The sequence below is a fragment of the Zalophus californianus genome, chromosome 15, assembly GCF_009762305.2.
Source record: "Zalophus californianus isolate mZalCal1 chromosome 15, mZalCal1.pri.v2, whole genome shotgun sequence".
In the NCBI taxonomy this organism is placed as follows: Eukaryota; Metazoa; Chordata; class Mammalia; order Carnivora; family Otariidae; genus Zalophus; species Zalophus californianus.
Window position 1 is genome coordinate 40,554,055 of NC_045609.1, and position 72,089 is coordinate 40,626,143.

The following is a 72,089-nucleotide window of genomic DNA, read 5'->3' on the forward strand; positions in this document are numbered from 1 at the left end:
GCAATTATAATTACACACACATTATGATTAAATGATTGTAGTCTGAAAGAGGATAGGTAAACAGAGAGACAACAGATTTAGCTTGTGTTTTTCTGTAACATAAAATAATATCGACTTTATGTTCTCTATTTGTCCTATCCAAACATCCCACTAAAATACACATAAACACAAAATAAGGAAGGGGAGAGGTAAGAATGGAAAAGAAAATCAACAACAAAACTAAGAGAAAAGCTAATATAAGATACTGGGAGACCTCTCCTCTAATTTCAGCTGGATTAACTGAATTGAATAAAAGCTATTAAAAAGGCATCACATGAGGACGCCTGGGTGGCTCAGCTGGTTAAGCGACTGCCTTCGGCTCAAGTCATGATCCTGGAGTCCTGGGATCGAGTCCCGCATCAGGCTCCCTGCTCAGCAGGGGGTCTGCTTCTCCCTCTGCCCCTCTTCCCTCTCGTGCTCTCTGTCTCTCATTCTCTCTCTCTCTCAAATAAATAAATAAAATCTTAAAAAGAAAAAGGCATCACATGAAACCAACATCATCTAAAGGACTATGGAAAGATAGTACCCTGTCCCCAGGCCTAGAGTTCCTGATCATCTACCAGCTAGTAAGGTAAGGAGTCATTAGGAAGTCAGAATTTATTAAGATGGGAAAAGATGGTAAGCACAATGATAGGCTTCAAGGACATATAGAATTCACTACAGTAAAGCACTGATAAAATCAGAGAAGGAACTCTCGAATATTATTGTATACAATATGGAAAAACGACTACAATGAAGAATACCATAAAAATAAAATTTTGCATTTAAGTTGATAGAAACAAGGAATTTTGCATAGGTAAATCTTGGTGTTTCTTTTTTAAAAAAACTATTATTGAGGTATAATTGACATACAACAAGTTGTACATATTTGTTGTGTATAAATTGATGAGTTTAGAGACAAGTGTATGCCCATAAAACCATCACCACAGTCAATGCCATAAATATATCCATGCCTCCAAAAGTTTCCTCTCACCTTCTTTGGGTTTTTGTGTGTGTGTGTGAGGTAAGGACACTTAACATAAGATCTAACTTCTTAGCAAATTTTGAACAATACAGTATTGTGAAATATAGGCACTATGCTATACAGAAGATCTCTAGGACCTATTTATCTTGCATAATGGAAATTGTATCCTCTGACCAACATCAATCAATTTCTCCAACCTCCTATTCCCAGGTAACTGACACTCTACTCTGTGCTTCTCTGAGTGTGACTATTTAGATTCCTCATCTAAGTGGGATCATGCAGTATTTGTTCTTCTATGTCAGGCTCATTTACATTAGCATATCCTCCAGATTCATTCATGTTGTTTGCAGATGGCAGGATTTCCCTCTTTTTGAAGGCTGAGTAATATTCTACTATATGCCACATTTTCTTTATCTGTTCAACCACTGATGAATATTTAGATTGCTTCCATTTCTTGGCTATGTGAATAATGCTGCTGTGAACATAGGAGGAATGTGAACATAGGAATGCAGATATCTATTCAAGATTTTGATTCAAGGGCGCCTGGGTGGCTCAGTTGGTTAAGCGACTGCCTTCGGCTCAGGTCATGATCCTGGAGTCCCGGGATCGAGTCCCACATCGGGCTCCCCGCTCAGCGGGGAGTCTGCTTCTCCCTCTGACCCTCTTCCCTCTCGTGCTCTCTATCTCTCATTCTCTCTCTCTCAAATAAATAAATAAAATCTTTAAAAAAAAGATTTTGATTCAATTCTATACACACACACACACACACACACACACACACACACAGAAATGGGATTGCTGGATCATGTTGTAGATCCATTTTAATATTTTGTGGAACCATCATATTGTTTTCCATAGTAGCTGCACGAAATTACATTCCCAACAGAAATGTACGTTTCCCTTTCTTCCATATTCTCAACAATACTTGTCACCTTTTTTTTATAATAACCATTCTAACATGTGTGAAGTGGTATCTCTGTGGTTTTGATTTACATTTCTCTGATGACTAGTGATGTTGAGCACCATTTCATACACCTTTTGTAATTTCTATGTTTTCTTTGGAGAAATATCTATTCATGTCTTTTGCCCATTTTTTAATTGGGTTATTTGGAGTTTTTTTCTCTCTCTCTCTCTCTTTTTTTTGTTACTGAGTTGTAGGAGCTCCTTATATTTGGATATTACCTCTTTATCAGATATATGGTTTGCAAATATTTTCTACCATTCTGCAGATTATCTTTTCACTCTGTTAATCATTTCCTTTGCCGTGCAGAAGCTTGTTAGTGTGATGTGACCCCATTTGTGTATTTTTGCTTTTATTTCCTGTGCTTCTGGTGCTATATCCAAGAAATCATTGCTGAAGCCAGTGTCAGAAAGATTTTTAGGTATGTTTTCTTTGAGGAGTTTTGCTGTCTCAGGTCTTATGTTTAAAACTTTAATCCATTTGAGTTTATTTTTATGTACATTTTTAGATAAGTGTCCAATTTTCTTTTCTTTCATTTGTAGATATTCCATTTTTTCATCACAGTTTTTTAAAGACACATTCTTTTCCCATTGTGTACTTTTGGCTCCCATGTTAAAAATCAGTTGACCATATATGCATGGGTTTATTTCTGGGCTTACTATTGTCTTCCATTAGTTTACATGCCTGTTTTCATGCAAACACCATTTTCTTTTTTATTTAAAATTTTTATTGTTATGTTAATCACCATACATTACATCATTAGTTTTTTTTTTTAATTTTTTTAATTTTTTTATTGTTATGTTAATCACCATATATTACATCATTAGTTTTTGGTGCAGTGTTCCATGATTCATTGTTTGTTCATAACACCCAGTGCTCCATGCAGAACGTGCCCTCCTCAATGCCCATCACCAGGCTAACCCATCCCCCTACCCCCCTCCCCTCTAGAACCCTCAGTTTGTTTTTCAGAGTCCATCATCTCTCATGGTTCGTCTCCCCCTCTGACATACTCCCCTTTTCTTCCTCTCCTGTTATCTTCTTTTTCTTTTTTCTTAAAATATGTTGCATTATTTGTTTCAGAAGTACAGATCTGTGATTCAACAGTCTTGCACAATTCACAGCGCTCACCGTAGCACATACCCTCCCCAATATCTATCACCCAACCACCCCATCCCTCCCACCCCCAACCACTCCAGTAACACTCAGTTTCTTTCCTGAGATTAAGAATTCCTCATATCAGTGAGGTCATGTGATACATGTCTTTCTCTGATTGACTTATTTCACTCAGCATAACACCCTCCAGTTCCATCCACGTCGTTGCAAATGGCAAGATCTCATTCCTTTTGATGGCTGCATAATATTCCGTTGTGTATATATACCACGTCTTCTTTATCCATTCATCTGTTGATGGACATCTTGGCTCTTTCCACAGTTTGGCTATGGTGGACATTGCTGCTATAAACATTGGGGTACACGTACCCCTTCGGGTCCCTACATTTGTATCTTTGTGGTAAATACCCAGTAGTGCAATTGCTGGATCGAACGGTAGCTCTAATTTCAACTGTTTGAGGAACCTCCATACTGTTTTCCAGAGGGGTTGCACCAGCTTGCATTCCCACCAACAGTGTAGGAGGGTTCCCCTTTCTCCACATCCCCGCCAACATCTGTCGTTCCCTGACTTGTTAATTTTAGCCATTCTGACGGGTGTGAGGTGGTATCTCATTGAGGTTTTGATTTGGATTTCCCTGATGCCAAGCGATGTTGAACACTTTTTCATGTGCCTGTTGGCCATTTGGATGTCTTCTTTGGAGAAATGTCTGTTCATGTCTTCTGCCCATTTCTTGATTGGATTATTTGTTCTTTGGGTGTTGAGTTTGATAAGTTCTTTATAGATTTTGGATACTAGCCCTTTATCTGATATGTCATTTGCAAATATTTTCTCCCATTCTGTCGGTTGTCTTTTGGTTTTGTGGACTGTTTCTTTTGCTGTGCAGAAGCTTTTTATCTTGATGAAATCCCAATAGTTCATTTTTGCCCTGGCTTCCCGTGCCTTTGGCGATGTTTCTAGGAAGAAGTTGCTGCGGCTAAGGTCGAAAAGGTTGCTACCTGTGTTCTCCTTTAGGATTTGGATGGACTCCTGTCACGTTTAGGTCTTTCAACCATTTGGAGTCTATTCTTGTGTGTGGTGTAAGGAAATGGTCCAGTTTCATTCTTCTGCATGTGGCTGTCCAATTTTCCCAACACCATTTGTTGAAGAGACTGTCTTTTTGCCATTGGACATTCTTTCCTGCTTTGTCAAAAATAAGTTGACCATAGAGTTGAGGGTCCATTTCTGGGCTCTCAATTCTGTTCCATTGATCTATGTGTCTGTTTTTGTGCCAGTACCATACACATCATTAGTTTTTGATGTAGTGTTCCATGATTCATTGTTTGTGCATAACACCCAGTGCTCCACGCAGACTGTGCCCTCTTTAATACCCATCACCAGGCTAACCCATCCTCCCACCCTCCTCCACTCTAGAAACCTCAGTTTGTTTTTCAGAGTCCATCGTCTCTCATGGTTCGTCTCCCCCTCCGACTTACTCCCCTTCATTCTTCCCCTTCTGCTATCTTCTTCTTTTTCTTTTTTATTAACATATGTTGCATTATTTGTTTCAGAGGTACAGATCTGTGATTCAACAGTCTTGCACAATTCACAGCGTTCACCATAGCACATACCCTCCCCAATGTCTATCACCCAGCCACCCCATCCCGCCCATCCCCCACCACTCCAGCAACACTCAGTTTGTTTCCTGAGATTAAGAATTCCTCATATCAGTGAGGTCATAGGATACATGTCTTTCTCTGATTGACTTATTTCACTCAGCATAACAGCCTCCAGTTCCATCCACGTCCTTGCAAATGGCAAGATCTCATTCCTTTTGATGGCTGCATAATATTCCTTTGTGTATATATTCCACCTCTTCTTTATCCATTCATCTGTCAATGGACATCTTGGCTCTTTCCAGTTTGGTTATTGTGGACATTGCTGCTCTAAACATTGGGGTGCATGTACCCCTTCGGATCCCTACATTTGTATCTTTGTGGTAAATATCCAGTAGTGCAATTGCTGGATCATATGGTAGCTCTATTTTCAACTGTTTGAGGAACCTCCATACTATTTTCCAGAGTGGTTGCACCAGCTTGCATTCCCACCAACAGTGTAGGAGGGTTCCCCTTTCTCCGCATCCCCGCCAACATCTGTCGTTTCCTGACTTGTTAATTTTAGCCATTCTGACTGGTGTGAGGTGGTAGCTCATGGAGGTTTTGATTTGGATTTCCCTGATGCCGAGTGATGTTGAGCACTTTTTCATGTGTCTGTTGGCCATTTGGATGTCTTCTTAGGAAAAATGTGTGTTCGTGTGTTCTGCCCATTTCTTGATTGGAGTATTTGTTCTTTGGGTATTGAGTTTGATAAGTTCTTTATAGATTTTGGATACTAACCCTTTATCTGATATGTCATTTGCAAATATTTTCTCCCATTGTGTCGGTTGTCTTTTGGTTTTGTGGACTGTTTCTTTTGCTGTGCAAAACCTTTTTATCTTGATGAAATCCCAATAGTTCATTTTTGCCCTTGCTTCCCTTGCCTTTGGTGATGTTTCTAGGAAGAGGTTGCTACGGCTGAGGTCGAAGAGGTTGCTACCTGTATTCTCCTTTAGGATATTGATGGACTCCTGTCTTACGTTTAGGTCTTCAACCATTTGGAGTCTATTTTTGTGTGTGGTGTAAGGAAATGGTCCAGTTTCATTCTTCTGCATGTGGCTGTCTAATTTTCCCAACACCATTTGTTGAAGAGACTGTCTTTTTCCATTGGACAATCTTTCCTGCTTTGTCAAAGATTAGTTGACCATACAGTTGAGGGCCCATTTCTGAGCCCTCTATTCTGTTCTGCTGATCTATGTGTCTGGTTTTGTGCCAGTACCATGCTGTCTTGATGATGACAGCTTTGTAATAGAGCTGGAAGTCTGGAATTTGTGATGCCACCAGCTTTGCTTTTCTTTTTCAATATTCCTCTGGATATTCGGGGTCTCTTCTGGTTCCATACAAATTTTAGGATTATTTGTTCCATTTCTTTGAAAAAAGTGGATGGTATTTTGATGCGGATTGCATTGAATGTGTAGATTGCTCTAGGTAGCATTGATATCTTCACAATGTTTGTTCTTCCAATCCATGAGCATGGAACGTTTTTCCATTTTTTTGTGTCTTCTTCAATTTCTTTCATGAGTATTTTATAGTTCTCTGAGTACAGATCCTTTGCCTCTTTGGTTAAATTTAATCCTAGGTATCTTATGGTTTTGGGTGCAATTGTAAATGAGATCAACTCCTTGATTTGTCTGTCTTCTGTCTTGTTGTTGGTGTGTAGGAGTGCCACTGCTTTCTGTGCATTTATTTTATATCCTGCCACTTTACTGAATTCCAGTATGAGTTCTAGCAGTTTTGGGGTGGAGTCTTTTGGGTTTTCCACATACAGTATCATATAATCTGCAAAGAGGGAGAGTTTTACTTTGTCTTTGCCGATTTGGATGTTTTTCATTTCTTTTTGTTGTCTGATTGCTGTGGCTAGGACTTCTAATACTATGTTGAATAGCAGTGGTGACAGTGGACATCCCTACAGCGTTCCTGACCTTTGGGGAAAAGCTCTCAGCTTTTCCCCATTGAGAATGATATTCGATGTAGGTTTTCATAGATGGCTTTTATGATATTGAGGTATGTACCCTCTATCCCCATACTCTGAAGAGTTTTGATCAAGAAAGGGTGCTGTTCTTTGTCAAATGCTTTTTCTGCATCTATTGAGAGGATCATATGATTCTTGTTCTTTCTTTTGTTAATGTATTGTATCACGTTGTTTGATTTGCGGATGTTGAACCATCCTTGCAGCCCAGGGATAAATCCCACTTGGTCGTGGTGAATAATCCTTTTAATGTACTGTTGGATCCTACTGGCTAGTATTTTGGTGAGAATTTTTGCATCCTTGTTCATCAAGGATATTGGTCTGTAGTTCTCCTTTTTGATGGGGTCCTTGGTTTTGGGATCAAGGTAATGCTGGCCTCATAAAATGAGTTTGGAAGTTTTCCTTCCATTTCTATTTTTTGGAACAGTTTCAGGAGAATATGTATGAATTCTTCTTCAAATGTCTGATAGAATTCCCCTGGGAAGCCATCTTGTCCTGGGCTTTTGTTTGTTGGGAGATTTTTGATGACTGCTTCAATTTCCTTAGTGGTTATAGATCTGTTCAGGTTTTCTATTTCTTCCTGGTTCAATTTTGGTAGTTGATACATGTCTAGGAATGCACCCATTTCTTCCAGGTTGTCTAATTTGCTGGCATAGAGTTGCTCATAATATGTTCTTAGAATTGTTTATATTTCTTTGGTGTTGGTTGTGATCTCTCCTCTTTCATTCATGATTTTGTTGATTTGGGTCATTTCTCTTTTCTTTTTGATAAGACTGGCCAGGGGTTTATCAATCTTGTTAATTCTTTCAAAGAACCAGCTCCTAATTTCGTTGATCTGTTCTACTGTTCTTTTGGTTTCTAGTTCATTGATTTCTGCTCTAATCTTGATTATTTCTCTTCTCCTGCTGGGTTTAGGCTTTTTTGCTGTTCTTTCTCCAGCTCCTTTAGGTGTAGGGTTAGGTTGTATATTTGAGACCTTTCTTGTTTCTTGAGAAAGGCTTGTATTGCTATATACTTTCCTCTCAGGACTGCCTTTGCTGCATCCCAAAGATTTTGAACAGTTGTGTTTTCATTTTCATTGGTTTCCATGAATTGTTTTCATTCTTCTTTAATTTCCTGGTTGACCCATTCATTCTGTAGTAGGATGCTCTTTAGCCTCCATGTATTTGAGTTCTTTCCGACTTTCCTCTTGTGAGTGAATTCTAGTTTCAAAGTATTGTGGTCTGAAAATATGCAGGGAATAATCCCTATCTTTTGGTACCGGTTGAGACCTGATTTGTGACCTAGGATGTGATCAATTTTGGAGAATGTTCCATGGGCACTAGAGAAGAATGTGTATTGCGTTGCTTTGGGGATGGAATGTTCTGAATATATCTATGAAGTCCATTTAGTCCAGTGTGTCATTTAAAGTCTTTATTTCCTTGTTGATCTTTTGCTTAGATGATCTGTCCATTTCAGCCAGGGGGGTGTTAAAGTCCCCAACTATTACTGTATTGTTGGCAATGTGTTTCTTCGCTTTTGTTATTAATTACCTTATATAATTGACTGCTCCCATGTTAGGGGCATAGATTTTTTTTTTTTTTTTTTTAGGGGCATAGATATTGACAATTGTTAGATCTTCTTGTTGGATAGACCCTTTAAGTAGGATATAGTGTCCTTCCTCATCTCTTATTACAGTCTTTGTTTTAAAATCTAATTTGTCTGATATAAGGATTGCCACCCCAGCTTTCTTTTGGTGTCCATTAGCATGGGAAATTGTTCCCCCCCTCACTTTCAATGTGGGGGTGTCTTTGGGTCTAAAATGAGTCTCTTGCAGACAGCATATAGATGGGTCTTGTTTTTTAATCCAATCTGATAGCCTGTGTCTTTTGATTGGGGCATTTAGCCCATTTACATTCAGGGTAACTATTGAAAGGCATGAATTTAGTACTATTGTATTGCCTGTAAGGTGACTGTTACTGTATATTGTCTGTGTTCCTTTCTGATCTATGCTGCTTTTAGGCTCTCTCTTTGCTTAGAGGACCCCTTTCAATATTTCTTGGAGGGCTGGTTTCGTGTTTGCAAATTCCTTTAGTTTTTGTTTGTCCTGGAAGCTTTTGATCTCTCCTTCAATTCTCAATCAGAGCCTAGCTGGATATAATATTCTTGGCTGCATATTTTTCTCGTTTAGTGCTCTGAAGATATCATGCCAGTCCTTTCTGGCCTGACAGGTCTCTGTAGATAGGTCTGTTGCCAATCCAATATTTCTACCATTGCAGGTTACATATCTCTTCTCCCGAGCTGCTTTCAGGATTTTCTCTTTGTCTCTGAGACTCGTAAGTTTTACTATTAGATGTCGGGGTGTTGACCTATTTTTATTGATTTTGAGAGGGTTTCTCTGTGCCTCCTGGATTTTGATGCCTGTTTCCTTCCCCACATTAGGGAAGTTCTCTGCTATTATTTGCTCCAATATACCTTCTGCCCCTCTCTCTCTTTCTTCCTCTTCTGGGATCCCAATTATTCTAATGTTGTTTCGTCTTATCGTATTGCTTATCTCTCGAATTCTGCCCTCATGATCCTGTAATTGTTTCTCTCTCTTTTTCACAGCCTCTTTATTTTCCATCATTTTGTCTTCTATATCACTGATTCCCTCTTCTACCTCATTTATCCTAGCAGTTAGTGCCCCCATTTTTGATTGTACCTCATTTATAGCCTTTTTGATTTTGACTTGGTTAGATTTTAGTTCTTTTATTTCTCCAGAAAGGGTTTCTCTAATAGCTTCCACGCTTTTTTGAAGCCCAGCTAGTATCTTTAAAGTCATGATTCTGAACTCTAGGTCCGACGTCGTACTAATGTCCGTATTGAGTAGGTCCCTCGCTGAAGGTACTGTCTCTTGTTCTTTTTGCTGAGGTGATTTTTTTCGCCTTGTCATTTTGTCCAGAGGAGAATAGATGAATCAGAGAACAAAATGCTAACAGGTTAAGAACATCCCCAGCAAATATACTGTATACAAATCAGAAAAGACCTGAAACCAGCAGAAAAGAAAGGGAAAGAAAGAAGAAAGAAAGAGGAAAGAAAGAAAGAAAAAAAAAACAGAAAAAGATAAAAACAAAAACAGAACAATACAAAAAAAACGAATATGATCAAATATGATTAGGCTAGTGCATAGATCAGTGCCACACACTAGATTTTGGGCGTTTTTTGGTCTGTTAGGAAAAAGTGCCTCCTAAAATTTTAAAGGAAGCAAGACTTATATATATACAAAGTAAGAGTTGATACAATGAAGGGATGGAAGATGACTGTAAAGATGAAAAGTATAAAAGATTTTATAAAAGGAATTGATAGGATAAGAAATTGTTTGAGAAAAGAGAGAAGATTAAAAAAACAAAGGAGAGAATATGATCAGGCAGGGACTAGAACAAAGCCATACACTAGTGATTTAGGGTATATTTTGATCTGTTAGAAGGAACTGTATCTCAAAATTTTAAAGAGAGTAGAACTTATACATATATATATGCCAAAAATAAGGGTAACTACTATGAAGGAATAAAATATGACTCTAAATATGAAAAATAAAAAATGTTTTTTTTAAAAAAAGGGATTGATGTTGGTTGAAAAAGGGAAAAAGAAAATTAAAAAAAAACAGTTTAAAAAAATTAACTTTGAAAAACTAATTAATCATGATAAAAAAAAGCCATGAATTCTATGTGCAGTATTCCCCTAGCACTGGAGTTCTCCCGTTCTCCTTGATCGGTAAGCTTTGTCTTGGCTTGCTGGCTGTTCCTGCTGATCTTCTGGGGGAGGGGCCTGTTGCCGTGGTTCCCAAATGTCTTTGCCGGAGGCGGAATTGTCCTGCCCTTTTTGGTCTGGGCTAAGCAAGCTGCTCGGGTTTGCTCTCAGGAGCTTTTGTTCCCTGCAAGCTCTGGTACAGCTTTGGAGGACGACAGTGAAAATGGTGGCCTCCCAATCTCTACTTGGAGGAGCTGAGAACTCGGGGCCCCGCTCCTCAGTGCACCCCCAGAGAAAAGCAGTCAGTCACTCCCACCTCCCCGGTCTCCGGCTACACTCCGTGCTCACCTGGCCTGTGACCGAGCATTTCTATCTCTGGCACCCAACCCCCTGTGGAGTCTCCAAACCTGGCAGATCCCTGCGGTGCGCTCCCGCGCTGCTCCTCCCAGGGGAGGAAGGGGAGTCTCCCCGGCTCTGCCGCTCGTTGAGTCCCTGCTGGAGGAGCAGTGGCCCGACGAGGCTGCAGATCACAGTTTATGGCAATCCTGAGCTGAGAGCTCGCGCCTCGGCTCTGTCTCTGTAGCCGGCTTCTCCGTTCCAATACCTGGGAGCTCTGCCACACTCAGGCACCCCCAGTCTTTCTGTGACCCTGAGGGTCCTGAGACCACACTGTCCCGCGAGGGTTCCACCCCCCGCTTAGCCACTGGAGCGACGTCCCTCAGCGGAGCCAACTTCTAAAAGTTCCGATTTTCTGCTCTGCGGCTCTATCACTTGCCAGAAGTGACGGAGGGAGGCCCCCTCCCCCGCCGTCTATCCTCCCAAATATCGTCTCGGATTCACTTCTCTGCACGTCCTACCTTCCAGTAAGTGGTCGCTTCTCTGTTCAGAGAGTTGTTGCTACTCTCTTCTTCAGTCTCCTGTTGAGATGGTAGGTGTTCAGAATGGTTTGATACCTATTCAGCTGAATGCCTTAGACCAGATGAAATCCAGGTCTTCTACTCCTCCGCCATCTTTCTCCGCCCCTCCATTTTATTTTGATTGACAAAGATTTGTAATATATTTTGAAGCCAAGAAGTGTGATTCCTTCAGTTTTGTTCTTTTGCTCAAAATTGTTTTGATTATTTGGGATATTTTGTTGTTATATAAAAGTTGGAGGATTTTTTTTTTCCTATGAGAAAATGTCATTGGGTTTTGATAGGGATTGCACTGAATCTGTTTAACACTTTAGGTGGTATGGACATTTTTTTTAAAGATTTTATTTATTTATTTGACACAGAGAGAGTGAGAGAGAGAGAGCATAAGCAGTGGGAGTGGCAGGCAGAAGGAGAAGCAGGCTTCCCACTGAGCGGGACCCTAATGTGGGACTCGATCCCAGGACTCTGGGATCATGACCTGAGCCAAAGGCAGCTGCTTAACTGACTGAGCCACTGAGCCACCCAGGCACCCGGGTGGTATGGACATTTTAACAATAGTAATTCTTCTTCTCCATGAATATGGGAACCATATAGACATTATGGGAGTCTAAAAAGGAGCAGAGTAAGAAAGGGGACAGAAAGCTTATTTAAAGAAACAATGGCTGAAAATTTCCCCAATCTGGGAAGGAAAATAGACAACTAGATTCGTGAAATCCAAAAGACCCCAAATAGCTAGAACCTAAAGAGGTCTATACTGAGACATATTTTAATTAAATTGTCAAAAATCAAAGGCAAAAAGAATTTTGAAAACAGCAAAAAAAAAAAAAAATGACTTGTCACATACACAAGAACCCTTACAAGACAGTCAACAGATTTCTCAGCAAAAATCTTATTGAACAAGAGAGAGTGTAATGCTATGTTCAAAGTGCTGGTGGTAAAAATCTGTTAACTAAAAAATGTGTGTCTGACTAAAATGTCCTATCAAAATAGAGAGAAGAAGATTTTTCCAGAGAAAAACTGAAGGAATCAGTCATTACTAGACCTTCCTGACAAAAAGTGCTAAAAGGGAATTCTTCAAGTGGAAATAAAAAAAAAAAAACATAAAAGCATATGAAAATGGGGCGCTTGGGTGGCTCAGTCAGTAAAGTTATTGGCTCTTGATTTTGGCTCAGGTCATGATCTCAGGGTCATGAGATTGAGCCCTGAGTAGTGCTCTGCGCTCAGAGGGGAATCTGCTTGTCCCTCTCCCTCTGCTCCTCCCCTGCTTGCTCTCTTTCTCTCTCAAATAAGTAAATAAAATCTAAAAAAAAAAAGTATATGAAAGTATCAATCTCACTGGTAAAAGTAAATTCAAAGACATATACAGAGTAATGTAATACTATAATGTTAATCACTTTTAACCCTAGAATCACAGTTCTGTACTTCTGAAACAAATAACGCAACATATTTTAAGAAAAAAGAAAAAGAAGAAGATAACAGGAGAGGAAGAAAAGGGGAGTATGTCAGAGGGGGAGACGAACCATGAGAGATGATGGACTCTGAAAAACAAACTGAGGGTTCTAGAGGGGAGGGGGGTAGGGGGATGGGTTAGCCTGGTGATGGGTATTGAGGAGGGCACGTTCTGCATGGAGCACTGGGTGTTATGAACAAACAATGAATCATGGAACACTGCACCAAAAACTAATGATGTAATATATGGTGATTAACATAACAATAAAAAAATTAAAAAAAAGAAAAGTATTAAGAATAACTATTACTTTTAAAATATATTAATGAATACACAGTATAAAAGATGTAAATTGTAGCATCAATAACATAAACTGTGGGAAGGAGAAGTAAAAATATAGTTTTTGTATGTAATCAAAGTTAAGTTGTTATGAACTTAAATAGGCTGTTATAAATATAAGGTGTTTCATGTAAGCCTCAGAGTAACCCTCCAAAAATATCTAAAGAATGTACACAAGATAAAAAGAGAAAGAAATTAAAGCATATCAATGCAAAAAATAATAAAATTTATATTTCTAGAATAGAAATATAACAACTCAATTTGAAACAACTATTAAAAACTTAAGCAGAAATTTCTTGAGACAAAAGTAAAACAAAATCATTTCTTTAAAAACCTATAATACCTTGATTGGGGGAAAATACAATTTACACAGTTATAAAAAAATGTTTCAGAATATAAAACAAAAATATGTATTAGACCAACACAAAGAAAAATAAGGTTACAGTATAACATAAAATACTATTCACAAAAACAAAGCACAGTAATAGTAAAGTGTCATTTTATATTAATTGATTAAGGATACTTTTCACGATAGAGGTAAAATCATAAACCCCATGGCTCAAAATTGATAAATAAAAAGAACAATGCAAATTATTGTGCAAATACAAGGAAAACTTAAAAATGTAGTTAATACCAATAGGAGGCATTTACAGAAACCAGAGTATTTAAAGATTATTAGGAAATATAATCAATATGATCAGACATGCATTGACTTTCTGCCCTATAAATAGAATAAATATTTTTATTGTTAAATTAAATACAAATTAAGAACTTGGTAAAATTGAAAAATTATCAACTTTTAGAAACCTTAATTTTAATTTAACTACAATATAAAATCTAGAAGTCATTTAAACAAAGTCTATACATGTCATCATTTTATTTTTTTTTTTTTTATTTTTTTTTTTAATTTTTATTATTATGTTAATCACCATATATTACATCATGTCATCATTTTAAAAATGTAACTATCCAAGAACTAATGATGTAATGTGTGGTGATTAACATAACAATAAAAAAATTAAAAAAAATTTAACTATTGTACATATCTCTATCCAAGAAAAAAATGGAAAGAAGAAAGGAAACCTGGAAATTCAGACTACTTAGAAGAATATTATAATAAGAGGAATCTCTGATCTTATTTCTAATGTGTGCTTAAGACAGCCAAGACCGGCTCATGAGTCTATTTTAAATTTTTAAGAAATCTGTGAGTGGTATTAAGGAGGGCACATGCTGTGATGAGCCCTGTGTGTTGTACGCAGCTAATGAATCATTGAACACTACATCAAAAACTAGTGATGTACTATATGTTGGCTATTTGAACGTAATAAAAAAATCTTTTCTGAAAAAAAAGGAAAAGAAAAGAAATTTGTGAACCAATTAACATCATGTTGGTGGTGTGAAATCAGATTTGGCAGAAGTATTTACACCACAGGAATTGGCAAATACTAGCCTTAGAGCTAACTGTTAAACTTTTACCAATGATCTACTAGGTATAAAGATATTAACAAATGCAAATGAATAGACTTAAATATTTTTAATTTACCAAAGGTAAAAAAAAATGAATGAGCTATATCTTAAATTCAAGGTTTTGGTGGACAAAAAAGCTAAAAACTTATCTAAAGAAACACATTGAATTAATAAAAAATAAAACCACAAATTAAGGGAGTAATATAAAAAGCTAAAGCTAACAAACTAATCTCAAAATGGGTTCTTCAGAATAATGATTAAATACAGAATAACACAACTTTACTAGTCAAATCAATACATGGAAGGAAAACACAAATTTTATTATAATTAGAAAATGATATACACGTCTAGACTTGACAGAGGTTGTAAAAAATAGATAAATTCAATGAAGAACTTTCTCCTGACAACTAATGAAATGGTCATTTTTAAGAATAAAAACTACTAAATTGCTAAATAGTAAATAGAAGGCATGGTCACACTGGGAGCCAAGGAATACACTTGAGAATTTTCCAGATAATTTTCTTCCTAGACATAGAGTTCTTTTCCAAGTTATTTGACACTTAAAAAATTATATAGCATCATCAAAAAATAAAAATGCTAAGAGGATAGATCTTATGTTATGTGTTCTTAACACCCACACAAATAATGATAATAAGGGGGCAAACAGGAACTTTTGGAAGATGAAGGATATGCTTATGGCCTTGATGGTGGAGATGGTTTCATAGGCATGTTCTTATTCCCAAACTTATCAGATTGTACACATTAAATATGTACAGCTTTTTACAAATGGATCATATCTCAATAAAATGTTTAACAACAACAAAGCCTAAAGTGAATCCATGCTGCTCTAAAAACTAACTAAATAAAATATAGTTGATAGCTTTAAAAAGGTGTTTAGGAAGACTTTATCCTTAATTCATTCCTTCACAATTTTTTTTAAATTTCAGAAGCATAAAGACAGACAAAAACTTTGTTTTTCTTTTTCAAGTGTTCATTTAAATTCTAGTTAGTTAACATATAGTATAATATTGGATTCAGTAGAATTTAGTGATTCATCACTTATGTAACACCCGGTGCTCATCACAGTGCCTTCCTTAATCCCTGTTCACCAATTTAGTCCATCTCCCACCATCCTCCCTCCATCAACCTTCAGTTTGTTCTCCATTGTTAAGAATCTCTTATGGCTTGTTTCCCTTTCTCTCCTTTTTTCTGCCTTCCCATATGTTCATTTGTTTTGTTTCTTAAATTCTACAAATGAGTGAAATCATACAGTATTTGTCTTTCCCTGACTGACCTATTTCATTTACCATAATACACTCCAGTTCCGTCCACATCAATACAAATAGCAAGATTTCATTCTTTTTGATGGCTGAGTAATATTCTACTGTATATATATACCATATATATACCACCTCTTCTTTATTCATTCATCAGTTGATAGACACTTGGGCTCTTTCCATGTCTTGTCTATTGTTGATAATGCTGCTATAAACAGCAGGGTGCCGGGGCACGTGGGTGGCTCAGATGGTTAAGCATCTGCCTTCGGCTCAGGTCATGGTCCCAGGGTCCTGGGATCGAGTCCCACATTGGGCTCCCTGCTAGGCAGGGAGTCTGCTTCTCCCTCTGCCTCTGCCTCTCTCTCTCTCTCTGACTCTCATGAATAAATAAATAAAACATTAAAAAAAAAAAACCCAGCAGGGTGCCTTTATCCCATCTGTATTTTTGTATCCTTTGGATAAATACCTAGTAGTGCAATTGCTGGGTCATAGGGTAGTTCTATTTCTAAGTTTTTGAGGAACCTCCATACTGTTCTCCAGAGTGGCTGCACCAGCTTGCATTCCCACCAACAGTGTAGGAGGGTTCCCCTTTCTCCACATCCTCACCAACATCTGTTGTGTCCTGTGTATTAATTTCAGCCATTCTGACAGGTGTGATGTGGCATCTCATCGTGGTTTTGATTTGTATTTCCCTGATAATGAGTGATAATGAGCATCTTTTCATGTGCCTGTTAGCCATCTGGATGTCTTCTTTGGAAAAGTGTCTATTCATGTCTTCTGCCCATTTCTTAACCAGATTATTTGTTTTTTGAGTGTTGAGTTTAATAAGCTCTTTTAAGATTTTTTTTTTTTTTTTTTTGGCAATGACGTGGATGGAACTGGAGGGTGTTATGCTGAGCAAAATAAGTCAATCAGAGGGAGCTCTTTTAAGATTTTAGATACTAACCCTTTGTTAGATATGTCATTTGAAAATATCTTCTCCCATACCATTGGTTGCCTTTTAGTTTTGATTGTTTCCTTTGCTGTGGAGAAGCTTTTTATCTTGATGAAATCCCAGTAGTTCATTTTCACTTTTGTTTCCTTTGCCTCTGGCAATGTGTCCAGTAAGAAATTGCTGCAGCCGCGGTCAAAGAGGATGCTGCCTGTGTTCTCCTCTAGGATTTTGATGGTTTCCTGACTCACATTTACGTCTTTGATCCATTTTGAATTTACTTCTGTGTATGGTGTAAGAAAGTGGTCCAGTTTCATTCTTCTACATGTTGCTGTCCAGTTTTCCCAAAACCATTTGTTGAAGAGATTGTCTTTTTTCCACTGGATGTTCTTTCCTACTTTGTTGAAGATTAGTTGACCATAGAGTTGTTTTTTTCTTTCTTTCTCCTCTCCTCCTCCTTTATCTTTTCCCAAATTATTTGGTTTCAGTGAAATCTGTTCCCACAAAAATCATCATCAGTGTTAGAAGAGCCCAAAAGATCAGTTTCTTATAGGAAAAATGAAGATCAAGGCAAAGTTTTCATCATTTCAGAGACCCTAGTAAAACTGAATAAGAACTTACTTAATTATTACTTAATAAATACACATTCCCTAGCGGATCAAATATTTTAAATATGAGATGTATAGGAGCATAGACATAAAAAAACAAGTTGGAAGTGAAAATAATCTAGTTTAACTGCATGATTTTTGTAAATAAGATTAGAATGCTCTAGGAAAAGGATGTTTCTTGTTTACTCATAGATTATTTATGAAACCTGAATTAGAAACCAAACCTAACTCTAAGTCTAGTTTGTTTATTCTTTTCCATAACGCCATGCTGTGTCTTTTCATCTGAACTTGCTTATTAAAGTATTCTACCCCAGTAAGAAAGCAATTAAATATTTTGGGAATTTCCTGTGTTATTATTTTTATTACATCTCTAGTCACAAGGTAGACACAGTATTTAGGCCAATTTTCAAGGATTGAAGTTAATATTTAAATGTGTATCTCTATAAATGGGATAATATCTCTTTCACAGTGGGACCAGCCAACCACAGACTTTTCTGGGATGAATTATTGGGAAAACCTGTGGTTGTTGATCTATGGACCACAGTATGCAAGGCTGTTTGTTTTAATGAGGAAGGAGTGATCTACATGTGCAGTTGGATGCTTTGCTGGGAGCTGAACCAATACATCTTTCTCAAAGGAAAATGAGGAAAAAATAATCTATCAAAACTACTTGACAGCCACCTGATCAATGTGCCATATTTGTTTAATGAAGACGTTGTGGCTAGTCTATTCATAACCATCCATTTTCCACAGACAAACAAAATTTCCCAACTTTGCCTTTGCCTACAATAGGGCCTGGAGCAATTAATGTGCAGCTTAGGAGAGCCCTACTGCTGAGCAGAGCTAATCAGGGAAGTGTTTTCTGAAGACACAGAATTCTGAGCTTGCCATGTCTGATTAAGGTTAATGGTAATCATGCATATCAGTGTCATGTTATTTGTTCTTCTGGAAGGCCTGATATTATTTGTATAAATAGCACTATCTAAAGGTTATAATCCACAGTTTGCATTTAAATTGAGGTGCATTTTTTTTCAACAATTAAAAAAATAAGCTTGGGAATATGTACCTCAAGGAAAAGCTTTTTGTTCACTTTTTTTTTCCCAAACAGACCTTTGTGCAAAACTGCATCCATTTTGAACATTGCCATGTTTTTATTTCCTATTTTCTTGGGTTGCATGGAAAGGTGACAGGGGAAGGGAGATATGAAGGAGGTATAATTTGTTTAAAACATCTTGTGATAGGTGCCATCGAGTTTTAAAGATGATTCATTTATTTTTTATAATGACTGTGTAACGTACACATTGTTGCTTCAACCCACAGAATGGAAATTAAGTCTTAGAGAGCTTAATTACTTGACCACATTCACACAGCTCTGAAGTTCTGGAGCCAAGAGGAAAACTGAGCTTTGTTTACTCCACATGTCTCAGTGTTTAGATCTTGGATCAGACTCTATTTATATCAGGACAATAGGCTGGGGGTTTATCTTACTAGTTGTCTGGTATTGGACAAATCACCAAACTTCTCTGAGCCTTGGTTTAAGGTAGTGATACTAAACAATCTATCTTCTTATCTGTGTGTCACTGAACCAATTCTGTAAGTCTGTACCTTAGCTTTCTCTTCTGTAAAATGGGAATGATTATAGATTTTACCTCATAGGCTTGTTATGAGGACAGGGTGTGTTGGCATATGTAAAATGTTTAAAGGATTCCTAATATACTGCAAGGCAATGTAGGTGCCACCAGTTATTGTTAAGGTGAAAGGTAATATGTGTCACACGCAGAGCACAGCAAAAGGAATGTCATTGATAACTAGGAATCAATAGTAACAATGGCAGCAGTAACAGTTGAGTACTGTATTACAATTATTATTATTAACACTGGTAGAGTAGTCCTGGTAAATAGTCCAGTCTGATAAGCATATTGTGGAAATGCATTTGCTGGGGGCAAAATCTGAATAGTGAATAACTTTTCCACTATATAGATAACTAATTCAGAATTTCTGGAAATTAACTGATTGTTTAATAAATTCTTCCATTAAGCTTGAGAATATGCTGTATGACTGTGCCTTAGTTTCATTTTCTTTCCAATTATTTTTTTTTCACTTTGCCATCAGGCTGATCTTTCACATATGTAAATTTCATCATATTCTTCATGTATTTCTGTGTCTTCCAATAATGCCTCCACTGAATCTTTGAGACTGTGTTTCTGTTCTTCCTAAAACCTGCGTTTTCCTCCCTGTGTTTCTGAGAACTTTCCAATAGATCAGATAAAATTTCTTTAAAAAATAAACTTAAATGATATATCACATATAAAATATAAGCGTATATGGCGTGTCTGCTGCATTCTATTCTTAATTTTTATTAGACAAAAAGACAAACGTACGTGAACTCTCGTCCTGATGTAATGATGATTACAATTGTACATGCCATGTTTCTTCTGAATTTCTGTACAATTCCTCTGAGTCTTAAAAACCTGGAGCGTAGTCCCCACATTTGGATTTGATTTCCTAATTCACTTTCTACTAGAGTAAGTTTACAGATAGCTGTGTCAGATTTGGCTTTCCACTTGTTTATGGAGATGTTTTGTAACAGTGAGTAGGTAAAGAAATAAGATAGCTAAAATAAACATTCGTATTCTAGCAAACATTCTGATACCAATTGACCTCAACACTCACAGGTAACTGTAGCTCATCCTGTCCCAGGCGCGCAGCTATTGCAAACGGTTTCTACCTTCCTTAAGCTCCGCTCTCCTTTTACAATGCAGTAAGTGGCTTTGCTTTTTATTTCTCCAGGATTAATATCATTGGAAATAAAAAGCCAAAAAATGTTTACTTGTTCATTGTTCTCTTGAACCCACCTGCCTCACATGCTCTTATTCTCTCCTACATTCAAATACTAATCATTCTCTTTGGAAACTCAATTAACTCAATTCTCACCTAACACAGGGGTAGATCAGTACATGTTCCAGAATGACTCCTGAAAAAACGATAAAATTACATCTTCATTTTCTCCCTCTTGTAACTTTCAAGTAAAACACATTCCCAAATCTCCATCAGACTAAAATCAAATGTACCTTTCAGGCTTCCTGAACCTTCAATTTATGACTTTAATTTTCACCTTCCTTTCACCATTGTGCTTTGCTTTTTAATCAATTATTTTCTTGTTTCTAATTTTAATCACACGTAGCAAGTTGATTTTAACTTCTACTTTATGCCTGACAATGTTATTTTACATGTAAGAGAGCTATCATTTTTATGCAACTTTGAGGCCATTGTTCTAACCTCTCCCCTAGAAAGTCCTTTCCTCCCTCAGCTTCCCACTGCATTACACCAGCTCCTTCCCCTCATTATTCTAGAGGAAATCTGTCTACAGAGTGATGGCAAAGAGATTGACACCTCCAGAGAAAAGGTTGCACACAGCAAGCATATAATTCAATCAAGTATATACAGAACTTTCTTGGAGGAGAGCGTGTAAAAACTGTTCAATGTTATTTAACTTGAGAAAATATGTTGCTGTTATGGAGGTGGTAGTGTGTGTAATGATTTTATAAAGTTGTCTAAATATACAAAAGGGGCACTTGCGTGGTTCAGTCAGTTAAGCATCGGACTCTTGATTTCGGCTCAGGTGATGAACTCAGGGTCATGAGATGGACTCTGCTTGGGCTTTCTGCGCAGGGGCGAGTCTGCTTCTCTCCCTCTTCCTCTCCCCCTGCCCCTCCCCCACCCCACTCCCTCTCTCTCTCTCTCTCTCTCCAACAAATAAATTAAACCTTTAAAAAATAATAAATATCCCCGCAAATTTACATTTACTCTAAATATATGCATCAGAAGTATAAAAGATTGAGAACATGTATTTATCTTCTTTCTTCCCCCAGATATCACTGAAAATGTAGTAGAAGAAATATCAACCCAAAAGGAAGCAGAAAGACAACAGCAGGCAAAATTGTTCATTACCTTCTTTTTAAAGAAAAGCAGGCAAGTGATGCACAAACCAAATGGTTTCCTGGGAGATTTGGACGAGAATGAAGCTAAATACCCCTGCAGAGCCATGCATAGTCTCAACATATTGGTATCCACTACAAGAGAAGGTGAGGTGAAGAACAGAGTTCAAAACCAGGGAGTGGATGGAAAGAATGCATAAGCAATATATATTGCTGAAATGAAAAACAATCCTCACATCAACTCTGTGAACTAGATGATATTAGCTTTCCCATTTATAGATGAAGAAAATTGCAGATGAATTGGTTAAATAATTTGTTGAGGATTAAATATCAAAAAAATGGTGAAACTGGGTTTCAGATGGGAATAGCCTGGCTCCAAGCACCATGCTTGGTACTCCTATACCTACCACGGCAAAGGGTGCACACACACAGGTACAACTTACCTATTGACACAAAATAATACAGTGAGTGGCTTAAAAGAATAGAGAAAAAGAGAAATTTATAGATGTTTCTCAAACATAAAAACTTATCCAAACAATTATAAATTTGATCTCGAAGAATAAATTCACCAAATGAAATTCTGGATAAAAATAAAGAGATGTCTTACTCTTTCAGATATCAAGACATATCATAAAACTATAATCATTACTGGATATGATAAGCATATTTGATTTAATATATAGGAACAGAAAAAAAAAGACCAAAACAAAACAAAATATATAAATAGCTGATCCCTAGATTCTGCACTATTCTGTGTCACTGATTACTGGGGGATGGAGTTACAGTAAGTACATCTTGCAATAATTGCACAAATGGAAATTGCCTTATACATGCAGCAGGCCATAATGAGATAGCATTTCTGATGGCCTAACAGTTGAATCAAAGAAACAATAAAACTTAAGAACCACTGATAATGTGTATTAAGATAGCATTTCAAATGAGTAAAGAAAGATAATCTAATAAATGATGCTGAGATATTTAATTCTCAAGAATATCCATAAAGAGTTCAATTTAAGAATTAGAACATAAAAACTACCAAAATCAGAAGATGAAAATAAAACTTTATCTGAATTTGGAGTGACAAATAGCTTTCTTAAAACAAAAAGGATAAAAGAAGAAAAAAAGAAGTATAAAGGAAAAGTAAGAAACACATAAATAGACGAGATATAAAATGCTGTTACAGTTTGTTTTTCTCAAAGTGGATACTTTTTATTGTTGGAAGTATATGATTCAGAAAATATAAGAAAAAGAAGATCCATTAAATCACTGTTGCCTTCCACATAGAACACTCAAAACTTTTCTATACCTTTGCATAATTAGTTGCATATAGAAAAGATTTTGAAAACAGTTTTTTCTAAAACATATGCTTTTAGTTTTTTTTTTTATCTCTACACATTCCTCTGCATAAGTTTTAAAGACTAGAAATCATACACACATTTCGTGTGTGTGTCCAAAATTTTCCCCATTTAAAAGCAGCACTACTGGAACTTCTGGTGGGAACACAAATGGGGGAGTCAAAATTTCTTTTTTTGTTTTTTTTTTAAGATTTATTTATTTATTTATTGGGAAAAGAGAGAGAGAGAGCAGAGAAGCAGAGGGGGAGGGACAAGCAGACTCTGCTCTGAGTATGGAGCCTGACATGGGGCTCAATCTCAGGAGCCTGAGATCATGACCTGAGCCAAAACCCAAAGCCCAATGCTTAACCGACTAAACCACCCGGGCCCCCCTGAGTTAGCATTTCTTATTTTAGGCCTAGAAATCATTCAAAAGCAAAATGTAGAATGAAACCCTGGGAATTACCATGTTTTAATAAAAGTGTGTGACAGAATCCACAGATTTCAAAATGCATACCCATAAGACCTGCTAAAAGTAACTAGATTGGGGGAATCCTCTTGGGAATAAGTAGGAACAAGAAGTACAGAGAGTGGTGAGAGGGCCAAAATGAGGGCAGATCTAAGTGCCAGCATTTGTGTATTTCTGCGGTGGTGGGATGCAAAGCAAAGGTGTTTCTTTTGGGGAACATTGGTATGGGAACTGTGGTGAGCAGGTTGGTGCTGCTGGAAGTCCTTCTGTAGCTTGACGGATGGAAGTAAAGAAAAGGAAAAAGAGTGTTTGGTGGTTGGATGTGAACATCAGCCCTTCTGGAAAATCCACTTGTCCATTAGGCTTCCCTCTTCCACCCTCATTTACATAACAAGCAAGAACAAGAAATTCAAGTTCTTTCACAATCAACGGCAAAGTAGGAATTTGCACAACATCAGTGCAAAGGCAATCTGCGAACAATAATGATGGAAATACTTGGTTGAAAAAGGTAATGACAATAGACTTTTCATTAGAAAGGTGTGTCATAGAGAAGATATAATTTTCCAAATCTTTTGCCAGGAACATATGAAAATTTCATGCCACAGGTGCCTTTAAGGAGGAAAGTTCAAAAAGCAAGATCTCAAGCCAGAGATGACAGGAGAATTAGAGGAGATGAAACATAAATTAGCACAACTTAGGAAAGAATAGAAATGAAACCATCCCAGAAATGAGGAGGAAAAAAATTCACAAGTACAAGGGAAAATACACACTGTGGAAAATACAGCATGAAACATGGAATAGAGATGAAAAAAAAATGATGCAAAATGATAGGGAAAGAGTTGGAAAATATTAGGGAACTGGAGGACAGGTACAGGGGAACTGGCACACAGGAGAATTTTCTTCCCTAAGAAGAAAACCACAACAAGATAGGAAGACTAATATTTAAAGGCGTATTAAAAAGGCTTAGAGCTAAGAACTTTGTGAGTTCACCATGTCTAGGCAAAACGGATTCAGAACAATCTGTGTTGAAAATGTCGTAATAAATATACAGACCTTCAGAAATGAAGAAATCATAATTTGGGCAGCTAGAAGAAAAGATCCTGGTGACCTCATTTTTCTTTTTTATCAGACACTAAGAGACAGTGGTGAAACATCTTCTAGATGCTCATGGAAGTAAAGTTGCCCCAATTATTTTATACAAGCCAAAATGTTTTCCAAGTATAAAGGCTATACATTTTTTGAACATACAAGAAGTCAGTGATTATCTTTACCATGAGCCTAACTTGAAGCAATTATGAGAGCATAAACTTTAGCTAACAAAGAAGTGCCCGAGGAAAATATGACAAAGGGACATAGAGGGACTTTAAACTACTTTATCATGTGTATCATTGGTGCGTTCTCATTAAAAATTAAGGCATGGTGATTTTATTCATATTATATGTATTTATATTATAGCAATGCTGTGGAAATTTAACTAATAGTTTTTTAAAATATTGAAATGTGTTGATAAAAGTAGTACATTTAGAAGAGATAATAATATATTTAGCGTGTTGAACAAATGGTTTGGATGAAATATTAATGTCTCTAGTCAATTTTAGATAAAATTTATGAAACATTCAGACTGATAAGTGTGATAAAATTTATGGGTTTGAAAGCCTTGGAAGCAACTTCTTTATGACCTGAATCAATATTCTATTTTTACTGGATCTTCAAGAACAGTAATTCATCAAGGCCAAAAAACAAAGGGCAGTGATTAAAACTCACCCATTTTTGTTTTAATGTTACAGAGGCAGAAAGCTTTCTTCCTCCTTGTTAAGAATACGCCTCAGGAAGAATGCTTTAAAATATTTATTGATGTTCCTATACTACCCCTTCCCACCAAGGGAAGTTGTCAGATTTTAGGGAAAAGGATGGATGTAGTCATTTTAGCATTTTTTGATGGGAATAAACTCACTGAGCCCTGGGAGAACAGATAGAAATGGAGTTGCCTCTTTAAGGGGTAAGAGCCTGGGGAGCGAGAAGAAGAACAGAGATTTGGAAGAGTAACAAATTTTCCTTGTTGCCATATGAATATTTACTAGAGGAATAAATATAGCACATTCCACTTTTGAAACAATGAATAACAGGCTCTGCTGCTATTTCTAGTTATTCTGTTCTCCCAGCCCCAATTCAAATTGCTTTCTGGTCAATCGCAGGAGGTAGCCATTGTTTATGGAAGGTAATTAACAATAGCAAAGAAATAGATTGTGATTTTCTAAAGCTTAGACCCTCAGAGGACTCATGAAAAAAGAAACCTGATGAGTTGGAGGTAGGATTCCTGTATCTGTTTGGATAAAACATCCTCAGAGTGATGTGAGGAAGAGGGACAGTAAAGGAGAACACCAAGAATGGGTAGACACTATAGACCCTCCCACCTCTGGGCTTTTCCGGAAATCCCAGATTGATGTTATGTTCCATTTCCCATAGAGGTTCTCAGAGGAGGGCAGGCCCCAGGAGATAAAACATCTCATTTTGTGGCTTGTCCTAGAAGGATTGAAACAAACAGCAAAGCTTCCCACTCCATACTCTGGCTCAGGAAAAGTAGAATTCTGTGTACCTCAACACTATGAAGAGCCATAGGTGAACCCATGATTTTTTCTGAGGTCACTATAGCAGAAGATCAAAGGAATAATATAGGATTCTTTGAGCAGTGCATTGGAGTTAGCAGAGAGGAACCCAGAACAAATGACTTCCCTATCAAAATCAAGGGTAACTTGGTCATTCCCAAGTGGAGAGACTGCCAGCCTACGATCTGTCCAGGGAAGTTGCTGTCACAGGGGCCAGCATGGGAAGAATGTGGGCCAAAGAGAGCCTCTTTCCTGTGCACCTTCATCTATGTTAGTTCCCAAAATTTTTTTTTTTTAAGATTTATTTATTTATTTGAGAAAGAGAGAGAGTGTGTGTATGAGCAGGGGGTGGGGCAGAGGGAGAGAGAGAGAATCCTCAAGCAGATTCCCTGCTGAGCAGGGAACCCAATGCAGGGCTAGATCCCAGGACCCCAAGATCATGACCTGAGCTGAAATCAAGAGCCAACCGCTTAACCAACTGAGCCACCCAGGCACCCCTAGTTCCTAAACTTAAATTCAGTGACAGGCAGAGGAAGAGGGGATCCAAATTTATCTTTGCCAGATTCCTTGCATTGTTCAAACAGGGATTCATAATAGCATTATGTGATGAATATGAAATTGTCCTTTCTACAGGTTAATAACACTCAAATACTGGCAATTTTACAGGGTTTAGCCTAGTAGTTAAGGTTTGTTCTAGAAAAATAAAGTTATGCATATTTTCAGAGAAAACATTTTAAACTTTTTATTTTGAGGTAATTATAGACTCACAGAAAGTGGCAAAAGTCATACATAGAGTCTCATGAACACTTTACCCAGCTTCATCCAGTTATATAACTGCAGTACAATATCAAAACCAGGAATTCAACATTGGTACAATGCTATTAACTACTCTACAGTTTTATTCAATTTTTTAATGTGTTTTTTATTTTAGAACTGGTTCAGATGTACAGAAAATTTGCAAAGATAGTACAGAGATTTTCCACACCCAGTCTCCCCTAATTCTAACATCTTACTTCAGGACAGTACATTTGTCACAAATAATGAACCAATATTAATATGCTACTGTTAATGAAAGTTCATTATTTCATTCAGATTTCCTTAGTTTTTACCAATATAGTTTTTCTGTTCCAGGATTTCACCCAGGATACCACATTCTATTAGTCATCATGTCTCTTTAGGCTCCTCTAGAGGCTGTGACAGTTTCTCAGATTTGCCCTGTTTTTGATGACCTTGGCAGTTTGAGAAGTGCTGGAAAAGTATTTGCAGAAAGTCCTTTAATTTGGTTATATATTATGGTTTTATCATAATTATATTGGGGTTATGGATTTTTGGAAGAAAGACCACAGAAGTAAAGTGCCATTCTGGTGTTATGGATTTTGGGAGGAAGACCGCAAAAATCAAGTGCCATTCTCATCACATTATGGAGGGATACATGTTACAGACATGATTTACCATGTTGTTGACCTTCCTCACTTGGCCTAGCCAATTTTTGCCAGATTTCTCCACTGTAAAATTACTGTTTTTTTCTACCTTTACGTAATGTATTCTTTGAAAGGTGGGGCGCCTGGGTGGCTCAGTTGGTCAAGCGTTGGCCTTTAGCTTGGATCGTGATCCCAAGGTCCTGAGATCGAGTCCCACATGGGGCTCCCTGCTCGGCAGGGAGCCTGCTTCTCCCTCTCCCACACGCCCCCCTGCTTGTGCTCTGTTTCTCTGTCAAATAAAGTCTTAAAAAAAAAGAAAGGAAATTACTATATAGAGTCCACTTAGGGGAGAATTATGGTTCACCTACTTGAGACTGAGTATGTACATAAATGATTTGGAATTCCTCTACACAGAAGATGGAATATTTGTCCATTCTCTCCTCTTAGTTCAGTAATTAATTATTCATTCATTCAGTTATTTATATTAATATATTCATGGTAATTTATTTTATACTTTGTGCTACAATCCGATACTACTATAGTTTGTTTTTCAAATTATTTAAGTTTGACCATTGGGTGCTCTCATATTTGGCTTCTGTGTCCCTTGACAGAACCCATTTGTGTGGAGTTTCCTTAGCACTTCTTCACTTTCTGACACAACAAGATGCTCCAGCCCTAGAATCAGTCACTTCTCCAACAAACTCTGATTTTTTTTATTGGAGAATAATATTAGAAACCAAGATATGTGTGTTGAGTTTGTTCATTGCTACTGAGGTGTCATGGTTTCTAGTTCCTTTCAATTAATAGAGCAAGAAAATATCTGTGTTTTGGTTGTTTCCTAGTCAACCCATTGGTAAGAGAGTGATCTCCACTCCACCACAAATAGTATAGTGTATACATGACACCCAACACTGGACAAATGAAATTGGCACCAATTTATTCATCACATGAACTCCCCATCTTGGGGAGAAGGATATCATACCCCATTTGGGGCCACACAGGAATTACAGTCAGGAGCAGAGTGAACGAGCAGGGGCAGTAAGAGGTAGGTTTTGTAGTAACAAGATGATAAGGTATTCCTGGTTCCCTCAGGAGGATGGATTGGTTTGTTGGAGTAATTTTGCAGGATGGCAAGAATATAAAACCTGTTAGGTTGAGGAACAGGTGGAGTGCAGTTGGTCTGGCTGATGGTGGAACCGGCTTAGTGGAGAGCCTTTCCCTTTGGGTACAAGTCATATCTGCCAACAGGGGAACTCATAATTAGGACTTTGGAACCCTGTGAGAACCAAAGATGTCAGGGCAGCACTTCAAATTTCAGGTCTTACAATAAAATATGTCTATATTGACCAGGGTATATACACATATCTATACATATCTGAAATTGCATCTTTTGCAAAAAAAAGTAAGACGCATTACTGAAGACAAGTCTATCTTCAAATATACACAAATGTCTTGATACATTCATAAATATGGAATTGTAGGGTCAATGAATGGCTTTATAAGTCATTTGATTAATAACACCAAATATCTCTATGGAAAATTTATATGCATATACTTCTCTGCTAGAATATATGAGACTATACATTTCACTATACCCTTAGAAACACTATCCATTGCATTTAAAATTGCATTTTTAAATCTTACAATTTAGATTTGCATTTGGAAAAAAGTGCATTACCACCATTTACAGAACTTGTGTATTTGTGAACAATTTCTGCATAATTCGCTAATGCAATAATCCTTTCTGGTAGATTTTCTATTATTTCTTTAGATGTGGAAAATAAAGATTAGGTTATACAGTTACTAAGTGGGAAGCTTGCAAACAGAATTTAAATCTATTTTTACTTGTACTGGATTCTACAAACACCAAGTTCATCTAAAATGATGCTTTCTGCCCATTTAATTTCTAACTAGAAAATTGAATGGATACAAATCTAAGTCTAAATTTTTTCCATTTAGTAAATTGTATTATTATTTTCCCCTTCTAATTGGTAAGAAGGATTTATATAGAAAAGATTTTAATTTCTTGTATAGTAGAAATGTCTTTCTCAGTTTTTTGAATGTCTTTCTATGCTTGTTCAAAATTATTTGGAATGTATGAATTTATTATTGTTGAATGTATCAATTAATTCTTTAGCATTTTTCCTACCTTGAGTTTCCTATCTTGAATAAACTATATTTATTTCTACTTTGTATCATGTTTAATTTTAAAATTTAATATCTCTGGAATATAGGTAGTTATTGGTTGTGAGTGTTGTATGGCTAATTTGAATGTCTTAGTCTATAAATTGTTTTATTATATGTATATGACACATATATCATATACAATAAAGCATATATCATATATGATATGATTTTATAATAAAATATATATCACATGTTATATATACATATGTGTATATAACATATATATTATATATACATTTTATAATAAAGTATATATCATATATACATGATATATATACATACAGGAAGAATATAGAACAATATAGAAGATTATGTTCCCATAATCTTTCCACATATGTATTCTATATGAAAGCCATTATACGACAAGAATTATTTCAAAATGTTATATCAAGAAATACAAATGCCTTGTATCATTAATTTTTCCTACAAAAAAGTTTTATTAATTTCACCTGAATATACATCCAGTTAAATTTGACAATTGTGTTCTCAAGATCAATAAAGACCAAGTTGAGATTTTAACTGGATTACTATTAAATATTTACGTTACTGGGGGAATGGTATTTGTGTCATTAAAATGCTTGCCATCTAAGACCACAACACTGCTCTTTTTTCTTTGATAATTGCTTTCCATGTCTATTTTTAAAAATTTTTTATTTAAATTCAATTTAGTTAACATATAAGGTATTATTAGTTTTAGGGGTAGAATTTATCATCAGTTACATATAACACCCAGTGCTCATTACATCATGTGCCCTCCTTAATGCCTATCACCCAGTTACCCCTTCCCCCCACCCACCACCCCTCCAGCAACCCTCACTTTGTTTCCTACAGTTCAGAGTCTCTTATGGTTTGCCTCCCTCTCTGTTTTTACCTTATTTTATTTTTCCTTCCCTTCCCTTATGTTCATTTTTTTGTTTCTTAAATTTCACATATGAGTGAAATCATATGGCATTTGTCTTTCTCTGACTGACTTATTTCATCTAGCGTAATGCCTCCAAAGTCCATCCAATGCCATTGCACTTCGCAAGATTTCATTCTTTTTGATGCCTGAGTGATATCCCATTGTGTGTGTTTATACACACACACATACCACATCTTCTTTATCCATTCCTCTGCCAATGGACATCTGGGCTCTTTCCATAGTTGGTGTAATGTGGATATTGCTGCTATAAACATTGGGGTGTCTGTGGCCCTTTGCATCACTGTGTTTGTATCCTTTGGATAAATATCTTGTAGTGCAATTGCTGGGTCATAGGGTACCTTTATTTTTAACTTTTTGAGGAACCTCAATACTGTTTTCCAGAGTGGCTGCACCAGTTTGCACTCCTACCAACAGTGTAAGAGGGTTCCCCTTTCTCCAAATCCCATGTCTATTAATTTCTCCGTAGGTGTTTCATTTGCTTGTTTTCTTGTTTAGAAATATTTTTTTAAGCTTTTGCTTTGAAAGCATAGTTTCACATTCCCAAAAGTATATTCTCTGAGATATTAACAATGACTCATTGACAAAAAATGTTTTATGTTGTTAGATTTGGGGAATACAGATTTAACTTAAACAGATTTATTTTCCATTTACTTGTCAGATTCTATTGCAAACCTTAAAGGAGTTTGGTTTTCTTCAAATTTATTTGAACACAAAACTCCTTTTTCATGGGTCATATCAGGGGTGTCTCGTTAATGAGGACCTACCGGGACAGTTACATTGGTTACATCTAGGATTAGTTTTCTTACACACAAAAAAATATCTTTTGGAATTCCTTTGGATTAGGATTCCCTGGTGCCAAATGCTGTTTTGTTTCTCAAAAATTATTTATTTTACTTTTAATTCTTGATGAATATATTTGTTTGGTATATGAATATATTGTGTTACACAAGCAGTTATTCCCTCTCAGTGTGTTTTAAATATTTTTCATTAGCTTTTCTTGGTGGTGATGAAAAATCATCGGACTCATTTTTTCTATGTGTACAAGTAGGTAATCTGTCTATTCTTTGCTAGTTCCTTTGAAGATTTTCTCATTTTTTACATTACGCATTTTTATTATGATATACTTAGATGGAGACAATTTTTAGCCTGATTGGGATTGACTGGGCTCTCTGAATCTCAAAATTGTTATCTTTAATTATTCATGAAACATTATTTGTTGCCAGTATGTCCTCAAATATTGCATCTACCCTATATTCTTTCTCTCCAATTAAAAATTACAAGTTGAATGTATATTAGAACTTAGCAGACTGTTCTCTATTGCAGTGAGCCTCTTTTCCTTACTTTCTGTATCTTTTTTTGCATTTTTTCTAAATAAGTCTTAATTTCAATCTTTTAGTTCATGGGTTTTCTCTTCATCCAAGTGTATTCTGCTCTCTAATCCATCCAATAAATTTTAAATATCAATGACTCTATTTTTCTAGAGTTTTTATTGTTTTTTTCCAAGCATTTGTTTTAATGTATTGTCCTTTACTCATGTATTTTAATTCTAATATATGATTAGAATATATATACATAAAATATAATTTATATGCATAGATTAGTTTTATATGTTGTCTCTGATATGCATAGCATTTGATGTCTGACATGGTTGTGTATTATGTGTCAGGATTTATTTTTGACATCTCATTTCCTAGTATGATTTGTAAGTTTTGTCTTTGAGCTCAAATCCCTTGGAAGTTTGTAGGAATTCTTTATAACTTCTATTGTAGATGGAAGATTTTTCTTTGCGTCTTCCAGACACTTGAGGACAGCATAAAAAGGGATTTCTTTCAAATTCAATATCTGATCCAACGTATTTTGGTCCACTCAGACAGTATTAATTTGAGTGCAAACCCATCTGAGGACCATTTATAGTTACAAACTCTTATGAGAGATTAATAGGAGACTTTCTTTTTTTCCTTCCACCTAGAATTAAATTTCCAGCCAAGCAATTTTTCTTAACTTTTCCTGAGAGTAAATTTATAGCCAATTCAACTTTCTATATTCCTATCTTTGTGATGAGTACTTCCTGTTAGATATGCCAACTTGGTTGGGTCCTGCTATCTTTCCCCTATTCCCTGTTCCTTGCCAAGCAGTGGAAAGTAAAGCTGATTAGTCAGATATGGAAAATTCCTTCAGGGCACAAGCCAACTTTAATAAAACTTTCCTCTTTAAGTTTAGCCCAAGACATGTGATGTCATTTCAGCTGAAACACCATAAAACCAGTAATTCAAGTTTCATTTCTTGAGTGACAAGCCCAACCCCAGCCCCCGGCTTCATACAATGAAGCTAGCTCTCATGGAAACTTTTTGGTATAATTATCCATTAGATGCTTTTACCAATTTCCTCCTTAGAACCCACATCCAGGAAGGATCTTAGCTTCTTCCCTTTTTGCAAGAATGACTTTTATTTTCTCTTCATGGCCTACTGATAATATTTATTTTCTGTTTATTGAGGTTATACACATATGTGTGCACATATATATATGTGTTATATTAATATTTACTAAAGTTTCTCCTCTAGTTTACCTGTGATTTCTATTTATTTTGGCTAAAAAGTTACTTCATAGCATGAACTTACAGAGCCATGTTGACAAGAGATTCCTATTCTCGTTGCCTATTTTTATTTTTAAAATAAGATCATAAAAAAACCACACAAATGCCAGCTAAACCTTGATGTTAAAAGACCAGAATAGTCCAGTACATATTTCAAATAATATTTATGTAACTTAGTGGTTTGGCTGAAGGTCTAAAATTTGTGGCTTTTTTTTTTCTTTTTTAGATCTTGATGCAGAGATGCTAGGTATAAAACATTAAAAAGAAAAAAGGAAAGAAATCCAATACCACCAAAACAAATCTCTGTATTACTGGTGTAACCTCAAAGTTATATCAGGTTATGTTTTCATTAGTCTGAATAGTAAAATTTATTTGAGTAGTCATAGAGAAACTTAAGAACAACAGCAGGTCTGAATAATAATGCAAAATCTTTTTCGAGTACGTGAGAGACTTTCCCTCCTGGTCACTGAGAAATAAATCTAGGGGCTGTGTATTGAAAAAAGATTTAAGTCTCCTCTACAGGACTTGAATTAAAGTAGGGTGGTATAAGAAATAAGAAATCAGTATGAGGTTGACCCACTGTAAATATTAGGATTATTTCTTTCTGAAACTACTAATTTGTTATACTGCAATAAACTGAATCAGAAACAATCCCTACATCTTTTCTACCTAATAGAAACCTCTCTCCTTAATCCCTATTTCCAACCTTAAATCCCTACAAACACATTTTGAGAAAGTGCATCATAAATGTCTTTATTTGTTCTTCCATAAAGAAGAAAAGGGATGGGTAACACAGCATGAACTAAGGTCACAATGCAGGCAGATTTACTAGGCTCGGTTATGTACGTGGGTTACAGAAGTTTCTCTATGGACACTGAGTGCTCAATATCCTCTACCTTTGATAAAAACTGTCTTCATGTTACAGTTGATAAAACATGGGTCTTTACTCTGTTTGTGTGAATAGCTTGTATCCCACTGATTCCAATCAGTGGTTTGCAGGTGCTGAAAATATGCAAAAGGGGAGATAAAAAGACTCCCTGCATGATTTATTGTTTGTTTCCTTTAAACTCCTGAAATTATCATACATAATGCTGACATTATGATTAATAGTAAAATAAGGAAAATTATTTCTCAGTATATGAAAGCTACATTACAAAGAATTCATTATTATAATTGAAGATAGAGAATAACTCGTAAAAGGCAAATTGAAAAAATATTTGATTAGTGAAAATTTAATCAGCTTTTATTACTAAGTCCTATAGAAGGATAAATCTTATATGAAGCTGTTTTCTAAATAATTTGTTAAGAATAAGATGTCAAGTTTGGCAGTGATTGGATGACAAATAGCTAGAAGACACAGGAATATTATTTTAAAACAATTTTTATTAAAAATCAAATTGCTACAAAGATTTTGTGCTTATATATGATTTATAAAAATAAAATTATAATTTAAATCCATGTATTCACTATGCATTTTAAGAAAGATAGCATTCCATTTACATTAAAGCCACTTTCTGACCTGATTCTTTCCCCACTCCCAGAAATAATGCTTTTTGTCTTAGTTCACTATGTTTGTACTGCTAAACAATATATTGTTTACTTTGCCTCTGAACTTCATTAAAATAGATTCATAGTTTGATGAGATTTTTCTCAAACAGCATGTTCTTGAGACTTGCCTGTCTGGTTGGCTCAGTCATTAAGCGTCTGCCTTCGGCTCAGGTCATGATCCCAGGGTCCTGGGATCGAGCACCGCATCGGGCTCCCTGCTTTGTGGGAAGCCTGCTTCTCCCTCTCCCACTCCCCCTGCTTGTGTTCCCTCTCTCACTGTGTCTCTCTGTCAAATAAATAAAATCTTTTAAAAAGAGAGAGAGAGAGAGAGAGAGAGAGAGAGTTGACTAAGAACTAATAGTTTATTTCCTCTCCTCTCTATTGTTCCATTTTATGAATATAGCATAATTTATTCATCTTCTTTTCATTGTTTTCTTTCTTCTAAATATGGGAGATTTAAAAAAATTCTTTTATTTTCATGATTGTATATGCCTTTGTTTAAGCTAAGTAAGTTTCGGGGTGCCTGGGTGCCTCAGTCAGTTAAACATCAGACTCTTGATTTTGGCTCAGATCATGATCCCAGAGTCTTAAGATCCAGCCCTAAGGCGGGCTCCACGCTAAGGGTGGAGTTTACTAAGATTCTCTCTCTCGCTCCCTCTGCCCCTTCCCCCCCACATACCCCCTCCCGCCCCCTTGTGCTCTCTCTCTCTCAACATTCATACATACATAAGTTTCTCCTTTCTAAAATAAGCAAGATTTCTCTAAACCTTGAAGAGAAAATGATGAGTCATTAGTTAACATCTTCATCTTTATTAGCTAATGACAAATGGTTTTCCAACACAGTTTGCCAACCTGAACTCATATTATATAAAAAGCTTACCAGTATTTTACTTTAAAAATATATCTTATACTTTATTTTTCAACTTTTAAACTGCAACTCACAGCAGAGAGTGCATGTATGAAAATATATAGCTTAGAGTAATACATAAAAAACTGTCAGTGCAACAAAACCTATGTCAAGATATAAAATATTGCAAATAAAATCCTTCTTGTGACTCCCCCAATCACTACACCTTCCCTATCTCCTTCCAAAAAGTTATAAGCATCTTATCTTTTATTGTAATGATTTCTTTGTTTTTCCTTATAATTTTGCCACCTGAGCACTCATCAATAATTATTACTATTTTGTTTAGGTCGGGGTATTATGCTGACTTATGAAATAAGTCAGTCAAAGAAAGAGAATTATGATATGATTTCACCCATATGTGGAATTTAAGAAACAAAACAGATGAACACAGGGGAAGTGAAGGAAAAGTAAGACAAAAACAGAGAGGGAGACAAACGATAAGACACTAACTCTAGGAAACAAAGAGGGTTGCTGGAGGGGAGGGGGTAGGGGGATGGGGTAACCGGTGATGGGCATTAAGGAAGGCACTTGATGGAATGAGCACTGGGTGTTATATACAATTGATGAATCACTGAACTCTACCTCTGAAACTAATAATACACTATATGTTAATTAAATTGAATTTAAAGAAAAAAATAAAGAAAAAATAAAATAAATTTTGTAAAACTGGTGTCATATAATATTTGTAATATTGTGCCTGCCTTCTCTTGATCGGCTTATATTTGTAAGATATGTCCCTGCTTTTACAAGTAGCTATAGTTGTTTGGTTTCATTGCTGAATAATATACTGTGTATGTGTATAGTACAATGTGTTTACCCATTCTGCTATTAGAGCCATGTGGGCTGTTTCCACATTTTACTACTATCAGTAGTGCTAATACAAGCCTTCTTAAATGTGTCTTTTGTGTACTCACTTCTGTTACATATATTCCTTCCATTTGAATTGCTTCAAAGGGTATGCCCAGGTATTCAGCACGATATATCACCAAACATTTATTTTCAAAATGATTTTACCAATTTGAATTCTCTTTGTCATTTTCATATTGATTTGTATGAGTTCTTTTTTGTTTGTTTGCTTTATGTCTACCACATATCTCTTCCTCACTGTATCACTTATCTGCATGCCATTCTAATGATATCCCTTAAAGTTCTTAATTTTAACCTAGTCCAATTAAACTTTAAATTTCTGGTAGGTGTATTTGTTTCCTTTTCCATAAAAGTTTTAACTCCCAGAGGTCATGAACATAGCTGTTTATATCCTCTGCTAGAACTATTATTGTGTTTGATTGAAATTTAGATCTGCACTCCATTTGGGATAAATTCTTATGTATGATGTAAAGTGAAAGCCACATTTTAATGTTTGTGTATGAATATCCACTTGCCCCAGCACTGTTTACTTAAAATGCTATCCTTTCTCCACTATTTTTTTTTTTTTTAAAGTGTTCCTCTAGGTTCTAACTTCAATTCTAGCTCCAGCTCATCAGGGCATAGTGAAAACCACCATGAATGATTTAGCTCTCATTTTTGCTTTTGCCTAAGTGTATGTAGCCCATAAAGTTCATTAATTTCTTGCCAAAAAAAACTTATAAACATACTTAAATGTTCATTCTCATTTCTTTTCCTCAGTTTTGGGGTCATTTTAGCAGCTGCTTATTGGATCCATCATCCTGCTAGAAAAATAAATCCAGGAATACTTTTTTTTTATTTTTTAAATTTTTTATTGTTATGTTAAACACTATACATTACACCATTGGTTTTTGATATAGAGTTCCATGATTCATTGTTTGTGCATAACACCCAGTGCTCCATGCAGAACGTGCCCTCTTTAACACCCATCACCAGGCTAACCCATCCCCCCACCCCCTTCCCCTCTAGAACCCTCAGTTTGTTTTTCAGAGTCCATCACTCTCATGGTTCGTCTCCCCCTCTGATTTCCCCCCCTTCACTCTTCCCCTCCTGCTATCTTCTTCTTTTTTTTTCTTAACATATATTGAATTATTTGTTTCAGAGGTACAGATCTGTGATTCAACAGTCCTGCACAATTCACAGCGCTCAGCATAGTACATACCCTCCCCAATGTCTATCACCCAGCCCCCCATCCCTCCCACCCCCCACCACTCCAGCAACACTCAGTTTGTTTCTTGAGATTAAGAATTCCTCATATCAGTGAGGTCATAGGATACATGTCTTTCTCTGTTTGACTTATTTCGCTCAGCATAACACCCTCCAGTTCCATCCACGTCGTTGCAAATGGCAAGATCTCATTCCTTTGGATGGCTGCATAATATTCCATTGTGTATATATACCACCTCTTCTTTATCCATTCATCTGTCGATGGACATCTTGGCTCTTTCCACGGTTTGGCTATTGTGGACATTGCTGCTCTAAACATCAGGGTGCACGTACCCCTTCGCATCCCTACATTTGTATCTTTGGGGTAAATACCCAGTAGTGCAATTGCTGGATTGTATGGTAGCTCTATTTTCAACTGTTTGAGGAACCTCCATACTGTTTTTCAGAGTGGTTGCACCAGCTTGCATTCCCACCAACAGTGTAGGAGTGTTCCCCTTTCTCCGCATCCCCGCCAACATCTGTCGTTTCCTGACTTGTTAATTTTAGCCATTCTGACTGGTGTGAGGTGGTATCTCACTGAGGTTTTGATTTGGATTTCCCTGATGCCAAGTGATGTTGACACTTTTTCATGTGTCTGTTGGCCATTTGGATGTCTTCTTTGGAAAAATGTCTGTTCATGTCTTCTGCCCATTTCTTGATTGGATTATTTGTTCTTTGGGTGTTGAGTTTGATAAGTTCTTTATAGATTTTGGATACTAGCCTTTTATCTGATATGTCATTTGCAAATGTCTTCTCCCATTCTGTCGGTTGTCTTTTGGTTTTGTTGACTGTTTCTTTTGCTGTGCAAAAGCTTTTTATCTTGATGAGGTCCCAATAGTTCTTTTTTGCCCTTGCTTCCTTTGCCTTTGGTGATGTTTCTAGGAAGAAGTTTCTCTGGCTGAGGTCGAAGAGGTTGCTGCCTGTGTCCTCATTTAGAACTGATGGACTCCTTTCTCACATTGAGGTCTTTCAACCATTTGGAGTCTATTTTTGTGTGTGGTGTAAGGAAATGGTCCAGTTTCACTCTTCTGCATGTGGCTGTCCAATCTTCCCAACACCATTTGTTGAAGAGACTGTCTTTTTCCATTGGACATTCTTTCTTGCTTTGTCAAAGATTAGTTGACCATACAGTTGAGGGTCCATTTCTGGGCTCTCTATTCTGTTCCATTGATCTATGTGTCCGTGTTTCTGCCAGTACCATACTGTCTTGATGATGACAGCTTTGTAATAGAGCTGGAAGTCCGGAATTGTGATACTGCCAACTTTGCTTTTCTTTTTCAACATTCCTCTGCTATTCGGGGTTTTTCTGGTTCCATACACATTTTAGGATTATTTGTTCCATTTCTTCAAAAAAAGTGGATGGTATTTTGATGGGGATTGCATTGAATGTGTAGATTGCTCTAGGTAGCATTGACATCTTCACATTGTTTGTTCTACCAATCCATGAGCACGGAACGCTTTTCCATTTCTTTGTGTCTTCTTCAATTTCTTTCATGAGTATTTTATAGTTTTCTGAGTACAGACCTTTTGCCTCTTTGGTTAGATTTATTCCTAGGTATCCTATGGTTTTGGCTGCAATTGTAAATGGGATCGACTCCTTAATTTGTCTCTCTTCTGTCTTGTTGTTGGTGTACAGGAATGCCACTGATTTCTGTGCATTGATTTTATATCCTGCCACTTGACTGAATTCCTGTATGAGTTCTAGCAGTTTTGGGGTGGAGTCTTTTGGGTTTTCCACATAAAGTATCATATCATCTGCAAAGAGTGCGAGTTTGACTTCCTCTTTACCAATTTGGATGCCTTTGATTTCTTTTTGTTGTCTGATTGCTGTGGCTAGGACTTCAAATACGATGTTTAATACCAATGGTGATTGTGGACATCCCTGCCGCATTCCTGACCTTAGGGGGAAAGCTCTCAGCTTTTCCCCATTGAGAATGATATTCGCTGTAGGTTTTTCATTGATGGCTTTTATGATATTGAGGTATGTGCCCTCTATCCCTATACTCTGAAGAGTTTTGATCAAGAAAGGATGCTGTACTTTGTCAAATGCTTTTTCTGCATCTATTGAGAGGATCATGTGATTCTTGTTCTTAAATTCTTCTTTAATCCTGGTTGACCCATTCATTTTTTAGTAGGATGCTCTTTAGCCTCCAAGTATTTGAGTTCTTTCTGACTTTCCTCCTGTGATTGAATTCTAGGTTCAAAGCATTGTGGTTGAAAATATGCAGGGAATCATCCCAATCTTTTGGTACCGGTTGAGACCTGATTTGTGACCTAGGATGTGATCAATTCTGGAGAATGTTCCATGGGCACTAGAGAAGAATGTGTATTCCATTGCTTTGGGATGGAATGTTCTGAATATGTCTGTGAAGTCCATTTGGTCCAGTGTGTCATTTAAAGTATTTCTTTGTTGATCTTTTGCTTAGATGATCTGTCCATTTCAGTGAAGGGGGTGTTAAAGTCCCCCACTATTACTGTTTTGTTGTCAATGTGTTTCTTTGCTTTTGTTATTAATTGCCTTATATAATTGGCTGCTCCCATGTTAGGGTCATAGATATTTATAATTGTTAGATCTTCTTGTTGGATAGGCCCTTGAAGTAGGACATAGTGTCCTTCCTCATCTCTTATTACAGTCTTTGGTTTAAAATCTAATTTGTCCCAGTTTTCTTTTGGTGTCCATTAGCATGGTAAATGTTTCCACTCCCTCACTTTCACTCTGGAGGTGTCTTTGGGTCTATAATGAGGCTCTTGCAGACAGCATATTGATGGGTCTTGTTTTTTAATCCAGTCTGATAGCCTGTGTTTTTTGATTGGGGCATTTAGCCCATTCACATTCAGGGTAACAATTGAAAGGTATGAATTTAGTGCCATTGTATTGCCTGTAAAGTGACTGTTACTGTATATTGTCTGTGTTCCTTTCTGTTCTATGTTCCTTTTAGGCTCTCTCTTTGCTTACAGCGCCCCTTTCAATATTTCTTGGAGGGCTGGTTTCGTGTTTGCAAATCCCTTTAGTTTTTGTTTGTCCTGGAAGCTTTTGATCTCTCCTTCTATTTTCAATGAGAGCCTAGCTGGATATAGTATTCTTGGCTGCATATTTTTCTCCTTTAGTGCTCTGAAGATATCATGCCAGTCCTTTCTGGCCTGCCAGGTCTCTGTGGATAGGTCTGTTGCCAATCTAATGTTTCTACCATTGTAGGTTACATATCTCTTCTCCTGAGCTGCTTTTAATATTTTCTCTTTGTCTCTGAGACTCGTAAGTTTTACTCTTAGATATCAAGGTGTTGACCTATTTTTATTGATTTTGAGAGGGTTTCTCTCTGCCTCTTGGATTTTGATGCCTGTTTCCTTCCCCACATTAGGGAAGTTCTCTGTTATGATTTGCTCCAATATACCTTCTGCCCCTCTCTCTCTTTCTTCTTCTGGGATCCCAATTATTTCAATGTTGTTTGTTCTTATGGTATCGCTTATCTCTCGAATTCTGCCCTCAATATCCAGTAGTTGTTTATCTCTTTTACTCAGCTTCTTTATTTTCCATCATTTGGTCTTCTATATCACTGATTCTCTCTTTTGCCTCATTTATTCTAGCATTTAGTGCCCCTATTTTTGATTGCACCTCATCAATAGCCTTTTTGATTTCGACTTGGTTAGAATTTAGTTCTTTTATTTCTCCAGGAAGGGTTTCTCTAATAACTTCCATGTTTTTTTCAAGCCCAGCTAGTATCTTTAAAATCATGATTGTTAACTCTAGGTCCGACATTGTACTAATGTCCATATTGAGTAGGTCCTTGGCAGTCGGTACTACCTCTTGTTCTTTTTGTAGAGGTGATTTTTTTCCATCTTGCATTTTGTCCAGAGCAGAATAGATGAATGAGAGAACAAAATGCTAACAGGGTAACAACAAATCAGAAAAGACCTGAAGCCAGGGGAAAAGAAAGGGAAAGAAAGCCAAAAGAAAAAAAAAAAACACAAAAAAACGAAGAAGATAAAACAAACAAAAACAGAACAAAACAAACAAAACAGAATATGATCAAATATGATCAGGCTGGTGCATAGATCAGTGCCACACACTAGATTTTGGGTGTATTTTAGTCTGTTAAAAGAAAGTGCCTCCCAAAATTTTAAAGAAAGAAAAACTTATATATGTACAAAAATAAGAGTTGATATGATGAAGGGATGGAATACGACTGTAAAGATCAAAATTATAAAAAATTTTATAAAAGGAATTGATAAGAAGTTGTTTGAAAGAAGAAAGAAGAGGATTTAAAAAAAAAGAAATAAAAGGGGGAGAGAATGTGATCAGGCAGGAGACTAGAACAAAGCCATACACTAGAGATTTAGGGTATATTTTGATCTGTTAGAAGAAACTGTATCTCAAAACTTTAAAGAGAGAACAACTTATATATATATATGCCAAAAATAAGGGTAACTACTATGAAGGGATAAAATATGACTCTAAAAATGAAAAATAAAAATGTTTTTCAAAAAAGGGATTGATAAGATGTTGGTTGAAAAAGAGAAAAAGAAAAATTAAAAAAGAGAGAGTTAAAAAAATTAACTTTGAAAGACTAAAGAATCATGGTAAAAAAGCCGTGAATTCTATGTGCAGTATTCCCCTAGCTCTGGAGTTCTGCTGGTCCCATTGATCGGTAAACTTGGTCTTGGCTGGCTGTTCGTGCTGATCTTCTGGGGGAGGTGCCTGTTGCTGTGGTTCCCAAATGTCTTTGCCAGAGGCGGAATTGCCCCGCCCTTGCCGGTCTGGGCTAAGTAATTTGCTCAGGTTTGCTCTCAGAGCTTTTGTTCCCTGCAAGCTTTCCGTCCAGCTTTGGAGGACGAGAGTGAAAATGGTGGCCTCCCAATCTCCACCCCGGAGGAGCCGAGAACTCAGGGTCCCCCTCCCCCAGAGTAAAGCAGTCACTCCCGTCTCCCCGGTCTCCGGCCGCACTCCATGCTCACCCGGCCTGTGACTGAGCGTTTCTATCTCTGGCACCCAACCCCGTGCGGAGTCTCCAAACCCAGCAGATCCCTGTGGTGCGCTCCCGCACCGCTCCTCCCAGGGGAGGAAGGGGAGTCTCCCCGGCTCTGCCGCTTGTTGGGTCCCTGCTGGAGGAGCAGTGGCCCGACTGGGCCACGGATCACAGTTTATGGCCACCCCGAGCTGAGAGCCCGTGCCTCGGCTCCGTCTCTGCATCCAGCTTCTCCGCTCCGATACCTGGGAGCTCTGCCGCACTCAGGCACCCCCGGTCTTTCTGTGACCCCGAGGGTCCTGAGACCACACTGTCCCGCGAGGGTTCCACCCCCCACTTAGCCGCTGGAGCGATGTCCCTCAGCGGAGCCGACTTCTAAAAGTTCAGATTTTGAGCTCCGCGGCTCTATCACTTGCCAGAAGCTGCCGTTGGAGCCCCCCGCCCCCGCCGTCTATCCTCCCGAATATCGCCTCGGATTCACCTCTCCGCACATCTTACCTTCCAGAAAGTGGTGGCTTTTCTGTTCAGGGAGTTGTTGCTACTCTCTTCTTCGATCTCCTGTTGAGTTCGTAGGTGTTCAGAATGGTTTGATCCCTATTCAGCTGAATTCCTGAGACCAGACGAAATCCAGGTCTCCTACTCCTCTGCCATCTTGCTCTGCCATCTTTTTCTTTTTTCTTAATCTAGACATTTATAGCTATGAATTTTCCTCTAATCATCTAAGTTTTTGTGTGATTGTAATGTAGTGTGTGTGTGTGTGTGTGTGTGTGTGCGTGCGCGCGTGCACCCATATGCATGTGTGGTTTTGACCCAGTTTTTAGACCCTGGCTAATGCCAGTCAGTCCCTCTTCTTGAGTAGCACATTAAGTCCATACTCCCAACCACTTCCCTAACTGGGCACTCACACTCCTGGTGAGTACATAACCACCCTAGTTGCCCCAGGGCTAGATAACAGACAACCAGAGATAACCCCTGTGTCCCAGAATCCACCAATTCCTTTGAGTTAGCCCACCCTAATCCTACTTGTTTGGCCTCACCTGTCCTTACCATGGAGAGCACAATAAGGCACTTGCCTGTAGTTCTCTCTCTCTGCCTCAGGATTGACCCCATTGCTCCCCTCAGTGGCCTTATGTAGCATACTGTGTTCTCCCCAGAGAACTGTAACAACATTGTAAACTTCTTTCTGTTTCTTTCTCTTGAGGCAGAGGCATTGGGAAGGCACCACTGTCACTGGTCAGCTTGCACTTTGACCACTGCCACTGTGTACTGGTTGCCTCCACTTTGCCATTACTTCCGACCCTAAATTGTGGAATTCATAATGTGAATCCTTACCTAGTTTCCACCACCTAAGCACATATCCACAACCTCACGTAGTCACTGGTAACAAAGCATCTGAAGAATGAGGGTTACCTCATTCTGTGATGTCTCCTCCAAAAGTTGCAGAGGGGGATACCTCCCTGATGGCCATAGGATGGAACTAATCAGCCAACTGTGGTGGGGGGTAGGCGGAGGAGGCACTAGCAAGTAGCCCAGCATCACCATGTGAGATTCTAGTTTTTTTTGCCTGAGATAGTGTGGCAGCAAGAGATTGACCACAGATTGCTTGCAAGCCCCAAGTGGTACATGGAGCTAGTCTGGGGATTTGATATGACACCACAAAAAAATAGTGTTATTGAGGGGCACCTGGGGGGTGTGTTAACTGTCTGATTCTTGGTTTCGGCTCAGGTCATGTGATCAAGCCCTGGATCCGGCTCTGTGCTCAGTGCAAAGTCTGCTTAAAACTCTGTCTGCCCCTCCTCCGCCTAAAAATAACTAAAAAAAATCTTTTTAAAAATAGTGTGATTGGGGCCAGTGATTTTTATGCTGTTGCTTACCTTGTCCTGGCACTCTCCATCCCTGGGCCCAAAAGACTATCAGAGCATAAACACCCATGGAGATCAGAAGCTCAAAATCTCATCACATGGGAAAAGTGGTAAAAAAATACACTTGATCCACTGGGGTGCCCTTGATTGAGAGGCTGTCATCAATGACAGGCCTAGAAGAACCACCAAGTATTAATCCAGTATACATCTAAAGGGTAAAATGGTCAGGGAAAGATAGGAGACCAAATGATAATTAGAAACATCACCACCTTGGTGGCTGAGTAATATTCCACTGTATGTATATATATATATATATCATATTTTTATCCATTCATCAGTTACTCAACCATCAAAAAGAATTCATCAGTTACTCAGCGATCCAAAAGAATGAAATCTTGCCATTTGCAACCACATGGATGGAGCTAGAGTGTATTATGCTAAGTGAAATAAGTTAAGGACAAATACCATATGATTTCACTCATAAATGGAATTTAAGAAACAAAACAAATGAGCAAAGGGGTAAAAAGAGAGAGAGAAAAACAAACCAAGAAACAGATTCTTAATTATAGAAAACAAACTGATGGTTACCGGAGGGGAGGTTGGTGGGGGCTGGGTGAAATAGGGAAATAGGTGATGGAGATTAAGGAGTGAAGTTGTGATAAGCACTGGGTGATGTATGGAAGTGTTGAATTACTACACTATACACCTGAAACTAATATTACACTGTACGCTAACTAACTGGGATTAAAATAAAAATGTAAAACGTCAAAAAAAAATTTAATAGTTATTTGCTTGGGTAATTGGCATCATTTATTTACCATATCTTTGCAAACTTCATTTATACACCAGATGCCAAATTTGATAATGTTAATGCAGTTAAACAACCTTAATCCAGTCAGTGACATGTAGGCAAACAACTTCTGAACTCATTGGAGATTAAAGAGACAATAAGCACTCCAGTAAACAAATAGGACCTTGAGAAGAAAATGCAAAATCTTGAAACATAACAGGATATAGTAAAATGAAATTTAAAAAAACTCAAATTTTTAGCATTATGAAATCATCTGCCATGGCCTCAGCTGAGTATACAGAAAGAAAAAATTATGAAAATGTTGATTTGTGTAGTCAGTACAAATACAAAGTGAATGGAAACATTATTTGTGAGGAACTGAAGTATTAAATGCTTCCTACAGAAAAAAATAAAACAATACACTAACTAGTAGTAATCATGACTATTTTCTGGATATGAAAATCATTCAGTTTCTATGCATTTATATTCTATATATTTCTTTTTTTTATTATTACTATGTTATGTTAATCACCATACATTACATCATTAGTTTTTGATGTAGTGTTCCATGATTCATTGCGTATAACACCCAGTGCTCCATGCAGAACGTGCCCTCTTTAATACCCATCACCAGGCTAACCCATCCTCCTATCCTCCTCCCCTCTAGAACCCTCAGTTTGTTTCTCAGAGTCCATAGTCTCTCATGGTTCATCTCCCCCTCCGATTTCCTCCCCTTCATTCTTCCCCTCCTGCTTTCTTCTTCTTCTACTTTTTTTTTTTAACATATAATGTATTATTTGTTTCAGAGGTACAGGTCTGTGATTCAACAGTCTTACACAATTCACAGCACTCACCATAGCACATACCCTCCCCAATGTCTATCACCCAGCCACCCCATCCCTCCCACCCCCCACCACTCCAGCAACCCTCAGTTTGTTTCCTGAGGTTAAGAATTCCTCATATCAGTGAGGTCATATGATATATGTCTTTCTCTGATTGACTTATTTTGCTCAGAATAATACCCTCCAGTTCCATCCATGTTGTTACTAATGGCAAGATTTCATTCAATTCTATATATTTTCTATACATTCTCTACCTTTGTATTTAATGCAAATCACTAGGAGTGGCCCTTCAGCATATTCATATTTTAACATCTCGGGGAAATTATTTCATTTTGTAAATAATAATGAGAGAGGGGATTTTGGGTGGGGGCAGTGAGAAAGTAGGGTTGACTCACAGAGGTAGTGGTAGTTATTTAAAGTTTTTATTTTAATTTTATCAGTTCTGAGAAGTATTTTCCTCAAGAAAAATGTGTGTGTGTGCGTGTGTGTGTGTGTGTTTGTGTCTAGTTCTATGAATCCATAAAAGAGCAGATATCAGCTTAGATGACTAGCTGTCCCCAATTACTAGCTCCACCATTTACTAGCCACGTGACTTTGGGCATATGAATTAATTTATTTTTTCTTTAGTTAAGTCACCTGTAAAATGGGCATGCACTGACACGTGCCTCATAAAATGAAATTATTAAACATGTAAAGTACTTAGAACAATGAATTATCCACAGTAATTTTTCACATTTATTACCATATTGGTTTTTGTATTGTAATTTTTCATATATGTTAGTATATTGGTTTTTGTGATTATTATAATTTCTCATGCCTCCCTTCATGTACTGCCAATCATTTATTCAAATTCCTACTTAGCTTTGCTCCCAGCAATGTGAACACTTCAACCATTCCATGTGACTCTGAAATCTTACTTAGAGAAATTGTCCTACACAAAAATACCCACCAGTTTTGGTAATATATGTCTAAGCTGATTGGTTAAAGAATCATCCAATATTTATCAACTGGAAAGTGAGTGACTATATTGTTATAAATTCATATGGTACAATTTAAAAAATAAATAGTTTACATTCTTGTACGGTTCAGAATAGTATGGTTCAACTGCAGTAACAATCCCCAAATCCCATTGTCTTAAAATCAACAATGCTCCCCGTATGTCCATCTGTCATCAGAGGCACCTGGGGTACCAGTTACCATCTCAAATGTTTACTCTTTCTAGAAAGAGAGAACATGGTGAAGTAGCCACTGTTTGTAAAGCATCTTTGGAATGGTCACATACAAATCTGATTTGTTCATATTTTATTGGTCACAGTAAATCTTATGGTCATGCTTATTTTTCAGTAGGTGAAGAAGTTGAATAAGCTAGAGGAGAGAAAGCTGGAATATTTATGAAAAACTCCAATGACTATCACTGCTTGTACCAACTGACCTGGAGGAAGAGACATGAGAAAGGTAAGTTGCTGTGTCATGGTTAGACTATGATCTAATAAAAAAAAATTACTTTGTGAGTTTATATGTTAGCATGAACATAGACGCAGGCATGAATGCATATTCATATCAAGGGGAAGAGAGACTGGAGGAAATGGAGCAATTATGAGCATTTATTTTTCCTTTATATCTTTTTTCTGTTGTTTATTGCAACACATATTTTACATTATACATTCAAGAAAATATAAGGATAGGAGTAAAGATTAAGTAGAAACCCTGTTATTGCTTGTTGTACAATATTATTTAAATTCATTTGAAGAACATTATATGGACTATGTACAATACAACTCACCTTTTACACAGAACCAAGAGCTGAGTCTTTGAGAGGGTCTCTGCACTTAGACTGTGGCCTCGTTGTTTACCATTATTGGTGAAGTTTTTCAAATCTAGCTAATTTTTGGTATTTTCTGAATTTGATTTTAGGGCCCAGGTTTTACCACAAATAAAAGGGTTAGACCAGACTATGGAATGAGAATTACACGTGTTTCTGAATATAAAATTTCAACATATTCCCTACATTGGTTGCATGGTTGCATGGTATATATTCATACTTATATATGAAAGTTCACACCAAATACAGTGGAAACACAGGGATGGAATGTTTAATTCCACCTGGAGGTCTAAAATATGGAAATACTTCCAACTAGTGATCTTGCTTGAACAGAGCTGAGATAGAAAAGAAAGGCAACATGAGCACCTAACTGGATGAGATTAACCCTGGGCTGTGAAGAAAGCAGATTGCCTGCAGGCATGTATTGAATTTTCAGAACAGCAAAGTGAGGATCATGGCAGGAGATGAGGTTTGTATGGAAGGCTAAATCCTAGCAGCCTTTTTTTTTTATGCCATGGTCAGTTTAATGTTTATTTCTCTGCTTATGTAAAATAAATCCAAAATAATCTGCAACCACATTGTAATCACTTCATAAAGTATTTTATTTATTTCTCTTATGCATATTATGGAAAGGCATCAGCATTTTTAAATAACCAAAATGTCTCAGTGGCACACCCTTAAGTCCCTTTTTCGTTCACTCATTTATTCATTCAACAAAATTCAGTGTAGATTGTTCATTGAGAAAGCAGAGTTCATTAGGGTTCTTTATCTGCACTGATAATATATTATTATGCCTTTATAAGAGATAAAATTTGCCAAGAAACTATTTCTGATTTTTTAATGTCAAATTTTGAGTATGTAGTCATAACCGTAAAGTACTGGAATCCACTTATACTGGGTCTCATGCAGAAACTTATCAAATAATGTAAATAGTGGTCTCAATTACTTTTGAGGATAATTTCTGTATTCTCTCATTTGAAAATTTACATGGTGTGATGGATTCATTCTAGAGGATGTTACGGGCTAAATTGTGTCCTTCCAAAATTCACATTTTAGAACCTTAACCCGGATACCTCAGAATGTGACTGTTTTTGGAGATGGGCCTTTAAAGAGGTAATTAAGGGTAAACAAGGTCTTATGAGTGACCGAACCCAATCTGACTGGTATCTTTATAAGAAAATGATATTTGGATGCACAAAAAGAGGCACCAGGGATGCAAACCCAGAGAGAAAAAGCTATGTGAGGACATAGTGAGGAGGGCATCTGCAAGGCAAGAAGACAGGCCTCAGGAGAAACCAACACTGCCTAAAACTTGATCTTGGACTTGTGAGGAAATACATTTCTGTTGTGTAAGCCACCCTGTCTGTGGTATTTTGTTAGCGCAGACTTGCAAACTAATACAGATGGAAATGTATACAGACTATTGGCTGAAACAAACAGACATACAAACAAATGATGAAAAGCAGTGGTTTCTCATCATGCAATTAATTAAGTTCAGTAAGTCACAGGACACAGGTCTTCAAGGATCATGAACTTGTTCCACATTACAAATCCCTCATTTGAAAGCACTTTGAAGAGAATAGGTGTTATAAGAGCAGGAGAAGCTAAAACTAGGTCAAATCAAACCCAGCAATACCACATCAACCAAAAATCCTTACAAACCATCAAAAGAAAGTGGCTGCTCCTAGAGAAATTTTATTTGTACTCAAACTTTTGACTGCATTTAAGGGCAAAACATAATTTTTTAAAAAAGACATACTAATGATCATCACTTTTGGAAAGAAAATGGCTGAAATGGGATGCACAACAAAAGCTCATTTGGGAAATACTGAAACATTGCTAAAATATTCAACTTATTTTTCTATTGTTCAGTGAAGTGTTTCAAACTTTCCTACTGAGCACATCATGTTCAATCCCTAATGCAAATAGATTCAGTTCCAATTCATTTCATCCCCATGTTTTACTTATTTGTATCCTACTGAGCCATTTTTGATGTCAGATATTCTCTTCTCTTAGATTTTATTTTTTATCTATTCAAATCCCCACCGTGGTTTGCTAGATGTCCTAACAATAAGTTATATTTAAATAAGTGTCATATATTTGGAATTCTAAGGGTCAGTACCCATTAAGCTGGAAAGAAAAAAAAAAGCTTTATAATTTGCATAAGGGAATTATAAAGGAAACTGATTAATTCTTACCTTTTAATAGGATTTGTTATACCAATTTTTTTTAAATCCTTAAAAATCTCTGAATGGTGATTGCTGCTCATAGGAGAAAGTTGTATTCTTTATAGATACTACAAGTTATCTATTAGTGATTAATACTGGATACAGATTCAATGATACACAAAGGAATGGACTTGCCAAGAAAATCTAATCAAGTGAGGCTTTGTTTCATGTAGGAATTGAACATATATTTATTTACTGGCATTAAAAATTGTAAATAATTGAACTCTAACCTAGTAGTTTTGCATTTCTCTATTCTTTCTGTTATACTATGTCTAAGGAAAGACTTTAGCCACTAACTATTGTCGAAATTAGAAATCCTTAGACAATGGAAGAAAAGAAAATTTAATTAAAGAAGAAAAAAAGTTGAATTAGATGGTGAACTCTTGGGGAAATATTAGTAGAAATGGTAAGTTTCTTGTTATTTGGGAAGCAGTGTTCTGGGTTTTCTTATTGGACTTATACCCATAATAAAAATCCAGTTTGTTTTCTATTATTATTGTAATATATGTTCTGAGCCAACATTGAACTGGGGGATTAAAATAGGATCATATTAAGGCAACAGCCTTAAATAGTGTCTGTGTAGTTCAATTTCCTTTCACTATGTAGAAATTTTACTATCCCTTTAAATGATACTTTCAAAATTTCCTTCTCACCAACTATTGATCAAAATATAATGTCACATTTTAGTTTGCTTTATATTTAGGAAAGAAATTTCTTGTTAAGGCATCAGGAAAGTGCATTTTAAAAGCATTATATTTAGTATCATGTATCAGCTGATATGAATAACCAGAGTCCATGATTCAATAGTGTGGGAAAGCTGATTTTTGTTGGAGATAGTCTCAAAATTCTTGGAGAAAAGAGAGAATAAAATTAGAGTACAAGTATTTCATTGGACATGAGAAACAAGAAGGAATTATAAATATATGGGTACATATGCTGATGGGTGGATGTGGTCTTGGGTGCCTGTGAAAATTATCTTCTGATTGTTTACATTTTCCTAACAGGAGGCATGTTCTTTAGCTATGAGTGACTATGCCAGAGAGATATAGAAATTGAGAAGAAAGAAAAAAGTACAAAATAGTTGAATATTGTTACTGAATCAACTAAGAAGTTATGATCAAATTCCCCAGCAATATTAAGGACCCTCCTCATGAATTTAGCGTCCCCTCACCATGGTTATGTATTTTACTTGAGCACCTTTCAGGCAAGAACACAGGAGTAGTACAGTTTGAAGAGTGCAGTGTGACAAAGAGAGACTCACAAGATTTGAGGGTGGGAGAAGACCAAAGTGGCAACGTAAGAGAACACAAGCTCCATGTCCCCCACCAAGATCAATGATTAAACAGCTATCCATGAACAAAAACAGCTCTGGGAGAGTTTTAGAGTCCACTTATGAAATTTTAGCAACACACTGAAACAAAAAGCCTGAGAAATGAAAACATGTGCACCAAAAACTTGTACTCAAATGTTCATAGCAGTATTATTCATAATAGCCAAAGCAATCCTGAGAAAAAAGAACACAGCTGGAGACATGACACTTCCTCATTTCAAACTATAGTAAAAAGCTATAATAAGCAAAACAGTACAGCACTGACATAAAACATAGACACACAGACCAATGAAACAGAATTTGCCACTCAGAAGTAAACCCTCACATATATGGTCAACTAGTATTTGACAAGGGAGTCAAGGATACTCAGTGGGGAAAGAGTAGTCTCTTTAATAGACAGTTTTGGGAAAACTGGATAACCACATGCAGAAGACTAAAGTGGACCACCTATCCTACAACACACAAAAATTAACTTGAAATACATTAAATACTTACACTAAGACCTGAAGCCCTAAAACTTCTGGAAGAAAACATAGGGGGAAATCTCCTTGGCGTTCATCTTGGCAACAACTTTCTGGATATGATACCAAAAGCATAGGCAACAAAAGTAAAAACAAAAAACAAAAATAATAGGACTGTATCAGCCCAATAGCTTTTACATAGCAAAAGAAATAATCAATGAAATGAAAAGGCAACTTACAGAATGCTAGAAAATATTTTCAAATTATGTATCTGATAAATGGCAATATCCAAAGTATATAAAGTACTCATTCAAGTCAACAGCAAGCATAAAACCCGTTTGTAGGAATGCTGACAATACTGACTACATCTTTGGCCTTCAAGTTTGTTCTTGTCTATGCAATGACATCCCTTGAGGCTATGTGTTGAGGGGCCCTTGAAGGTTAATGTAAGCCCTCACCAGGAGGCAAGATGGTTTGTTCTGAGCTTCCCTCTGGCACACAGATGGCGGTATTTTAGATAGCTACTCTTTGACCTCACCACAATGATCCCCTCACTCTATAAAGTCTGTGGATTAAAGTCCAGACTTTGTGGAGAGTAACTATATAGCTGCCATGGATAGTCTTCTGCTTGATCTCCCATGTCAGTAAGTTATCTTGAATAAAACTCTGTGTAAATGGTATGGAGTAGCTTGCTTTGTTTTTCAGTCTCAAAGTTACTTCTCAGTGTAAAGGGTATTTTACTGTCCACCCCCCATCTTCTAACACCACCCAATTAAAAAGTAGGCAGAGGAACTAAATAGACATTTTTCCAAAGAAGACACACAGATGGCCAACAGGTATATGAAAATGTTCTCAACCTCACTAATCATCAAGGAGATGCAAATCCAAACCACAATGGGATGTCATCTCCCACCTGCTAGAATGGTTATCATCCTAATATGAGGGTGAGGGGCACTGACCCCCTAGTGCAGTTGAAAATTCATTTATAATTGACTCTCCAAAAACTAAACTACCAATAGCCTACTGTTGACCAGAAGCCTTACTGAGAATGTAAAGTCAATTAACACAGTTTGTATATTAAATGTATTTTATACTATATTTTTACAGTCAAGTAAGATAGAGAAAAGAAAATATTAATAAGAAAATCATAAGGAAGAGAAAATGCATTTATAGTACTATACTATGTTTATTTAAAAAAAATCCATATATAAGTGGACCTGCACAGTTTAAATCTGTGGTGTTTAAGGGTCAACTGTAATGTATTGTTTTAGGTCAAACATAGGGTTATGTCTGTGTTTCTTAGAGAAATTCTATTATTTGTGTTTTAAAATCTGTTGTATACTTAGAAATGTCATTTTTTGTCTTTCATTTACTGAGACACTATCTAGAAATATCACATTGTGATTATGGATGGCCAATTCATCATTGTAATCTTTACATATTCTTTAAATATTCTGCACTAATATTACTAATCACATACAAGTTTAGACATTTTTTTTTTAAAGCAATGAGAATAGACTTCCAGTTTCAACACCCACATATAAAGGGCATAGTCATCATCACCCCCATCTTTACAACAAAGAAAAGCTTGACAAACTGAAGATCGAATTCTCCTGGGCCTGTCAGAGAATTGAGGTCACAGGGCTAACGGTCAATCTGAAATATAGAAAGACAAACTCATCCAGAGAGACATAGTTGAGATCTGCTCACCTAGAGCAGATGCTAATGGAGCCATTAACTGGTAGGAATGCAAATGGTAATTTTGATAAATTGAGAGTGAGCAACTCCGGGGGGCTGCAGTCATAGGCAGGCTCCTACACTTTTGTTGCCTGTACCTTCTTGTACTCTACCAGGCATTCATGGTGAAGATCTGGGAAAACTGTTCTGGTATCTTTGGCAGGGGGATGGAAGCATAATCACTGTGAAATATATTCAGAATCTTCTTTGAAAAAATGGCCTAAACTCCATACTTTTTTTCAGAGCCTTATTCCAGCTGGAAAAATGATATCCTTTTCCTTGTGACTCTTCCAGCCTTACTTCCTCATCTAGGGGAGAAAAATATCATAGTCATCAGAGGTCAAAGATTCAAGAAGATAGATTTGGGGGAATATAGGGCAGTAATTAGGGGGGTGGAGAAGAAGATATACCACTGGAGACATGTGAGTGAAAGTCGCTGGAGACACAGACCCATAAAAAGACTGACATTTAATAGAAATATCATAGAATGTTCCCCATACCCCCCACACCTTACTACCACTGAGAGGACTCCAATACAATAACAGTGGATTATGGTTAAAAGAGTTGCAAGATACTATTTCTTTTTAATGGTAGGTATTTAAGAAAGTCCAAGGCTAAGAGGAGATTCCCCACCCCCCAAAAAACCCTAAAGTTTGAGGAATTTGAATCTTTTGACTTCTACTATCCACACTAAACACAGCCTATTCAGATTAACACAAATATTTATACTGTATGCCTATACATCTCAGTTCTTAATATCTGATCCATCATGTTTGAATTTCAGAAAAAAAAACAACATAAGACACGTGCAGAGGCAAGAAAAATCAGTCTGGAGAGGCAAAGCAATCATCAAAATCAGATTCAACATGAAATAGATACTGACCTTATCAGATGGGTGAATTAAAATAACTATGATTTTTTTATTAAAGATTTCAATGGGAAAAGTAGACAGTATGCAAGAACAGAGTGGTAATGTAAGCAGAAATGTGAAAATTTAGGAAAGATTTAAAAAGAAATTCTAGAAATTACACACAGTGTAATAGGAATGAAGAAAGCTTTTGATGGGTTCTTCAGTAAACTTGACATAGCTGAGGAAAAAAAATCATCGAGCTTGACTCATAATAAACATTTTCCAAACTGAACTACAAAAAGAAAAAAATGAATGAAAAAAAAAAAACCAAACATCCTAAGACTGGAACAATATGAAAGGTGTAACATGTACCTAACTGGAATATCAGAAGGAAAAGAGAGACCAGAATAAGAGAAACATATGAAGTAAGAATAGCCAGAAACTTCCCCAAATTACTGACAGACACTAAACTTAAATGTAAAACATGAAAACTATAAAATTGTTAGAAATAAACATAAAAGAAAAAGCCCAGGATCTAGGGCTAGGCAAAGCATCCATATACATGAAACCAAAAGTACAATCCATAAAAGAAAAACTGGCAAATAGACTTCATCAAAATTAAAACTGTTTCTCTGTGAAAGACCCTGTTATGAAGAAGCAAAAATAGATGTGGAATGGGAAAAAAAAATTTGCAAACCATATACCTGGTAAAGTACTGGTATCTGGAATATGTTTTAAAAATTCTCAAAACTCAGCCATAATCAAACAAGAATTCTACTCAAAAATTGGTGAAAAGACATCAATAGACACTGCACCAAAGAAGATACTTAAATGGCAAATAAACAAAAAAGATGTCTAACATTGTAAATGATCAGGAAAGGCAAATCAACATAAATTATTTAAAATTAATTTTATGCATTTGTAATGATTTCTACCAGTCTTCTTTATATCTGCCAATCTTTCTCTTTTGAGGTTTTCATTAATTTGTTATTGGAAATCTTTGGAATATAGTTTTTAGTGAGAATAGCCTAAGTACATTCAGTAAAACTCTGGGGTGCAGCCTTTTCTTCTCTAAATTGAGATGGCCTTGTTCTTTGAAGGTATACTCCGGGATGAAGAACTAAGGGGCACAATATGGTTCAGGGAAAGTAAAGCATGACGACTCCTTGGGTAATGGCTTTTAGTTGAGACTTTGGGCCCAAGAGATGAAAGTGTCCAAGATGATTATGTTTGGTCCACCTCAACACAACAGAAAGAGCAAAACAGGTTTGAGGTGTAAGTCTAGCTATGAATAAAGTTTGTACCTCCAGCTGGCCTTTATTGTGTCTCATATTCATCATGGACATTTCCACTTCTTGGGCTTGAAGTTTCAATTCAAAACCATTATTCAAGGAGTTTTCCATGCTTCACTTTCCCTGAATCCAGTCATTATTAAGAAACTCATCTTCTGGAAGTGGTCAATGACATCACTTTTTAGAAGTCACTGCTTCCATATTTCTTCCTCCTTTCTACCATTCATAATTGCTATGTGCTTTCCCCCTCAAACCCAATAGCCATGCCATTTATACCCTCCCTTCTGATCCTTCCCATAAAAGCCTCCATCGCAGTTTGAAAAGAAAATATTATAGAGGCATAAGGCATAAGAAAAAGCATAAATATGGTATTTTTGTAACTTGGATGCAAGGATGACACTAAAAGTGAAATGTCTAAGATATCAGTGTGTGGGGGGGAGGGTGCTTTTTCTTAGAGAGGCTTATATCATTCTTTGAACCACACCAAGGGGGGCCTTCAAATGTGCATCTTCATCAAATCTTTATTTATTTCATTCAATGTATACTTATTGAGCACATACCTCACACCGAACATGGGAATCCAACCTTAAACAAGACAAAGACATCAACTTCATGAAACATATACTCTAGTAGAAGAGACAAATAAATGGAGACAGAAAAAATTAACAAACAAAAAATGAAGTAGATATAGATACAGTGACAATTGTTACCAAAAAAATGAAGCACAGTAGGTTAGTGTGCTGTTTTAGATAGTTTGGCCGGAGAAAGTCTCTCTGAAGAAATGACTTTTGATCAGGGATGTTAACTGAATTGAATGGCCGTTGAGAATATCTGGGAGAAGGGTACATCAAGCAGAAGGAGTAGCAACCTTGAGCATTCTAAGGAACATAACTAGTATTCTTCAAGAACAGCAAGAAGATGCCACAGCTGATTGATTTTGTTGGGGGGGGGTGTTGAGGGGGAAGGATAAGGAAGGGATAATATTAGACGATACTGGAAAGGTAGATTGAAATAAGTCATAATTGGGAGTTAAAATTTTATTTAGAGGAATTTTCATAAGGTTTTGAACGGAAGACGTAAAAAAAAAAAAAAAACAATTTATATGGCTGCTGTGAAGACGGAATGTGTTCTTATTTATAAAGCCAGAACATCCTAGAAGCATCTCCATGATATGGGAGGGCACGATCAGTTAACAAATGGAAGTTGTATACAGTACCACAGAAAGGACTGAAACAGGAGTAAGAGGACCTGATTAGTGGAACAGGACAATTGATCTCTTCAAAATGTAACTCATAAATTCTACTCACTGGATGGTGATCAATATTTTTTTGCCACTTTAATATTTCAGTTTATTTTAAAATCTTTATTATGGTAATGTGAATAGAAATAATTTGCAGAATAGCCTAATATATTTGATGAAAGAACTAAACTGCCTGTACTTTTCCTAATTGCATTCCTTGTTCTACCTTATTTTGCCATTTCAAAATAAATTCTTTTTGTCAAATTAGATAATTTCCTCATCATATTAGAATAACTTTATCTAAACCAAATGGTTTTTAATGCTCATTTAAAAAAACATTCACTTTGCTACATTTTATTAATAGATATTTTATAAATTCTCTATTACTATCTAATTGTGCAAAGTGCTCTTGCCTATTTTTCTTATTAAAGCCAGGTTTTAAAATGAATTCAATATGTTAGCATTTAAAAATAATTATTAATTTCATGCCCACTTGCCTTGTATGTGTTTTACTCCTGAGATATTTGTATAGCTCCTTTCTGTTCTTTTAATTCTTTGGATAGCATTAAATTCTTTTTCACTGGTCTCATTTATTTGCATATCTTGAGGATTGTCTTCCATCCCAGCTCTTACACACTGATCCATAGTAATCTCCATTTTTACCATTAAGTTTTCAGAAGATTATTGTTTTGGGATACCAAAAAAGATACTTTCCTTTTCTAAATCTTACATTTGAGGAATGTGCATGTCATGCCATAATTATGTGAGCATGATATTTTCTGTCTTTAGCCACAGAAATGTTGGCTAGTATCTCCAGCAAGAATGTAATTGTCTCTTGGTTTTCTAATTTCTTTAGAAGGTTTCCTGATATTTCAAACTACTTAATAACAGGAAGTAATTTGAAAATTACTGATTAACATAAAATCATTTATTCCATCAACTGTGCATATTAATCAATTCTTTGTTTATTTATTTCATTCATTATATGCTTATTGAGCACATAACTCACACCTAACATAGGAATCCAACCTTCAATAAGACAAATGAAGGCATCAAATTCATGAAACATATACTCTAGTAGAGGAGACAGATAATAAATGGAGACAGAAAAATTAACAAATAAGCAAATAAATTAAGTAGATATAGATATAGATATGTATAGATATATATAAATAAGTGACAACTGTTACATATACCTATTTCTGATTCATCTTTCAATAATGCTCTAACCATCCTTTTTCTCCCCCATATCGGACAATGTAATGTACTTTAAATTATATAAATACATTGATATCAATCAAATAATTAATATAGTTATATGTAATATAAATACATAATAATATAATATTTATATAGGATTGGAAAAGACTTTAAAGTCTCCATACAATGGAGATCCCCTTCCTAAATCCCTCTAGCTTCATCTTCTCACTGTGATACCTTTTTAATTTTTCTCCATTTTTCCATATTACTGCCAGTAAATCTCTCAAATGCAAACACCACTGAATAGTATTCTTTGCACTTGTGGATCTTGGTTTCTCCTGCCTCACATGTGTCTACATTTTTCAGGCCTAAGTTTTGTAATTTTAGCCCTGTATATTTATTCTTTTCTATGTTCCATAGCCCAAAAGATAGAATATTTTCATGAAAGAACCATTTGATATGATTCTTGTCAGAGACTCTGAGCTGTTTAAATCAGTGGTGAAACTCAGGTAGACATTTCCAGTAGTTCAATGTTGAATAATGTGTTTCTGTCATTCTGTATCCAAGCCAGGCATTTGAAAGGAAGGGAGAAAGCTGTGGCAGAGATCACTAAAATAGATATGCCTTTGACAGAGCACTCCAGCCTATGGATGGCAAGGGAGGGTTGATGAAGCAGGATGGAATAAAGGAAAAATATGTATAGTTGTTCCATTTTCAAATATGTTTTTCCATTGAACTATTTAGTTTGAGTCTTCTGAATGCTACTCTTTTTTTATTATTATTATGGTAAAATACACATTACACAAAAAAAACACCATTTTAAGATTGCATCTGTTTTCTTCTAATGATTTTATAGTTTTACCTCTCATTTGTATGTATTTGACCCATTTGAGATAATTATTTTATGTGGTATGAGGTAGGGAGGTAGGGATCTGTATTAGTCAGTGTTCTCCAGAGAGAGAAAGAAAGAGAGAGAGAGAGAGAATGAGAAATTTATTCTAAGTAATTGGCTCATGAGATTGTGTGGCACTGGTAAGTTCAAGATCTGCAGGGCAGGCCAGCAAACAGAGAAGTTAAAATGTTGAGGCTTGAGTATAGACTGAAGCATAATTCCTTCTTACTTGAGGGACCACCAATCTTTTCTCTTAAGGCCTTCAACTGATGAATGAGGCTGATTCACATTATGGGGGTTAATCTTCTTTACTCAAAGTTTACTGGTTCCAATATTAATCATGTCTAAGAATACTTTCACGGCAATATCTAGACATGTTTGACCAAAAACTGGGTACCATGACCTAACCAAGTGTACACCTAAAATTAATCATCATTGGGTCAAACCTCTTTCTTTCTCATGGAGATATCCAATTGTCCTAGAAATATTTATTGAAAAGACTATGTTTTACCCATTGAATGATCTTGACAATTTTGTTGGAAATCAATTAACCATATGATGCAGAGCATCTTTACATATGCTTCTTTGCCATCTATCTATTCTTTGGTAAGGTGTCTATTCAGATCTTTTGCCTATTTTTCATTGGGAGTTTTCATTTTTCTTAGTGTTAAGTTTCAAGAGTTCTTTGTGTATTTTAGACATAAGTCCTTTATTAGATATGTATTTTGTAATTATTTTCTCCAAGTTTGTGGCTTGTCTTTGCATTCTTTAACAGTGTCTTTCACAGAACATATGTATTTAAATTTAGTGTAGTCCAAATTATTAACTTTTTGTTATGGCTTCGCTTTTGGTGTTGTATCTAAAAATACATCACAAAATCCAAGGTCACATAAATTTTCTCCTATATCACCTTCTAGAAGTTTTATAATTCTGTGTTTTATTTTTGTCTATGATCCATTTTGAGTTAATTTTTGTGAAAGGTGTAATGTTTATAACTAGAATCATTTTTTGCATGTGATTATCCAGTTGTTCCAGCACTGTTAGTTGTGAAGACTATCTTTGTTCTATTGAATCACTTTTGCACCTTTGTCAAAGATCAGCTGACACTATTGTGTGGGCTAATTTCTAGGTTCTTAATTATATTTCATTGATGTATTTGTCTATTTTTTGTCAATGTTAAAGGATCTTACCTCATTTAACATATCTCTGGTTGTTGTAAATTTTTGTTTAGATTCCAGAGCTCCAAAGAAGATGATTCTGACAGTCTTTGCCAAATTAGTAATTGTTCTAGTGGGTAGTTTTGGTTTCTACCCTACCATTTTTGGTGATTGCAATGCAAGTTCATTTGATAGACAGCTGGGCAAAATGATTTTTAGTAGCGGAATGGAGCCTTAAGGCAATTGGACTATAATAAACATATATTAAAGTCTTATGTTATTAGAGATGTATTGGTAGTTGAACTTTTAAATAAAGAAATCAATATCTAAGAGACATTTGCTGTAACATACACAAGTCTTTCATTTTGGATTTTGACCCATCTAATGTCCAATGAGTCTATTGACCAAGTATATATTTGTAAAAAAAACAACTTATTATGTGAAACATGTCTTATATTTTCTGAAAAATAATGACAGCAAAAATTAAACTAAATCCTGTTTGGGGAGATGGTACCATAAACTTAAGCTGATGCCAGCTATACCTCAAAGCTAAAAGAAAAAATGTCCATTTTTATTTCTCAGTAATAGCATACTAATAATGCTTTAAAAATAGTCAAATTGTGTATAGACCAGTAAATTTGCATCAAGAGACACTTTTGTTGTTATGTGAAAATATCAGTAGTAGGTTATACCATTGCTTTTCAAGAAATCAATATTACAAGGTTTTTTTTGGTGATTATTTGAAAATCAATAGAAATACAAACGTATACAGGCTTAAATAAAAACACTAATACTGTGGTGTTAGTAAGAGTTCGTATTTCTAGTCTAACCAAAACAATTCTAATACATTTAATTCTTTAAGAAAAATGTCTTGCTGAGCAGCAGAGGTGCAGAATTATTTCTGAACTGCTGCTAGCAATGACATTTAGACATCACTACCTAAATTGTTTATTCTCTGAAATTGCTGTCCACATCTGCAGTCTCAAGTCATTCGTTTAGATCTAATATAAATTACAAGCAAATATTTTAACAAACTATATGTTTTGGTGTAAAAATCTTTTTTTATAGAGCAACTATCGAGGGAGACAAAAGTCATATTTGAGAAGAATCTTGATTTCCCTTCCATTTTTCTAAAAGCACGACTAGAATTTATAATTAATAGATTCCACAATGTCTTTCTCATGCCATTCTAAATGGAATCTTTTAATTGCTTTTATTACATTTTCTTGAAATTTCATGTGTACAATTAAAATGTTTTATTATAAAAGCTTAGTAAAAAAAAAAAGAACTATTTGAGATGACCAGGTTTCATTCAAGTGTGTCTTGACCAAGTTCATATCATTACCATCTTGATCATTATCTCTCAAGGAAGATAATGGGCTTTTTGTGCATGCAGTAGTCTTCTACATGTCAGCTTAGCACCATTATAACAGTTTTTAAGTGATCAATAGTGAACATTTTAATAGCACCGTTTTAAGTTTGAGACATTGTTTTTTCATTTGAGACATTGTTTTTTTCATTTACAAGATATTCCTTAATTCTTTTTAAATGCAATTACTATTTAGGTTAAAAACTAAGGAAATGGATAAAGAAAAAAAAGACATAGAGATGGCCAACAGACATATGAAGACTCTGAATATCAGTAATCATCAGGGAAAGGCAAATCAAAGACACAATGAGATATTACCTAACACTGGTCAAAATGACTAATGTCAAAAGGGCAAGAAATAACAAGTGCTGCAAGGATGTGGAGAAAAAGGAACCCTCATGTACCATTGGTAGGAATGCAAATTGGTGCAACCACTGTGAAAAACAGTATGGAGAGTTCTCAAAAAACTAAAAATAGGAAAACCATAGGATCCAATAATTCCACTACTGGGTATTTACCCAAAGAAAGTGAAAATACTAATTCAAAAAGATAGAGGAACCCCTATGTTTATTGCAGCATTATTTATGATAGCCAAGATATGGAAGCAACCCAAGTGTTCATTGATAGAGGAATGGATAAAGAAGATATGGTGTGTATATATATAGTTATATATAGCTATAAGCTAGTGTATATATATATATATATATATATATATATACACATATATATATACTAGTTGATATATATACTAGAAATATATACAATGGAATATTACTCAGCCATACAAAAAGAATGAGATCTTACCATTTGTGACAACATGGATGGACCTAGAGGGTATTATCCTAAGTGAAATAAGTCAGGTAGAAAAAGACAAATATTGTACGATTTCACTTATATGTGGAATCTAAAAAGACAAAGCAAATGAACAGCCAACAAAGAAACAAACAAAAACAGAAACAAACCCATAAATACAGAGAATAAACTTATGGTTGTCACAAGGGAGAATGGTCAGGGGATGGACAAACAGGGTGAAGGAGAGTAGGAGGTAAGGCTTCCAGTTATGGAAGGAATAACTCACAGAGATGAAATGTACAGCATACAGAATATAGTTAATGATATTATTATAAGGTTGTATGGTGACAGATGATTGCTACACATGTAAGCATAGCATAATGTATAAAGTTGTTGAATCACTATGTTGTATACCTGGAATTAACTTAACATTGTGTGTCAACTATACTTCAGTAAAAAAAAAGGAAAGAAAAACACTGGGTTTTCCTTATAGTGATTGTTAATTAATGTTTTTTTAAGATAGTTGAAATTTAAGTGTGTTTTATATTATCTATTTTCCCTAAATTTTTAACCCAAATGTAATGTCTTAAAAGGAGAAAAGTTAAATTTTTTAGATTCATTTTTATATCAGTATGTCCAGTTCTGAAATCTTAATAATAGTGCCCTTTATAAAATCAGGATCTATTAATTTAGAAGTAGGATATATAAACATAGTAAAAACTATTCACCCACATAATTCTTAATGATTTAATTTGTCAAAGCCTATGTTGTAAATACTGTAGTCAGACTAGAAAAAACCACAACCTTTATGACTTGATTTATTATTCTAAGACTTTTCTGTTATTTAGGTTATTCTAACACTAAAGGAAAATTTTTTAACTGCTCCAAAATACAAAGCCAAATTAACATAAAAACTTCCAATATAACTTGCTGCAAGCACATTTAAAAATAAACTTTCAGTCCTAAATTCCCTATTCTTATTAAGACTCAGGTACCCAATGATGCTCCCACAGCACAAACTCCGTGGTTTTCTTTGGCAAAATGGGCTGGAAGGATTGGCCTATTGTCTTGCACTGAATTCTATAACTAGGAGAACATTAGTCCCCACTCCAAAGAGAAGCTCCTTTTTTATAGGAGGAGACTGCAGGAAAGGAAAATGTATCTACTATTTGGAGTCAGAGGGCCTGACCTCACATTCTTAATTCTGTAATTTGCTCAGTATATAAACATTAGCAAATCACTTCACCTATCTGAGCTTTGGTTTCTTCATTTATAAAGAGGAGATAATAATAATAATAATAATAATAATAATAATGCTTATTCTGCAAAACTATTGAAAAGGAAACATGAGACAATGGGTGTCAAAAGCATTCTTTTATTATATGATGTATTATGACTATAATGAACTATAATTACTTTTGACATTTATGTGTAATAAGGAGTATATAGACAATGTAATAGAAGTTATAAACTAGATTTGCTGAGGTCTGATCACATTTTATGTCTTTAGTTGAAGGCCCTTCCTCTTCTCTTCCTTTATATTTTTCCATTTTCAGTGGTGGCTTTTCCTTTTATTCATGTGACAGCATCATTATCTTTTTCTCAGTTTTGTCTATTTAGAGTACAGAGCTCAGACTACAGAACCACTGTAAGTGGAGGCAAAGAAATAATATTCGAAAAGAGTTTGGGCCAAGAAACACAAACTTTGTAAATTTTTATTTTAATTCCAGTATAGTTATCATACAGTGCTATAATCATTTTAGGTATACAATATAGTGATTCAACAATTCTAGACATCGCCCAGTGCTCAGCATGACAAGTGTACTCCTTAATCCCCATCACCTATTTCACACATCCTCCCCACCCACCTCCCCTCTGGTAACCATCAGTTTGGTCTCTATAGTTAAGAGTCTGTTTACTGGTTTGCCTCTCTCTCTCTTTTTCCACTATGTTCATTCGTTTTATTTCTTAAATTCCATATATAAGTGAAATCATATGGCATTTGTCTTTCTCTGACTTTTGTCTTTTGCTTAGGATTATACTCTCTAGCTCCATCTAGGTCTTTACAAACGGCAAGATTTCATTCTTTTTGATGGCTGAATAATATTCTATGGCGTATATATGCATATACACATATCACTTTTTCTTTATCCATTCATCTATCGATAAACACTTGGGCTACTTCCATAATTTGGCTATCGTAAATAATGCTGCTATAAACATCAGGGTGCATATATCCCTTTGAATTAGTGTTTTTGCATTTTTTGGTAAATACCCAGCAGTGTGATTACTGGATCACAGGTTAGTTCTATTTTTAATTTTTTGAGGAAACTCAATATTGTTTTCCACAGTGGCTGCACCAATTTGCATTCCCACCAACATTGCAGGAGGGTTTCTTTTTCTCCACATCCTCTCCATCACCTGTTCTTTCCTATATTTTTGATTTTAGCTATTCTGACAGATGTGAGGTGATATCTCATTGTAGTTTTGGTTTGCATTTTCCTGATGATGAGTGATGTTAAGCATCTTTTCATATGTCTGTTGGTCATCTGCAGGTCTTTTTTGGAGAAATGTCTGTTCATGTCTTCTGCCCAGTTTTAAATTGGACTATTTGTTTTTGGGGAGTTGATATGTACAAATTCTTTATAGATTTTTGATACCAACCCTTTATTAGGACATAGGGAGTTGATTTGTACAAATTCTTTATATATTTTGGATACTAACCCTTTATTAGGACATAGGGAAATCATTTATAAAAAGAGAATAAGAAGACATACTTCAGAAAGTAATTGTGATGATTGCATCAAAGGTAATGGAAATAATCACTGTTCCCCAATAAAGGACTGTAAATGTGCCCTAGTTAAGCCTCAATTTATGTTTCAGTCAAACACCTCAAATATTCAATGGTTAATAGCAACGTGTTCATCCACCACTGTTCACTAAGTCATACAGATTCTCTAGGGTCTGTGTGCATCCTGCAGTGAGGAGTACAGTGAGACCTGTGATCATAGAGTATTAGCGTATGCCATCTACTATGGCCACTATAATGAGAAGGTTGGGGAGACAGAGGCTAATCTTCCTAAATGATGTGGCAAGGATTTGGCCAAGTTTAGTCAAAGAGGCTGATTCACTTTGGTGGCTTGGGATGTGGGGAGATCATAAATCGGGTCAAAACCCAGGATGTCTTTTCAACCACCCCTGTCTGACTCTTTTAAGTTAAGATTTTATTTTCCTTTTTAAACTTGTCTTATATAATGAGAAAAATAATGAGAATACTTTTTTTCTGTGAAAAGTGTTATCACAGTGTTATTAGTATCTTCTGTTCTACCTGTTTTTTGCTCAGGGTTGATAAAGGTGGAAGAAACCTACCCCTTACCTCTGTGTGATGATTTCAGAAAATATTTCAGCTATGGTGGAATTCATTTTATCCAAACAAAGGGCCACAGAACTGCCTGAAGTTGAGCATTGCCACCAACTGCTAAACAGGACAATCTGACTGTGAGAACAAAGATAAGATAGTTTGTAAAATTGTACCATGTTTCAGAGCTGGTAAAAATTCTCAAGCTTCATGTGCTGTTAAATCAAGGTCTTGGCAAGATTCCCTGTTAGAATAGATAATCAGCCATCCTTTATTTAGATTTAGCTAATTGACATTAGCAGCTTCCAATGTACTCTCCTGCAGTCAGTCCCAATAGATAAACCAAATGCACATGCCTTATTGAACTACCTTATCTGTTGTGTATTTCTGCTCTCAATGTCATCAGGATGTTGCTCATTTTTAAAGGAAAACTGCATCCCTAATGAAATGTTGGAAATCAGAAAACCTGTGATGTTAAAGTGTAGCAAAGAAAACCCAGCAGAATTTAGAGTGGAATGTGTGCAGGAACACATACCTTGGCAACTCTAACAATTTAAAAGATTCGTGAAAACTAGTATTGAAAAATTTTCTAAACATTCAGCAAATAAAACACATCACTCTGCCTTTATATATAAAAATAGCTCACCCTGTCATTCCACTCAGCTTTTTGTTAAATATGCATATATAAATTTGAATCCCATCCAATATACTACTAGACAGTTAGTGGCTGGAAAACAGACATAAAATATAAGTACCACAGAAAGATTGTGATTTAAAGTAGGTACCTCTGTTGTAAAACATGGATAAAACTTTCCTCCCAGTATTATTTTGAAGATACAATAAGGTGTGAAATAATTCTGTAAGAAACTGTATGAATATCAATTAATTAATTTGTTTACTTATTTTGATATGATTGGATACACTACAAAGGATGTCGTTGAGGTTATTGCAGGACTTATTTTTATTTTTGTTTTGTTTTGTCTTGTTTCAAGTTTTTATTGAAATTCCAGTTAGTTAACATATAGTGTAATATTAGTTTCAGGAGTAGAATTTAGTGATCCATCACTTACATATAACACCCAGTGCTCATCACAAGTTCCCTCCTGTAGAGCTGGATTTAAATGTAAATCTTGCACTCATTACCTTCATGAATCTTTAAGACTTCCTAACCTATATGATCCTCAACTTATTCTTCACTAGTAGTATTTTGAGGTAAAATAATCAGAAAGTTGCAATAGCAATTAAAAAACAGAAAGTGTATGAGAACAACCTACTATATCCCCTTACATATACAGGAGCCTAACAGCTCATTTCTCCTTACACTCTAACCTTTACTTACTAATTCTAATATTTTCAATATCAATATATGCATAATGAATAAATGACTAGTTAAAATTTTTTCCAATAAAATAATGAAGATTATCATTAGACAATAATGATAAACAGAACTTGGAATGAAGTGTACCAAATACAAGAGAGGGACTGCATTTTGGAAACACATAAATATTTAGATAATCATAGGACACAATCACTTTTATAAAGTGACCGAAATAAAGATGAAACAAATGAATATACCTATGACCTCATTGAAGACATAAGCATTTTAAGTGACTTTATATCTCTGAAATATGCTGTATAACCTTAGTGAAGTATATTCTAAAATAATAAAAAAATTCCAAATGGTTTATAATAAATATATTGTTTATGGTGTTACAGTAAGTGTATTCTGATACTATTGTGGGTGTATTATGGTACAAAGGAAATGACTAATTTTGTGAGCACCCTTGGGAACCAGAATTTTCAGCATTGAAAAAAGGAGAAAAAAGGTAATATTTGTGGGGCTACGGGAAAACCCTACATTCCTGGATTCAATTTGGAAGTATCATTACTAACACTTTAAATTTAATCCTTAAACGTTTTGTTATCTAGTTCTACTCACTAAAAGTGTCTAGACACAGTATTATTCCAGTGTCAAAAAACACCCCTAATGTCCATATTGTAAATCCTAAATACCATTCTTCACTAAAAGGAGACAAATCCTCTTGTACAGAAAGCCCATCCAGGTCTGGAGCAAGAAATGTACAGGATGAGCCTGGAACATTTTGTCCTACCATACAGCAAGGATGTTCTCAACAACTTCTAAACCACAACCAAAAGGATTTAGGATTTAATGCAAGGAGGCTCTCTATAGCCAAAGATGGAACCGCATATCAGCTCTGGTTAGAAAACACTTGTTGAAACAAAATACAATTGAAACACTTGTATTAAAACTCATAAGATTATCATAAAAGTACAAAAATAATAGACTCATCGATCATCTTTGGAGGACGCTAGGTATTCAGTTTACCAGTCAGAAAATGGGTATACAAAGAGAAACTATCAAATATTTAACTTGTAACTTCCTGTTTTCCCTGGTTGTACTTCAAGGTGACTAGCCAGATAACAACTGGAAATTTCTCTTTAAAGAATTATTCAGCTAATAAATGAAGAAAGAATGACAAATAAGAACATCACTATTTTCAACACATAATGAAATAAAGGCTCAGGCAATATTAGTAATGGATGTTAACATCATAAAAAGAGTGACAGGGCACCTGGGTGGCTCAGTCGTTAAGCGTCTGCCTTCAGCTCAGGTCAGGATCCCAGGGTCCTGGCATCGAGCCCCGCATTGGGCTCCCTGCTCTGCGGGAAGCCTGCTTCTCCCTCTCCCACTCCCCCTGCTTGTGTTCCTGCTCTCGCTATCTCTCTCTGTCAAATAAATAAAATCTTTAAAAAAAAAAAAGAGTGACAGCTGGATTTTACATCACTGTGGAAAGACCACAACTCCACTTATACAATGTTTTAGCCAAAACACATCAAACCAGAATTATATAAAACTTGATACATTTATTGCAAATAACAGAAAAAAAGAAGAAAATGAGTGACAGCATAGGGATAAATCAGAAAAACACAGGCTCTAAACTACTTTATAAGACAAATGACCATTTCTCTCAGTAAATATTAGTGGGGAAAGAAAAAACATGGAGAGAAAACCCGTAGATTAAAAGAGATCTAAGAGATATATCAATCAATTGCAATGCATAGACCTTATTGGATTATGATTTAAGTAAACTGTCCAGAAAATATTATGTTTGCTTATACAGGAATAGTGCTCCTGTCAAAAGCAACTACAAAAACTAAAAACAAAGAAAAAAGGAAGGAAAGAAAGAAAAAAGAAATAACTGTGTTACAGAGTAACCAATGCAGTCAGATTTAAAGACTTACTGTCCTTAAAAGTAGCACCAATACCTAGTATTGGCAAGGATATGGGTTAAATGAAACCCATATACTTTGATGTCAGAGAATAAATTAATATAACTGCTTTGGAAACTTTTTGATATTATCTTCTAAAGCTAAACATATGTGTACCCTATCACTGAGTGCTATGTGAAACGATCTAAATGCCCAGGAACATTGAAATAGACTACATGAATGAATAGTTTCATAGTTAGGCAATGGAAATCAATAGAACAATGATAAAGAGTGAACTATTGCTACATGCAATGCCACAGATCAAACTCAAAGACAAAAATGTCTAGCAAAGGAAACCAGGCACAAAAGAGTGTAAACTATAATTCCAGTCAACTGATTTTCAAAAATAGACAAAACTAATGCAGTGGTGATAGAGATCAGAACAATAGTTACATATGAATATATAATTTTGTATTGGTGGGACATGAGAGAACCTTCTGGGTGAAGGAAATGTTCTATATCTTGATGGCTATGTAGATATATGCATTTTTAAAAGGGGGTAAAGAAAGTAAGCTAAAATGTACAATGAAAATAAGAATATATTATGAGATAATTTGGGAAATTTGAACTCTGATGAAAGAAATGATTTAAGAAACTATTGTCAATTTCAACTTTTGAAGCAATGATATTTTTGTTAAGTTTATAGATTCTTAACATTTAGGTATACATACTAAGATATTTACAGGTAAAATTATATAATATCTGGGATTTGCTTCATGATGATCTAGAAAAACAAAGCCCCAAAATATATGAAGCCAACGGTGACAGTACTGAAGAGAGAATTCAAACATTCCACAGAGTTGATTTCAATACTCAGAATTCAACAGTATAACTAGACAGAAGATCATCAAGGAAACAGATGACTTGAACAACATTGTAAACTGACTAAACTTACACAGTGCTCAATCTAACAAGAGCACAGGGGACATTCTGCAGGACAGACCATATGCTAGGGGCATAAAAACAACCTGGATAAATGTAAAAGACTTGACAGTATACAAAGTATATTTTCCAATGACAATAAAATGACATTATATGTCAATAATGAAAAGAAATTTGGAAAATTCACAAATACATAGATATTAAAGAACATACTCCTAAATAACCAATGAGTCAAAGAGGAAATCATAAGACAAATTAGATGGGATGAATACAAATGAAAAAAGCAAAACAAAACAACTTATGGTGCTGAACTAAAGCATGCTTAGAGGAAAATTTGTAACTGTGGACTCTTCTTTTTTTTTTTTTTAAACATTTTATTTATTTATTTGAGAGAGAGAGAATGAGAGATAGAGAGCACAAGAGGGAAGAGGGTCAGAGAGAGAAGCAGACTCCCTGCTGAGCAGGGAGCCCGATGTGGGATTCGATCCTGGGACTCCAGGATCATGACCTGAGCTGAAGGCAGTTTCTTAACCAACTGAGCCACCCAGGCGCCCCTGGACTCTTCTTTTTAAAGAAGAAAACTCTTGGGTCTCCTGGGTGGCTCAGTCAGTTAAGTGTCTGCCTATGGCTCAGGTCATGATCCCAGGGTCCTGGGATCAAGCCTTTCATCAGGCTTCCTGCTCAGCAGGGAGTCTGCTTCTCCCTCTACCCCTCACCCTGCTTGTGCTCTCGCTCTCTCTCGCTCTCTTTCTCTCAAATAAATAAATAAATAAATAAATAAATAAATAAAAACAAAAAAAAATGAAGAAAACTCTCAAATCAATGACCTAAACTTCCACCTTAAGAAAGCAGGAAAGGAAGAACAAAGATAAATGATGGAAATAAAACATAGTAGCAGTACAAGAAAGAAAAATAGAGCAAAGTAACAACAATAAAAAATTTGATTCTTTGAAGAAAAATCAACAAAATTGGCAAAGCTTTGGCTAGACTGACCAAGAAAAAGAGAGAGGACTCACATTACTAAAGTCATGAATGAAAGAGGGGACATTACCACCAACCTTACAGAAATAAAAAGGATTATGAGTGAATACTATGGAAACATGTATGTTAATAAGTTAGATATCCAGATGATATGGACAAATTCTTAAAAAAACACAAACAATAAAAACCACTTTAGAAGAAATAAAAACTGAATAGACCTATAACAAGTAAAGAAATTGAACTAGTATTTTTTTAAATATCACAGAAAGAAAAGCCCAGGATGATTTCACAAAATATCAATCTTTCACAAACTTCCAAAAAATAGAAAAGGAGGGAACACTTTCTAACCCATTCTATGAGGCCAGCATTATCCTGATATAAAAACCAGACAAAGACATTATGAGAAAAGAAAACTATAGACTGATCTTTTATGAATATAGACACAAATATCCTCAACAAAATATTAGCAAACTGAATCCAGCAACATATAATAAGGACTACACCATGACAAAGTAAGACTTATTCCAGAAATGCAAGGTTGGTCCTATATGTGAAAATCAAGAAATGTAATATACCATATTAATAGAATAAAGAGCAAAAACTATATAGATATGTAGATCAAAGAGATAGAATTGATAGTCCAAAAATAAACCCATGCATCTGTGGCCAATTGATTTTTGACAAAGGTGCCAAGACTCTTCAATGATAGAAAAACAGTTTCTTAAAAATGAGTTATCATATGATCTAGCAATTCCACTTCTAGGCGTATACTCTAGAGAACTGGAAACAAAATACTGTACACAAATGTTCATAGCAGCACTAATCACATAACCAGTACATGGAAATGATTCAAATGTCCATCAGTTAATGAACACATAAATGAAATGTGAAATACATATAGTGGAATATTATTCAGCCATAAAAAAGAATGAAGTACTAATGCATGCTTTAATGTACATAAGCTTTGAAAACATTGTATTAAGTCATAGAGTCAGATACAAAAAGCCACATCACAGTCATGTCACATGATTCTTTTTATATGATGTTCAGAATAAGCAAATTCATAAAGACAAAAATACATCTGTGGCTGCCAGGGGCTGGAGGAAGGAAAGGAGGAATTAGAGTCATAGCTAATGACTATAGGGTTTCTTTTTGGGGTGATAGGTGCATTAATCTGGTTAGTATAGTAAAAATGACTTATGTGTACACTTCAAAAGTATGGAATTTTTGATCTATGAATTACATCCCACGTACCCACCCCAGCCAAAACAAAAAGATAATATGAGTTGGTATTTTGGATTCTGGAGGGCCATAAATTAAACATGATTCATCATAAACAGATCAC